At 44.3% G+C, this 72,089-nt stretch overlaps 2 protein-coding genes across 3 annotated transcripts; both read left to right on the top strand.

Annotated features, from left to right (window-relative positions):
- The first annotated feature begins 27,023 nt into the window (after window positions 1-27,023).
- Window positions 27,024-39,846, top strand: LOC106573522 (cadherin-related family member 5-like). Its single transcript, XM_014148644.2, has 17 exons — window positions 27,024-27,207; window positions 29,502-29,708; window positions 30,127-30,204; window positions 32,062-32,264; window positions 33,363-33,419; window positions 33,521-33,613; window positions 33,761-33,847; window positions 33,962-34,072; window positions 34,255-34,425; window positions 34,523-34,613; window positions 34,699-34,805; window positions 35,725-35,925; window positions 36,022-36,153; window positions 36,267-36,345; window positions 37,791-37,984; window positions 38,115-38,135; window positions 38,337-39,846. The coding sequence occupies exons 1-17, from the start codon at window positions 27,132-27,134 to the stop codon at window positions 39,507-39,509; spliced, it is 3,081 nt and encodes a 1,026-aa protein (XP_014004119.1). The 5' UTR covers window positions 27,024-27,131; the 3' UTR covers window positions 39,510-39,846.
- A 23,490-nt stretch (window positions 39,847-63,336) lies between these two features.
- On the top strand, window positions 63,337-71,124 carry LOC106573420 (CD9 antigen). 2 transcript variants are annotated; one of them, XM_014148450.2, is made up of 8 exons: window positions 63,337-63,857; window positions 66,362-66,464; window positions 66,844-66,941; window positions 67,858-67,932; window positions 68,053-68,154; window positions 68,439-68,525; window positions 69,453-69,536; window positions 69,684-71,124. In XM_014148450.2, the coding sequence occupies exons 1-8, from the start codon at window positions 63,789-63,791 to the stop codon at window positions 69,747-69,749; spliced, it is 684 nt and encodes a 227-aa protein (XP_014003925.1). In that variant the 5' UTR covers window positions 63,337-63,788; the 3' UTR covers window positions 69,750-71,124. The 2 variants fall into 2 exon arrangements, with proteins under 2 accessions (XP_014003925.1, XP_014003926.1); XM_014148451.2 differs by lacking the exon at window positions 63,337-63,857 and adding an exon at window positions 65,616-65,804.
- Window positions 71,125-72,089: the final 965 nt, after the last annotated feature.

The raw sequence follows: 72,089 nt of genomic DNA, 5'->3' as shown, positions 1-72,089 counted from the left end.
AGGTGAAAAAGGGAAGCAGAATGTAAGATGCGAACCTGATATTCCAACTGATTATAGGTTACTAAAGGCAACGATTTACCGGTGCACCACCGTATTATAATGAAATGGATTAAAAATGATCAGATGCTGCTATTTATTGCTGACCAGCAGATGTCTCTAATGTGCATTGTGAATAGATAACGAAGCACCGACAAAATCACCGTTTTTCAGCACAATTTAGGGTAAATCCAGCCCCTCAAGATAAGGCCTTATGAAATACGTGTGGTATTGTGCGATATATACTGCTCAAAAAAATAAAGGGAACACTTAAACAACACAATGTAACTCCAAGTCAATCACACTTCTGTGAAATCAAACTGTCCACTTAGGAAGCAACACTGATTGACAATAAATTTCACATGCTGTTGTGCAAATGGAATAGACAACAGGTGGAAATTATATGCAATTAGCAAGACACCCCCAATAAAGGAGTGGTTCTGCAGGTGGGGACCACAGACCACTTCTCAGTTCCTATGCTTCCTGGCTGATGTTTTGGTCACTTTTGAATGCTGGCGCTGCTTTCACTTTAGTGGTAGCATGAGACGGAGTCTACAACCCACACAAGTGGCTCAGGTAGTGCAGCTCATCCAGGATGGCACATCAATGCGAGCTGTGACAAGAAGGTTTGCTGTGTCTGTCAGCGTAGTGTCCAGAGCATGGAGGCGCTACCAGGAGACAGGCCAGTACATCAGGAGACGTGGAGGAGGCCGTAGGAGGGCAACAACCCAGCAGCAGGACCGCTACCTCCGCCTTTGTGCAAGGAGGAGCACTGACAGAGCCCTGCAAAATGACCTCCTCCAGGCCACAAATGTGCATGTGTGCTCAAACGGTCAGAAACAGACTCCATGAGGGTGGTACGAGGGCCCGACGTCCACAGGTGGGGGTTGTGCTTACAGCCCAACACCGTGCAGAACGTTTGGCATTTGCCAGAGAACACCAAGATTGGCAAATTCGCCACTGGTGCCCTGTGCTCTTCACAGATGAAAGCAGGTTCACACTGAGCACATGTGACAGACGTGACAGTCTGGAGACGCCGTGGAGAACAACAATTTGAGCAGCAGCAGCTGAAAAATGAGCTCCTACAAATATTGAAATTTACATGGTTTTTAGAGTGAAGTACATCGGAAAAAAGCAAAAGAAAACTGCAAGACTGAATAGGAGAAAAAACAAGCAACAAACAAATAAGATAGGCTTTTGAAAAATAACTATTTTTCATAAAATTGTAGTTATCTTAGCTAGCTGAATTGTTTACCAGTTGCTAAGCAGTTGCTAGGGACTCTTTTGGAAGAAGCTAGCTAGCTAACGAAGAACAACAAAGAATATCTAGTTAACAGAAGAAAAGAAAGAGAAAATCAGGACAGAAGAAAAAGGATATCAAAGTGAAACAGTTCTCTAAAGACACAAGAGACAATAATACAAGAAACAACACTTCTGTAGCTTGTCAACTATGTGTCTGTCTATCCCTGTTCTCTCCCCTCTGCACAGGCCATACAAACGCTTCACACCGCGTGGCCGCTGCCACTCTAACCTGGTGGTCCCAGCGCGCACGACCCACGTGGAGTTCCAGGTCTCCGGCAGCCTCTGGAACTGCCGGTCTGCAGCCAACAAGGCTGAGTTCATCTCAGCCTATGCTACCCTCCAGTCCCTAGACTTCCTGGCGCTGACGGAAACATGGATTACCACAGATAACACTGCTACTCCTACTGCTCTCTCTTCGTCTGCCCACGTGTTCTCGCATACTCCTAGAGCATCGAGCCAGCGGGGTGGTGGCACTGGAATCCTCATCTCTCCCAATTGGACATTCTCTCTTTCTCCCCTGACCCATCTGTCTATCTCCTCATTTGAATTCCATGCTGTCACAGTTACCAGCCCTTTCAAGCTTAACATCCTTATCATTTATCGCCCTCCAGGTTCCCTTGGAGAGTTCATCAATGAGCTTGACGCCTTGATAAGTTCCTTTCCTGAGGATGGCTCACCTCTCACAGTTCTGGGTGACTTTAACCTCCCCACGTCTACCTTTGACTCATTCCTCTCTGCCTCCTTCTTTCCACTCCTCTCCTCTTTTGACCTCACCCTCTCACCTTCCCCCCCTACTCACAAGGCAGGCAATACGCTTGACCTCATCTTTACTAGATGCTGTTCTTCCATTAATCTCATTGCAACTCCCCTCCAAATCTCAGACCACTACCTTGTATCCTTTTCCCTCTTGCTCTCATCCAACACTTCTCACTCTGCCCCTACTCGGATGGTATTGCGCCGTCCCAACCTTCGCTCTCTCTCTCCCGCTACTCTCTCCTCTTCCATCCTATCATCTCTTCCCTCTGCTCAAACCTTCTCCAACCTATCTCCTGATTCTGCCTCCTCAACCCTCCTCTCCTCCCTTTCTGCATCCTTTGATTTTCTCTGTCCCCTATCCTCCAGGCCGGCTCGGTCCTCCCCTCCTGCTCCATGGCTCGACGACTCACTACGAGCTCACAGAACAGGGCTCCGGGCAGCCGAGCGGAAATGGAGGAAAACTCGCCTCCCCTGCGGACCTGGCATCCTTTCACTCCCTCCTCTCTACATTCTCCTCTTCTGTCTCTGCTGCTAAAGCCACTTTCTACCACTCTAAATTCCAAGCATCTGCCTCTAACCCTAGGAAGCTCTTTGCTAACTTCTCCTCCCTCCTGAATCCTCCTCCCCCTCCCCCCCTCCTCCCTCTCTGCGGATGACTTCGTCAACCATTTTGAAAAGAAGGTTGACGATATCCGATCCTCGTTTGCTAAGTCAAACGACACCGCTGGTCCTGCTCACACTGCCCTACCCTGTGCTTTGACCTCTTTCTCCCCTCTCTCTCCAGATGAAATCTCGCGTCTTGTGACGGCCGGCCGCCCAACAACCTGCCCACTTGACCCTATCCCCTCCTCTCTTCTCCAGACCATTTCCGTAGACCTTCTCCCCTACCTCACCTCGCTCATCAACTCATCCTTAACCGCTGGCTACGTCCCTTCCGTCTTCAAGAGAGCGAGAGTTGCACCCCTTCTGAAAAAACCTACACTCGATCCCTCCGATGTCAACAACTACAGACCAGTATCCCTTCTTTCTTTTCTCTCCAAAACTCTTGAACGTGCCGTCCTTGGCCAGCTCTCCTGCTATCTCTCTCAGAATGACCTTCTTGATCCTAATCAGTCAGGTTTCAAGACTGGGCATTCACCTGAGACTGCTCTTCTCTGTGTCACGGAGGCTCTCCGCACTGCTAAAGCTAACTCTCTCTCCTCTGCTCTCATCCTTCTAGACCTATCTGCTGCCTTTGATACTGTGAACCATCAGATCCTCCTCTCCACCCTCTCCGGGTTGGGCATCTCCGGCGCGGCCCACGCTTGGATTGCGTCCTACCTGACAGGTCGCTCCTACCAGGTGGCGTGGCGAGAATCTGTCTCCGCACCATGCGCTCTCACCACTGGTGTCCCCCAGGGCTCTGTTCTAGGCCCTCTCCTATTCTCGCTATACACCAAGTCACTTGGCTCTGTCATATCCTCACATGGTCTCTCCTATCATTGCTATGCAGACGACACACAATTAATCTTCTCCTTTCCCCCTTCTGATAACCAGGCGGCGAATCGCATCTCTGCATGTCTGTCAGACATATCAGTGTGGATGACGGATCACCACCTCAAGCTGAACCTCGGCAAGATGGAGCTGCTCTTCCTCCCGGGGAAGGACTGCCCGTTCCATGATCTCGCCATCACGGTTGACAACTCCCTTGTGTCCTCCTCCCAGAGTGCTAAGAACCTTGGCGTGATCCTGGACAACACCCTGTCGTTCTCCACTAACATCAAGGCGGTGACCCGATCCTGTAGGTTCATGCTCTACAACATTCGCAGAGCACGACCCTGCCTCACACAGGAAGCGGCGCAGGTCCTAATCCAGGCACTTGTCATCTCCCGTCTGGATTACTGCAACTCGCTGTTGGCTGGGCTCCCTGCCTGTGCCATTAAACCCCTACAACTCATCCAGAACGCCGCAGCCCGTCTGGTGTTCAACCTTCCCAAGTTCTCTCACGTCACCCCGCTCCTCCGCTCTCTCCACTGGCTTCCAGTTGAAGCTCGCATCCGCTACAATACCATGGTGATTGCCTACGGAGCTGTGAAGGGAACGGAACCTCCGTACCTTCAGGCTCTGATCAGGCCCTACACCCAAACAAGGGCACTGCGTTCATCCACCTCTGTCCTGCTGGCCCCCCTACCTCTGAGGAAGCACAGTTCCCGCTCAGCCCAGTCAAAACTGTTCGCTGCTCTGGCACCCCAATGGTGGAACAAGCTCCCTCACGACGCCAGGACAGCGGAGTCAATCACCACCTTCCGGAGACACCTGAAACCCCACCTCTTTAAGGAATACCTAGGATAGGATAAAGTAATCCTTCTAACCCCCCCCTTAAAAGATTTAGATGCACTATTGTAAAGTGGTTGTTCCACTGGATATCATAAGGTGAATGCACCAATTTGTAAGTCGCTCTGGATAAGAGTGTCTGCTAAATGACTTAAATGTAATGTAATGTAAATGAGAACGTTCTGCTGCCTGCAACATCCTCCAGCATGACCGGTTTGGCGGTGGGTCAGTCATGGTGTGGGGTGGCATTTCTTTGGGGGGCCGCACAGCCCTCCATGTGCTCGCCAGAGGTAGCCTGACTGCCATTAGGTACCGAGATGAGATCCTCAGACCCCTTGTGAGACCATATGCTGGTGCGGTTGGCCCTGGGTTCCTCCTAATGCAAGACAATGCTAGACCTCGTGTGGCTGGAGTGTGTCAGCAGTTCCTGCAAGAGGAAGGCATTGATGCTATGGACTGGCCTGCCCGTTCCCCAGACCTGAATCCAATTGAGCACATCTGGGACATCATGTCTCGCTCCATCCACCAACACCACATTGCACCACAGACTGTCCAGGAGTAGGCAGATGCTTTAGTCCAGGTCTGGGAGGAGATCCCTCAGGAGACCATCCGCCACCTCATCAGGAGCATGCCCAGACGTTGAAGGGAGGTCATACAGGCATGTGGAGGCCACACACACTACTGAGCCTCATTTTGACTTGTTTTAAGAACATTACATCAAAGTTGGATCAGCCTGTAGTGTGGTTTTCCACTTTAATTTTGAGTGTAACTCCAAATCCAGACCTCCATGGGTTGATAAATTGGATTTCCATTGATTATTTTTGTGTAATTTTGTTGTCAACACATTCAACTATGTAAAGATAAAAGTATTTAATAAGATTATTTCATTCATTCAGATCTAGGATGTGTTATTTTAGTGTTCCCTTTATTTTTTTGAGCAGTGTATATATCAAAAAAATAAAGGGAACACTAAAATAACACATCCTAGATCTGAATGAATGAAATAATCTTATTAAATACTTTTTTCTTTACATAGTTGAATGTGCTGACAACAAAATCACACAAAAATAATCAATGGAAATCCAATTTATCAACCCATGGAGGTCTGGATTTGGAGTCACACTCAAAATGAAAGTGGAAAACCACACTACAGGCTGATCCAACTTTGATGTAATGTCCTTAAAAAAAGTCAAAATGAGGCTCAGTAGTGTGTGTGGCCTCCACGTGCCTGTATGACCTCCCTACAACGCCTGGGCATGCTCCTGATGAGGTGGCGGATGGTCTCCTGAGGGATCTCCTCCCAGACCTGGACTAAAGCATCCGCCAACTCCTGGACAGTCTGTGGTGCAACGTGGCGTTGGTGGATGGAGCGAGACATGATGTCCCAGATGTGCTCAATTGGATTCAGGTCTGGGGAACGGGCGGGCCAGTCCATAGCATCAATGCCTTCCTCTTGCAGGAACTGCTGACACACTCCAGCCACATGAGGTCTAGCATTGTCTTGCATTAGGAGGAACCCATGGCTAACCGCACCAGCATATGGTCTCACAAGGGGTCTGAGGATCTCATCTTGATACCTAATGGCAGTCAGGCTACCTCTGGCAAGCACATGGAGGGCTGTGCGGCCCCCCAAAGAAATGCCACCCCACACCATGACTGACCCACCGCCAAACCGGTCATGCTGGAGGATGTTGCAGGCAGCAGAACGTTCTCCACGGCGTCTCCAGACTCTGTCACGTCTGTCACATGTGCTCAGTGTGAACCTGCTTCATCTGTGAAGAGCACAGGGCGCCAGTGGCGAATTTGCCAATCTTGGTGTTCTCTGGCAAATGCCAAACGTCCTGCACGGTGTTGGGCTGTAAGCACAACCCCCACCTGTGGACGTCGGGCCCTCATACCACCCTCATGGAGTCTGTTTTTGACCGTTTCAGCAGACACATGCACATTTGTGGCCTGCTGGAGGTCATTTTGCAGGGCTCTGGCAGTGCTCCTCCTGCTCCTCCTTGCACAAAGGCGGAGGTAGCGGTCCTGCTGCTGGGTTGTTGCCCTCCTACGGCCTCCTCCACGTCTCCTGATGTACTGGCCTGTCTCCTGGTAGCGCCTCCACGCTCTGGACACTACGCTGACAGACACAGCAAACCTTCTTGCCACAGCTCGCATTGATGTGCCATCCTGGATGAGCTGCACTACCTGAGCCGCGTGTGTGTGTTGTAGACTCCGTCTCATGCTACCACTAAAGTGAAAGCAGCGCCAGCATTCAAAAGTGACCAAAACATCAGCCAGGAAGCATAATAACTGAGAAGTGGTCTGTGGGCACCACCTGCCGAACCACTCCTTTATTGGGGGTGTCTTGCTAATTGCCTATCATTTCCACCTGTTGTCTATTCCATTTGCACAACAGCATGTGAAATTTATTGTCAATCAGTGTTGCTTCCTAAGTGGACAGTTTGATTTCACAGAAGTGTGATTGACTTGGAGTTACATTGTGTTGTTTAAGTGTTCCCTTTATTTTTTTGAGCAGTGTAAATATTTTTTTTAATTTTTTTTTACATATTCGCTTACTTGGTGAAGTCTACAGGAACAAAAATGTATGAATGCAACAACCATGTCTCTGCAACTTACTCGAAAGGCAAGGCACTCTGGGAAATATTTAAATAAGACTTTACGCTAAGCAGTGTGTTAATTTTAACACTGTTTCAGTGCCTATATGGGTCCACAGACTCCACACTTTCAGTGTTGATTTAGCAATTGTATAATATGCTCTGTAAGCTTCCAACTTGCTGTTTGCAATGTTTGCAATTGGCTTTGAATTACTCTGAAGTATTTTCCGGTATCATAAAATGAATTGCAGCTTTCGACAGATTCAGTGGCATGTTGATAGAGTCATACAGTAGTGGAGCGTCACAACTTATTTGACTTGATTATGTACACATGGGGCAATGGACATTCAGGAGAATGGACAGTTACAGAATGTTCAGATAGAAATGTATTGTGTAGATCAAATATGACTTTCAGATATTTCTATCTTCAACATGCAGTTCCAGATACAGCCCTGCCATTAGTTGAAGGCAATCAACCCAATAGTTTCAGAAAAGTAGTCACTTCCTGAGATCTGTATTCAGATATTTTGAAAATGTTGTTGCTTTCTCAGATATGTATTCAAATCATTTTGAAAAGTAGTCATTCTTTGGGATCTATTTGTTCCCCTGGAAAAATAGTTACTTTCCATTAAGCATAGTTAAAACTATAGTTATGCCAGGTCTGGTGTGCGGTAGTGTTTCTGATCCTAGATCTGTGTGTGAGGTAGTGTTTCTGATCCTAGATCTGTGTGAGCAAAGGTAGTGTTTCTGATCGTAGATCTGTGTGTGAGATAATGTTTATGATCTTAGATCTGTGTGAGGTAATGTAGCATATCTTACTGTTCCTGTCTGCTGCTCAGTTTCTCCATCCGGTGGTTTGCTCCAGGCCAGAGTGATGAGAGAACCTTGCTTCTCATAGCTCTGAGGAGTCTTTCTGTGGCTGCCCTGCCTCGCCTCTCGCCCCTCACACACCTCTCGCTCTGCAGAGAATCCATTGGAGGCAGAGGGTGTGTGGTGTGTGTCGAGGGAGTGGATGGTGTCTGAAACACACAGGATCTCCAGGTAGGGCAGGTCCTCTGGGGCCAGGGCCGTCCCACAGCCTGGAGACACACATACACACAATATGTGATGTGTCATTTTTAATGATATGTGTGTCTGTGTATTACCTGTGCAGAGGTCCCCTGTGTGTTGTTCTTCTGGGTCACCTCTGGTCAGGTCTGTGGGCGGGGAGGCTGAGGAGTTGTTCTGGACTGAGATTGAGTCAGAAGGCCCCAGGCAGGGGTCAACAGCAGTCAGTAGTGTGTTGGGGTCCGAGGTCAGGCAGGGGTTAGAGGTGAGGAGTGTGAGCAAGCAGGAGAGACGAGGCTCTCTGAGTTCAGACTCATACTCTTCTATCAGGGTCAGCAGGCGCTGTTCACCCTGGACACAGACGCAACGCAACGCACACACACACACACACACACACACACACACACACACACACACACACACACACACACACACACACACACACACACACACACACACACACACACACACACACACACACACACTTCAAATAGTGGACCAAATAGATCTGCCAGTGTAGCCACCATGGAAAGTTGCTTTGATTTGAACACAGTGTTGTGACTGACCCTGTCCAGTAGAGTTGACAGCACTGCAGAGACCTGGGCCTCCTGGAGATCCATCAGCTCAACCAGCAGGACCAGAGCACAGCCTCCCCACTGGGACTGGTGCTGGAGGGAGGATTGGGGTAGGGACTGGGGCTGGGCAGGGCCCTGTGCTGGCAGGGTTTGGGGCTGAAGACAGGACTGGAGCTGGGCATGTGTTTGGGCCTGAGTCAGCAGGAGGGTGTGTGTGTGTCTCAGCCTCCTCATACACCCCGCTCTCAGCGCCTCCTCCCTTTGCTGGACCCACTCTGCTAACACAACACCTCACAGATCACAGTCACACAACTGGTTACTGGACATCACTGATTACATTACAGATAATAGCAGAGATCCAGATAGATAAAAGCAGTCATTTAGCTATATTTGATATACAGACTGACCCTCTGCAGGTGACTTCTGCTCTCCTGGTCCCTGTAGCTTGTCTGGGGAGTCCCCGTGCAGCAGCCTCAGCAGACACTTTCTCTCCCGCTCCTGATTCAGTACCAGACACCTCAGCACCACCTGGACAGAGGTCAGAGGCTAGAGGTCAAACTCCAGTAGCAGAGAGGGACGGGAGGGGGGCATATAACAGTAAAACAAAGAGGCAACAGCAGTGTTACTGACAGATACTAGACATAACCTGTTGTTGAAAGACAGAGGATTCCTCTTCTTCCTCCTCCTCCTCCTCCTTCTCCTCCTGCAGCCAGAGCAGGGCCTGATCTCTCCTGCAGGACCCTATAATCCTGGGCCTGGAAACAAGGCAGATGTAGGAAATCATTGACACATTAAAGTCAGAGACTTATTCCCATTGTGGTTGTCATGAAGGCCTCACCATGTCTCCCAGTCCTGTCTGGCTGCCAGCAGTGCACCATGGGACAGTGTCTCCCGCTGAGCTCTGATGGTGGCCAGGCTGGCATACAGACCCATCAACTGCAGGGTTTCCCTGTCCAGTCTGCAGGGGCAGAAGGACATGATCTGACAGTCAAGGTTGTAATTGGCTTATTGCAGGACCTGGAAAATGTTTTGCTTGCCTCTCGTCAGGGCTGTTATTGTGGAATTGGTGTGTGTGTGTGTGTGTGTGTCTGTATGTGTTTGTACCTCTTGGCCAGGGCAGTGAGTGTGTTTGTCTCGTGCTCAAGGCTGGTGTGTATTTCAGTGAGGAGAGAGATGGCCGACCAAGACTGCTCCCTGGGTTTCACCCAATCAGGACAGCCCCTCAGGGACACACCCTCACTGCACCTGTCAATCATGTCATCACCTGGTCACAGGCATAGCCATCTCCTGCACATATACCTGCTCATCCTCAGGTTTGCCAATCAATTAGATCACTCCTCAATATATACTCAGTGTGCATCTTTGTTATGCACAGCCCAAAACTATCGTAAGTATGTGTGTTACCTGTATATCCTGAAGGCTCCAGGCAGGTCAGACAGACTCAGCATGTCACCTGACTCCTGCGCCTCCTCCCATAGCAAACCTAGCTCTGCCTCCCTCTCCTCACGCTCCCATGGCAACAGTGTCCTCCAGGCAACCAGCCCTGTAATATCATAAACATGATGATATGTACTGAGTATACAAATGTGATGTACTGTGTGTGTTTGTGTGTGTGTGTCTCACCATGGTGTTCCTGCAGCATCTCTGTGAAGAGTATGTGTTTGACGGCATCATACTTCACTCCTACCAGTAGGAGTAGCTCTGACAGAGAGACACACCCCAACGCCCGACTTCTCACCCCTGACCCCCGACCACCGCTTAAAGACGGCAGGGCTCCACACACACCCTCCTGCACCACTCTGGGGACAGACACACACACATATAAATGAGAGGGGGGGGCAGACAGATAAAGGGAGAGAAAGAGAGTGGGAGGGAGACAGAGAGAATCTTACAAACTAACAGCTTACCTGGCCCAGCGCTGTCTAACTGCTCTCCTCAGTCTCCACTCACACACTCCTCCATCTTTTCTCTCCTTCCCCTTTTCTTTCTCTGTGGGTATGTTCTGTGTGTCTCTGTCATACTGAGCGTGACTGGTGGTGTGGTACAGGTCTTGGTTGAGGTGTATGGTGTGCATGTCTCTTGTATGTGTGTCTGTGGTGTGTGTGTGTGTGTCTGTGTGGTACAGGTCTCTGAGTTTTCCTGTGTTGAGCAACTGAAGGTCCCAGTAGATCTGTAGAATCAGGGTTCAGAAACAAACCTTATTCAAAGTTTTTAAGCTCAAACACTAAGAATTTGAATTATATTTGAACCCAGGTGTAATACACAGACATCTCCCCCCCCCCCACACACACATACACACAGAGCTGTGATAGCTACTGTACCTCATCTCTCCTTTCTCTCTCTCTCTCCATCTCAAGGAGAACTTCTAAAACCTTTCCATCACTGCAGGACCAACTCTCATCATCCCCTGCAACCTACGTGAGGCAGGGGAAGAGGTTTTAACAATACATCTTGGCAATAGTAACACATATTTGCCTGTCAAACCTATAGAATTTTTGTCTGGGTACTAGTCATTTTAGCTAACATTCCACTCCTTTCCACTGGTCACATACTGGTTGAATCAACGTTGTTTCCATGTCATTTCAATGAAATTACGTTTAACCAACGTAGAATAGACGTTGAATTGACGGTCTGTGCCCAGTGGGTTGTCACTTCTTTAATTTGCCAAAGACAGGAGTGGCAAGGAGTGGAATGTAATAGCTGAACAGAGACATCAACCAGGCTAATTGAATTTAGAGAGGAGGAGAAACAGAACGAGTGTTTGTGTGTACATTTAACTTCATTATAGCTGTGTGTTTGTGTACTTCTAACTTCATTATAGCTGTGTGTTTGTTTGTACTTCTAACTTCATTATAGCTGTGTGTTTGTACTTCTAACTTCATTATAGCTGTGTGTTTGTGTGTACTTCTAACTTCATTATAGCTGTGTGTTTGTTTGTACTTCTAACTTCATTATAGCTGTGTGTTTGTACTTCTAACTTCATTATAGCTGTGTGTTTGTGTGTACTTCTAACTTCATTATAGCTGTGTGTTTGTGTGTACTTTTAACTTCATTATAGCTGTGTGTACTTCTAACTTCATTATAGCTGTGTGTTTGTTTGTACTTCTAACTTCATTATAGCTGTGTGTTTGTTTGTGTGTACTTTTAACTTCATTATAGCTGTGTGTACTTCTAACTTCATTATAGCTGTGTGTTTGTGTGTACTTCTAACTTCATTATAGCTGTGTGTTTGTGTGTACTTCTAACTTCATTATAGCTGTGTGTTTGTTTGTACTTCTAACTTCATTATAGCTGTGTGTTTGTACTTCTAACTTCATTATAGCTGTGTGTACTTCTAACTTCATTATAGCTGTGTGTACTTCTAACTTCATTATAGCTGTGTGTTTGTTTGTGTGTACTTTTAACTTCATTATAGCTGTGTGTTTGTTTGTGTGTACTTCTAAATTCATTATAGCTGTGTGTTTGTGTGTACTTCTAACTTCATTATAGCTGTGTGTTTGTGTGTACTTCTAACTTCATTATAGCTGTGTGTTTGTTTGTGTGTACTTCTAACTTCATTATAGTTGTGTGTTTGTGTTTACTTCTAACTTCATTATAGCTGTGTGTTTGTGTGTACTTCTAACTTCATTATAGCTGTGTGTTTGTGTGTACTTCTAACTTCATTATAGCTGTGTGTTTGTGTGTACTTCTAACTTCATTATAGCTGTGTGTTTGTGTGTACTTCTAACTTCATTATAGCTGTGTGTTTGTGTACTTCTAACTTCATTATAGCTGTGTGTTTGTGTGTACTTCTAACTTCATTATAGCTGGGTGTTTGTTTGTGTGTACTTCTAACTTCATTAGCTGGGTGTTTGTCTGTGTGTGTCACCTTCTTTATAGCTGTGTGTGCATCCTCCAAGCCGGTGTGTAGATGGAACACCTTGTGGAACAGAACACACACATCCTGAGGAGAGAGCTGTCCTCCAAGAGAATGACCTAAAGACTGGTACAGACCAGCCACACACTGCTCCATCACAACCTGGAGAGATCACACACACAGTACACATCACACATTACACAAACACATTACACAAACACAATACTAATAAGACAGTACTGAAGAAAATAAATATTATCAGCCAGCCATAGTGTCTTACCTGCTCCATGTTTACGCTGTAGACTGATGAATTATACAGACTATCGCCATTATTACGTCAGTCGCCCGGACAACAGCCAGATCAGGTTAGCAAGCAACAATACCTGAAAGTTGTCTGCCAGCCTAAGTCAGACAGGTGACACCTGACCATGTTACTGGTCTCACCTAGGAGCAATTAGTTCCCCTGGCCTGTATAAAGTATTAAAACACGCACAGAAACCACACATTGGATAGTCATCTTTATTTGTTGTGAAATGGCAGAGGGAATGTGACCAATATTGCCAGTCTGTGTCCGGCATAACACATGTTACATACACATTAAGTAACAAAGAAAAATCAGGTATTCAAATATATTCCAATAATTCCCTGTGGATACAACAGGGTTTCTACAGTAAAAGCTCCTGGGATGTAGTGGAGTAACAACATGTTAATAACAGTGTTTATCCACCTTTTTATTTTCCCACTATATCCCTGCAGAGCACCATAGTGTACCAGCAGTCCTATCAAATCAAATCATATAGCAGATGTTATTGTGTGTGTAGCGAAATGCTTGTTTCTAGCTCCAACAGTGCATTAATATCTAACAAGTAATATCTAACAATTTCACAACAATACACACAGTACACCCAAATCGAATTAAAGGAATGGAATTAACAATATATAAATATATAGACCAGCAATGTCAGAGCGGCATAGAATAAGAAACTGTAGAATAGAATAGAATACAGTATATACTGTACATATGAGATGAGTAATGCAAAATATGTTTAAAAAAATTGTGACTAGTGTTCCATTATTAAAGTGGCCAGTGATTTCAAGTCTATGTACTGTATATAGGCAGCAGCCTCTAATGTGCTAGTGATGGCTATTTAACAGTCTAATGACCTTGAGATAGAAGCTGCTTTTCAGTCTCTCGATCCCAGCTTTGATGCACCTGTACTGACCTCGCCTTCTGGAATATAACGGGGTGAACAGGCTGTGGCTCAGGTGGTTGTTGTCCTTGATTATCTTTTTGGCCTTCCTGTGACATCGGGTGCTGTAGGTGTCCTGGAGGGCAGGTAGTTTGCCCCCGGTGATGCGTTGGGCAGACCAAACCACCCTCTGGAGAGCCCTGTGGTTGCTGGTGGTGCAGTTGTCATACCAGGCAGTGATACAACCCAACAGGCTGCTTTCAATTGTGCATTTGTAAAAGTTTGTGAGGGTTTTAGGTGCTAAGCCAAATTTCTTCAGCCTCCTGAGGTTGAAGAGGCGCTGCTGCGCCTTCTTCACCACACTGTCTATGTGGGTGGACCATTTCAGTCTGTCAGTGATGTGTACGCCGAGAAAGTTGAAGCTTTCCACCTTCTCTACTGCGGTCCCGTCGATGTGGATAGGGGGGTTCTCTCTTTGCTGTTTCCTGAAGTCCACGATCAGCTCCTTTGTTTTGTTGACGTTGAGTGAGAGGTTATTTCCCTGGCACCACACTCCCAGAGCCCTCACCTCCTCCCTGTAGGCTGTCTTGTCATTGTTGGTAATCAAGCCTACTACTGTTGTGTCGTCTGCAAACTTGATGATTGAGTTGGAGGCGTGAGTGGCCCTGCAATCATGGGTGAACAGGGAGTACAGGAGGGGGCTGAGCATGCACCCTTGTGGGGCCCCAGTGTTGAGGATCAGTGAAGTGGAGGTGTTGTTTCCTACCTTCACCACCTGGGGGTAGCCCGTCAGGAAGTCCAGGACCCAGTTGCACAGCAGGGCAGGGTTCAGACTCAGGGCCTCAAGCTTAATGAGGAGTTTGGAGGGTACTATGGTGTTGAATGCTGAGCTATAGTCAATGAACAGCATTCTTACATAGGTATTCCTCTTGTCCTGATGGGATAAGGCAGTGTGCAGTGTGATGGCGATAGCATCATATGTGGATCTATTGGGGCGGTAAGCAAATTGAAATGGGTCTAGGGTGTCAGGTAAGGTAGAGGTGATATGATCCTTGACTAGTCTCTCAAAGCACATGATGACAGAAGTGAGTGCTACGGGGTGATAGTCATTTAGTTCAGTTACCTTTGCTTTCTTGGGTACAGGAACAATGGTGGCCAACTTGAAACGTGGGGACAGCAGACTGGGATAGGGAGAGATTGAATATGTCTGTCAACATCCTGAGTGCTACAGAGGCAGGGAGTGGTCACATCACAAACACTTACAGTACAGTCCTAAAATACAGAGCATTCATTACAATGTTGATAAAAATGCATTCAGCTTCACAGAATCTTAATAAATCAACAACAAGGTAAGGGAGTGAGTGAGGTTCCTCCTCAGACAGTTCATTCACACTGTCAGAGCTGGGAGAGGTCCGTGCAGTCCTTAGAAATGTATGTATATGCCTGTGCATTAGGATTTGCCGTGTATGATCTTGAGGCATGTCTTTGGCGGTACACAGTGGTTGTTGGGTTGTTGTGTAGTACCAGTCCAGCAGGACATTGGCATCTGGGTACACAGGGTTTAAAACAGTGTCTCTCTATCACTCCTAGTGGTACTTCACCGTTAACACATGTCACTGGACATGGGGGAACACACACGTCAAACACGAAACCACGCTCCACTGGACAGCCCACCGCTAGAGAGAGAGAGAGCGAGAAAGAGAGACAGGAAGGGGGAAATGAGGAGGGTATACATGGAGGGAGAGATTATGTCAACACAGACAGATGTTGTAAAATAATGTTGTAAAACAATGTGTTATAATGTGGTTTTGTTTGTGTGTGTATATACCACACAGTGAGGAGCTCCTCCAGTACAGTCTAGCCCCTGCCTCTCTGCACTGCCCTGCGTAGGCCTCCAGGGCATCACACAGAAACTTGTCAACATTGGCTCCGCAGGCAATGTTGCAATGCTCCGCAATCAATCAAGCAAGTAGGCAAGCTCAAGAGCAGCTAATGTATTTGAAAAATAAATATACTTTTTTAACCCAAGTCTGGTGTATGTGTGTGTGTTGCCTGCAGCGTGCGTTAGCTGACTTCCTGGCCTGGTAGCCTGTTGCCTTACAGGGGTCAACATCCTCCCCAGGCCTACAGGATGACCACTTCCCACCTACAGAGGGAGATATAGATAGCAGGGTCTGTCTGTCTGTCTGTCTGTCTGTCTGTCTGTCTGTCTGTCTGTCTGTCTGTCTGTCTGTCTGTCTGTCTGTCTGTCTGTCTGTCTGTCTGTCTGTCTGTCTGTCTGTCTGTCTGTCTGTCTGTCTGTCTGTCTGTCTGTCTGTCTGTCTGTGCCGACACGAGTTGTGGTTAACACTCTACAAGACAGACACACACCTTCCAGCTGTTTCCGAAGGCGGCCTCTGATTGGCTGACTTTTCCTGCAGGGGTTCGCAGGTCACTCTGGAGGTAGTTGTTGAAGTTGCCACAGAGACCACAGGTGGGACCTTTATGCGACCCCAGAACACCTCCCTCCAAGTGGGACCGCCCACTCCACAACACCTGAGGGGGGAGGGGAGTTCAGACATGTCAGAGTGCACACAGGTTAGGGTTAGGACTGCTAAGAGTAAATAGATACAGTAGTTCCAGTACCTTTATTCCTATATTAATGTTGACTAGGATGGTATTTGTCTGGCGCTCCAAGTAGATGTATGGTTCCTTGAGGAATGGCAGGGTGATTACCTGGAAAAAAAAATACACCTCACCTCGGATTGGCTATTACCTCTAATACACACACTCTGATTGGCTCTCTGCTAGAACATCCACAACCAAAACCTCACTCACCTTAACAACCCAGTCCTGGAGTAGCTGCACCACCATGTCTCCTATGAAGACAGTCACCTCTTTGACCCAGGACACTCCCTTTTGACCACGGTCATCATTGGTCGCATGGATACTGGATACATACAGACAGGTGTACATAAATGACTTCAAATCAACCAAATACCAAACCTTGCTAAATATACATTTTGTTAATACAAAAAACCTTACTGCATACCTGGAGTCCCCTCCGTCACAGTCCTGGGCCAGTACGTAGATGCAGGTCCCTTGGAAGTGGCGCATGCGGCCATGGAAGGTCCTTTAGTGGGAATCCCCGAACGCTACACAGGTGGCTGGCCGTGGAATGGAGTGGGGACAACACACACCTGGGATCACAGCGGGAGTCTTGTCCTGTCACACACGAGTGAAACAGAACACTGAGAGACCAGACGGAACACTGAAAGACCAGACAGAAGACAGAGAGGCCAGACGGAAAAACACAGAGAGTCCAGACGGAATATTGAGAGAACAGAAGGAACACTGAGAGTCAGACGGAACAGGGAGGAGGGTTGAGCCGGTACAGTCACACATGGGGCAGCAGGAGTCAGGGAATGTGTGGTGTTCTTCAGTGGGGCAGCTCTGGTATAGACACGTCAGGTCATGACCAACACAACAACACACATGTTATACCACTAGTCCAACACACAATACACAGCTTTACATGATTATACAACTACTTCACACAATATACAGTTTTAAACAAACACAATCAACACAGGTCAGTGGTCAAGGTACCTGCAGGGTTCATCAGAGTTGCTGTGCAGTTACTGAGGGGCTATACGCACATGCACGTTACTGGAAGCCTTAAAGTGAGAGAGAGTGTATGTGTACTGATATACTACCTAGGTAGGTGTGTGTGTACTGAGGTACAGTAGCTGTGTCATCTGGGGGATCTGTGTGTGTGTGTGTGTGTACTGACGTGCACAGACCGGGCAGCAGGTGTCTGGTCCAGAGAACAGAATATTGTTTCCTCACACAGCGGACTGAACCCATCGCGACACGCATACACTTCACACGGGTCAGACCCATCACCCCATGACTCCCCGTTGGCCCACACCCAGCCCTCATACGGACAGCCTGAAACACAACACAGATGTAAGATCTTCATTTGATCATCCTGTTGCAGAAAAACAAATTAAGTCACACAATCAAAATCTTGACACACAGGTCCATGTATGCACGCATGTAAATGAACAGGTGCACACACATTTGAGGTTTAAAAATGGTTCTGAAGTTGTTAATTTCCACTTAGAAATGTCAGACTTGATTTTCCCTTATGAAAAATGTATCAACCGCTACATAAATGTCCATTAATTGTAATCCATATAATAAGTCACATTTCCTGTTGCTGTAGGATTATTTTCCTGCTGTAGTAAAATGACTCAAATTAAGATCCTACATCTGTAGGCCTTTTGGACAGTCAAACATACCTTGAGCTACAGTAGGATGGCAATTTTATTGACATGGTTACATAGACATGGTTGGACACTATGTAGTGCCGTCGGAAAGTATTCAGACCCGTTTCCTTTTTCCACAATTTGTTACATTATAGCCTTATTATAAAATGCATTAGATAAAAACATGTCCTCAGAAATCTACACACAATACCCCATAATGACAAAACAAAAACAGATTTTTAGAATTTTTCAAAACATTTATACAATTTAAAAACAGAAATACCTTATTTACATAAGTATTCAGACCCTTTACTATGAGTGTCGAAAATGAGCTCATGTGCATCCTGTTTCCATTGTTCATACTTGAGTTGTTTCTACAACTTGATTGGAGTCCACCTGTGGTAAATTCAATATCTTTGGACATGATTTGGAAAGGCACACACCTGTCTATATAAGTTCCCACAGTTGACAGTGCATGTCAGAGAAAAAGCAACCATGAGGTTGAAGGAATTGTCTGTAGAACTCCGAGACAGGATTGTGTTGAGGCACAGATCTGGGGAAGGGTACCAAAACATTTATGCAGCATTGACGGTCCCCAAGAACACAGTGGCTTCCATCATTCTTAAATGGAAGAAGTTTGGAACCACCCAGACTCTTCCTAGTGCTGGCCGCACCAAACTGAGCAATCGGGGGAGAAGGGCCAAGGTCAGGGAGGTGACCAAGAACCCGATGGTCACTCTGACAGAGCTCTAGAGTTCCTCTGTGGAGATGGGAGAACTTTCCTTAAGGACAACCATCTCTGCAGCACTCCACCAATCAGGCCTTTATGGTAGAGTGGCCAGACGGAAGCCACTCCTTTGTAAAAGGCACATGACAGCCCGATTGGAGTATGCCAAAGGGCACCTAAAGACTCTCAGTGTCACACCTGCTCTCGCTCCCCCTCCCTGGCAATCGAAGGCGCCAGGCTCCCCAGCATTACGCACTCCTGCCACCATCATTACGCACACCTGCCTTCCCCCGTCATGCGCATCAGAGATCATTGGACTCACCTGGACTCAATCACCTCTGTCATTACCTCCCCTATATCTGTCTTGTTCCCCGCTCTGTTCCCTGCTTCTGCATTGTTGTCATATGTCCTTGTTTACCAGTGTGCTGACGCTGTTCCTGTCCTGTTACCTGTCTGTTCCTCATTAAATGTTCAACTCCCCGTACCTGCTTCTCATCTCCAGCGTCGGTCCTTACTCTCAGACCATGAGAAACAAGATTCTCTAGTCAGGATCGAGGCAAAGATGAGCAGAGCAAAGTACAGAGAGATCCTTAATGAAAACCTGCTCCCAAGCGCTCAGGACCTCAGACTGGGGCGAAGGTTCACCATCCAATAGGATAAAGAACCTAAGCACACAGCCAGACAACGCATGAGTGGCTACGGGACAAGTCTCTGAATGTCGTTGAGTGGCCCAGCCAGAGCCCGGACTTGAACATCTCTGGAGAGACCTGAAAATAGCTATGCAGCAACGCTCCCTATCCAACCTGACAGAGTTTGAGAGGATCTGCTGAGAATTGTATGCTGTATATATGTGTGTGTATTCCTGAGTGCGTGTGTGTGGCGTGTGTGTGTGTACTGTTACAGTTGTTTTGGAAACGGGTCCCTAGGAGAGGTGTGGTGCAGTGTGGCCAGGGGCATTCTGAGGCGTGTCAGTTGACCCTCCCTGACACACACACACACTCCTGTAGCGTACCTTATGATATCCACATCGAGCTAAAGGCTAGAGCTGCCAATTTCAAAGAGTGGGACAGTAATCCGGACGCTTTAAGATAGAATCCTACTACACCGGCTCTGACGCTCGTTGGATGTGGCAGGGCTTGAAAACTATTCTGGACTACAAAGGTTAACCCAGCCACGAGCTGCCCAGTGACATGAGCCTACCAGATGAGCAAAATTCCCTTTATGCTCGCTTCGAGGCAAGCAACACTGAAGCATGCATGAGAACACCAGCTGTTCCGGAAGACTGTGTGATAACGCTCTCGGTAACCGATGTGAGCAAGACTTTTAAACAGGTCAACATTCACAAAAGCGTGGGCCAGACGGATTACCAGGACGTGTACTCAAAGCATGCTCGGACCAACTAGCAAGTGTCTTCACTGACATTTTCAACCTCTCCCTGACCGAGTCTGTAATACCTAAATGTTTCAAGCAGACCACCATAGTCCCTGTGCCCAAGGAAACGAAGGTAACCTGCCAAAATTATTACCCCGTAGCACTCACGTCGGTAGCCATGAAGTGCTTTGAAAGGCTGATCATGGCTCACATCAACAGCATCATCCTGGATACCCTAGACCCACTCCAATTCGCATACCGCTCACACAGATCCACAGATGACGCAATCTCAATCGCACTCCACACTGTCCTTTCCCACCTGGACAAAAGGAACACCTATGTGAGAATGCTGTTCATTGACTACAGCTCAGTGTCCAACACCGTAGTGCCCACAAAGCTCATCACTAAGCTAAGGACCCTGGGACTAAACACCTCCCTCTGCAACTGGATCCTGGACTTCCTGACGGATCGCCCCCAGGTGGTAAGGGTAGGCAACAACATGTCTGCCACACTGATCCTCAACACTGGGGTCCCTCAGGGGTGCGTGCTTAGTCCCCTACTGTACTCCTTGTTTACCCACGACTGTGTGTACTAACATGACTCCAACAACATCATTGAGTTTGCGACACAACAGTGAGGCCTGATTATCGACAATGACGAGACAGCCTATAGGGTGGAGGTTAGAGAACTGGCAGTGTGGTGCCAGGACAGCAACTTCTCCCTCAATGTGAGCAAGACAAAGGAGCTGATCGTGGACTACAGGAAAAGGTGGTCTGAATAGGCCCCCGTTAACATCGACGGGGCTGCAGTGGAGCGGGTCAAGAGTTTCAAGTTCCTTGGTGTCCACATCACCAACGAATTATCATGGTCCAATCACACCAAGACAGTCATGAAGAGGGCGTGGCAACACCTTTTCTCCCTAAGGAGACTGAAAAGATTCTGCATGGGTCCCCAGATCCTCAAAAAGTTATACAGCTGCACCATCGAGAGCATCCTGACCGGTTGCATCACCGCCTGGTATGGCAACAGCTTGGCATCTGAACGTAAGGCGCTACAGAGGGTACTGCATATTAGAGGTTGACCGATTATGATTTTTCAACGCCGATACCGATGCCGTTTATTGGAGGGCCAAAAAAAAGCCGATACCGATTAATCGGACGATTTTTTTTATTTATTTTGGTAATAATGACAATTACAACAATACTGAATGAACACTTATTTTAACTTAATATAATACATCAATAAAATCTATTTAGCCTCAAATAAATAATGAAACATGTTCAATTTGGTTTAAATAATGCAAAACAAAGTGTTGGAGAAGAAAGTAAAAGTGCAATATGTGCCATGTAAGAAAGCTAATGTTTAAGTGCCTTGCTCAGAACATGGGAACATATGAAAGCTAGTGGTTCCTTTTAACATGAGTCTTCAATATACCCAGGTAAGAAGTTTTAGGTTGTAGTTATTATAGGAATTATAGGACTATTTCTCTCTATACGATTTGTATTTCATATACCTTTGACTATTGGATGTTCTTATAGGCACTTTAGTATTGCCAGTGTAACAGTATAGCTTCTGTCCCTCTCCTCGCTCCTACCTGGGCTCGAACCAGGAACACATCGACAACAGCCACCCTCAAAGCAGCGTTACCCATGCAGAGGAAGGGAAACAACTACTCCAAGTCTCAGAGCGAGTGACGTTTGAAACGCTATTAGCGTGCACCCGGCTAACTAGCTAGCCATTTCACATCGGTTACACCAGCCTAATCTTGGGAGTTGAAAGGCTTGAAGGGGTGGGTATAATTTCTGGAACGTTCCAACAGGAATCTGTTCCAAAAAACGTAAAGTAAAAGGTTGCCAACCAACAACACATACAAAGTAGCAACGCATACAAACCTAGCTAACTAGCTGCCGAATAGGCATCAACTCACCACGTAGCTTATTCTTAATGTTTGTCCATTGGCAAACAGACATGTGAGGACAGACATTTTTCGGAATAAACGTGATGAGTGAAAAACGCAATGAAATAGACCACTCCCTACCCGGTATCTTATTCTGCCGCTATACAACTTTGTATGTGTTGTTTTTTGGAAACCTTGTTATTTACGAAGTTTTTGGAATAGATTCCTGTTGGAACGTTCCACAAATTATACCCACCCAGGTTGAAGTCATAAACAGCGCAATGCTTGAAGCACAGCGAAGGGCTGTTTGAATGAATGCTTACGATCCTGCTGCTGCCTACCACTGCTCAGTCAGACTGCTCTATCAAATCATAGACTTAATTATAATATAATAAACACACAGAAATACGAGCCTTAGGTCATTAATATGGTCGAATCCGGAAACTATCATCTCGAAGAAAAAAAAAATGTTTTCTTTCATGTTCCGTATTTTATCTAACGGGTGGCTAAGTCTAAATATTCCTGTTAGCCATTGATGTTTATGGTTAGGTACATTGGTGCAACGACAGTACTTTTTTTGCAAATGCGGTTGTTAAATCAACACCCGTTTGTCGAAGTAGGCTGTGATTCAATGAAAATTAACAGGCACCGCATCGATTATATGCAACGCAGGACACATTAGATAAACTAGTAATATCATCAACCATGTGTAGTTAACTAGTGATTATGTTAAGATTGAAAGTTTTTTATAAGTCTAATGCTAAGCTAGCAACTTACCTTTGCTTCTTGCTGCCCTCACGTAACAGGTAGTCAGCCTGTTAATCCTTGTGGAGTGCAATGTAAGGCAGGTGGTTAGAACGTTGGACTGGTAACCGAAGGTTGCAAAAACGAATCCCCCTTGAACAAGGCAGTTAACCCCCGTTTCTAGGCCGTCATTGTCAATAAGAATGTGTTCTTAATCTGACTTGCCTAGTTAAATAAAGGTGTAAAAAAAAATATATATATATATATATATAAAAATCGGCAAATCGGTGGCCAAAAATACTGATTACCGATTGTTATGAAAACTTGAAATCGGCCATTACGATTAATCGGTCGACCTCTACTGCATATGGCCCAGTACATCACTGGGGCCAAGCTTCCTACCATCCAGGACCTATATACTAGGCAGTGTCAAAGGAAAGCCCCAAAAATTGTTAAAGACTCCAGTCATCCAAGTCATACTGTTCTTTATGCTACCGCACGGCAAGCAGACTAAAGGGCTCCTTATTAACAACTTCTACTCCCAAGCCATAAGACTGCTGAACAATTAATCATATGGCCACCTGTACTATTTACATTGACACCCCCCTTGTATGTTGACTCCATATTGACGTTGAGGTTCTAATCTTTGGCGGACTTTTCTTAGCGGATGTACAATCGTCGCAAATTGAATTATGAGGAGTTTCAGGCCCCTGGAGTGAACATAATTGTACACTCGCAAACTCGACTAAAAAACGAGGGCTGAGGAGCTTATGTTGCAAATTTCCCTTGCTTGGCTAATCATTTGGACCACCCTCCAAAATGTTGAAGGGGATTCCCCCAAGGGCATAAGGTGAGGGTAAGTGGACGAGGGTGTGTCTTTTATGACTGCAGTCATAGTGAAGAGAAACATATCACATGACACCTTTTAAGCCTATAGGAGAGAGAGAAACATCAAATGACACCTCAACCAACAAGCTATCACAGTCTGACATCAGAATGAGTTGTTCATCAGAGTTGTTCATCAGAATCCCCTTCCTCTGACAAATCAACTGTAAATTTCGGTGTTCCTCAAGGTTCCGTTTTAGGACCTCTATTGTTATCACTATATATTTTACCTCTTGGGGATGTCATTCGAAAACATAATGTTAAAATTCACTGCTATGCGGATGACACACAGCTGTACATTTCAATGAAACATGGTGAAGCCCCAAAATTGCCCTCGCTAGAAGCCTGTGTCTCAGATATAAGGAAGTGGATGGCTGCAAATGTTCTACTCTTAAACTCGGACAAAACAGAGATGCTTGTTCTAGGTCCCAAGAAACAAAGAGATCTTCTGTTGAATCTGACAATTAATCTGGATGGTTGTACAGTCGTCTCAAATAAAACTGTGAAGGACCTCGGCGTTACTCTGGACCCTGATCTCTCTTTTGAAGAACATATCAAGACTGTTTCAAGGACAGCTTTTTTCCATCTACGTAACATTGCAAAAATCAGAAACTTTCTGTCCAAAAATGACGCAGAAAAATTAATCCATGCCTTTGTTACTTCTAGGTTGGACTACTGCAATGCTCTACTTTCCGGCTACCCGGATAAAGCACTAAATAAACTTCAGTTAGTGCTAAATACGGCTGCTAGAATCCTGACTAGAACCAAAAGATTTGATCATATTACTCCAGTGCTAGCCTCCCTACACTGGCTTCCTGTTAAGGCAAGGGCTGATTTCAAGGTTTTACTGCTAACCTAGAAATTATTACATGGGCTTGCTCCTACCTATCTTTCCGATTTGGTCCTGCCGTACATACCTACACGTACGCTACGGTCACAAGACGCGGGCCTCCTAATTGTTCCTAGAATTTCTAAGCAAACAGCTGGAGGCAGGGCTTTCTCCTATAGAGCTCAATTTTTATGGAATAGTCTGCCTACCCATGTGAGAGACGCAGACTCAGTCTCAACCTTTAAGTCTTTACTGAAGACACATCTCTTCAGTAGGTCCTATGATTAAGTGTAGTCTGGCCCAGGGGTGTGAAGGTGAACGGAAAGCCTGGAGCAACGAACCGCCCTTGCTGTCTCTGCCTGGCCGGTTTCCCCTCTTTCCACTGGGATTCTCTGCCTCTACCCCTATTACGGGGGCTGAGTCACTGGCTTACTGGTGTTCTTCCATGCTGTCCCTGGGAGGGGTGCGTCACTTGAGTGGGTTGAGTCACTGACGTTGTCTTCCTGTCTGGGTTGGTGCCCCCCCTTGGGCTGTGCCGTGGCGGAGATCTTTGTGGGCTATACTCGGCCTTGTTCCGGGATGGTATGTTGGTGGCTGGAGATATCCCTCCAGTGGTGTGGAGGCTGTGCTTTGGCAAAGTGGGTGGGGTTATATCCTACCTGTTTGGCCCTGTCCGGGGGTTTCATCGGATGGGGCCACAGTGTCTCCTGACCCCTCCTGTCTCAGCCTCCAGTATTTATGCTGCAGTAGTTTATGTGTCGGGGGGCTAGGTGTCAGTCTGTCACATCTGGAGTATTTCTCTTGTCTTTTCCGGTGTCCTGTGTGAATTGAAATATGCTCTCTCTAATTCTCTCTTTCTCTTTCTTTCTTTCTCTCTCTCGGAGGACCTGAGCCCTAGGACCATGCCTCAGTACTACCTGGCTTGATGACTCCTTGCTGTCCCCAGTTCACCTGGCCGTGTTGCTGCTTCAGTTCCAACTGTTCTGCCTGCAGCTCTGGAACCCTGACCTGTTCACCGGATGTGCTACCTGTCCCAGACCTGCTGTTTTCAACTCTCTAGAGACAGCAGGAGCGGTAGAGATACTCTCAAAGATCGGCTATGAAAAAGCCAACTGACACTTACTCTTGTGTTACTGACTTGTTGCACCCCCGACAACTACTATGATTATTATTATTTGACAATGCTGGTCATTTATGAACATTTGAACATCTAGGCCATGTGCTGTTATAATCTCCACCCGGCACAGCCAGAAGAGGACTGGCCACCCCTCATAGCCTGGTTCCTCTCTAGGTTTCTTCCTAGGTTTTGGCCTTTCTAGGGAGTTTTTCCTAGCCACCGTGCTTCTACACCTGCATTGCTTGCTGTTTGGGGTTTTAGGCTGGGTTTCTGTACAGCACTTTGAGATATCAGCTGATGTAAGAAGGGCTATATAAATACATTTGATTTGATTTGATTCATCCATGTTTCTCAAACGTCAAATTTCAAAGTGTGTAAGGATAAGTTTAGGCATTAACTCTGAATTTTTAAGGTTAGTGTTAAGATAGGAATTAACTCTGAATGGTTAATGTAAGGGTTAAGGTTTGGGATAGGCTCAGAATTTCTTTTGAAAAAAGAACTTTCTATCAGTAGATTCGAACGTGCAACCTTTAGCGCCAAAGGCGACGCTTACATTTAAGAGTTAAATGGGCAACACTGCAACAGAGTTCAGTCTTTAACATTTTCAAAATTGTTATTTTAACCCCAGTACAGTGGGACTCATATCTTCACTGAAATTAGTGTACATTTTACACCTTTAAAGTTAAATGTACACCATTGATTTAGCTGTGCAGACACCAAGGTCCTGTTATCAGTTGTACCCCTCGAAGGGGCCAGCATCTGATCTGCCTGAAAGCTGTGAGTCTACCTGACCAACCAGGCAGCCACAACCACATCCTAGACAAGACCTCCATGAGCCAACAAGCTTTAAGCCGGTCTTCAGCTCTGGTGTGGGTGTGCCCACAAAATGAGGTGGAAACTGAGCTGCACTTCCTAACCTCCTGCCAAATGTATGATGATATTAGGGACACATATTTCTCTCAGACCCACAAACAATTCGAAAACAAATCCAATTTTGATAAACTCCCATATCTATTAGATTAAATATCACAGTGTGCAATCACAGAAGCAAGATTTGTGACCTGTTGCCACAAGAAAAGGGCAACCAGTGAAGAACAAACACCATTGTAAATACAACCCATATGCATGTTTTTTTTATTTTAACTTTTGTACTATTTGCACATCGTTACAACGCTGTACATAGCCTTAATATGACATTTGAAAGGTCTCTATCCTTTTGAAACTAATTTTTTATTGTTTATTTCACTTGCTTTGGCAATGTAAACATACAGTATGTTTCCCATGCCAATAAAGCCCTTTGAATTGAATTGAGAGAGAGAGAAATGGAAAGAGGCTTTACTCTCTGCCTCTCTCTCTCTGGGTCTGGTGTGTGTGTGTGTGTTTGTGTTTGTGTGTATCTGTGTAGTGAAGGGGGGCGGGGGTGTCAGGGTTAAAAGCCTATGTTTGATTGGTAATTCCTTGTCAAGCCTGATTAGCGAAGAGCATGTTCTCTCTAAAGCTTGAACATCTGACGCACTCACACACTGGCTCAAACAACACACTAATAAGACGTGTGCCCCTTGCCTCCACTGTGACTAGATCATCAATAGGCTTAATCAGCAACATCTTTATATCCACACCACATCCCGGACCTGTAATGCCTGATGGGAACCATATTCAACCAGCAGGGATCCCAGAGGTGTGTGTGCAGGAAGTCAAAAGGGAATACTCAGGTGAGATTTGACTCCTGTCTTTAACCTCTATGTTGTTCTAGTATGATCTTTCTAGGCACCTCGATTGGCTAGTGCTCTCGAAGTATCCTATTTGGTTATCGGACTGTCACCAGGTAAATCCCTCCCGCTGAGCCGACAGTTATCCTCAGGAAATGCCTTTTAAGCTGCTGTCTGGTGTGTTTGAGAGAGTTCAAGTGCTGTGTGTGTTTGCGTCCGTGTTTCTTTCTGTACGTTTGGTGGTGTCTGCTTGTGTATCTGTGCTTATGTTTCTTAGTGTGTGCTTATTGCTTTGAGGACACGCTCCCAGTGTCAGCTTGGAAGGCTGTGTGTGTATGTGTGTTCCTACAGTCCATCCAGCAGATATGTTGTATTCTCTAGGCATTAAGAACATAACCCACAGATGATCTAACACCGAAAGGTCAGTCAGCACAAGTAAAGGTGGTGTGTCTGTATGTGTGTGTGGGGGGAGGGGCTTGTATTATTATCCTTGTGGGTACCGGATTACCCCAAAAGTCCCCACAAGGATAGTAAAGCAAGGAAAATGGTGTGTGTGTGTGTGTGTGTGTGTGTGTGTGTGTGTGTGTGTGTGTGTGTGTGTGTGTGTGTGTGTGTGTGTGTGTGTGTGTGTGTGTGTGTGTGTGTGTGTGTGTGTGTGTGTGTGTGTGTGTGTGCAGGGTAATATTTTGGAGTTCATCAAAATCAAATCAAAATTTGTTTTGTTACATGCGCCGGATACAACAGGTGTAGACCTTACCGTGAAATGCTGACTTACAAGCCCTTAACCAACAATGCAGTTCAAGAAATATAGTTAATAAAATATTTACTAAATAAAATAAAGTAAAACATTTAAATAAAAAGTAACACAATAAAATTCTATAACAATAACGAGGCTATATACAGGGAGTACCGGTACAGGTTAGTCGAGGTAATTTGTACATGTAGGTAGGGGTAAAGTGACAATGCATAGAGAGAGAGTGTGTGTGTGTGTGTGTGTGTGTGTGTAGTTGGGTAACGGGATGGTATTACTGGTACGTTGTTAGTGTATTACTGGTTGTGTTTCTAGGTTCTCAGAGGGCGAGCGGACTAGAGAATGGGCCCTTATTAGGAGAGATTAAAGATCTGAATTAAATGGAATGGGACTGTCATTTCAGCGTGATTTCAAATTTACTCATGGATGCTTTATTTGATGCAATTGAGATGGAATGGAGTGATCCCCAACCCTGACAGGAACCAGAACCAAGCCCCATGGAAGGAGGTTTGTTGGCAGCACAGCCAAAAGACAGGATTCATTATTTATACTGCAGGAATGGATATGTGTCTTTAAATACTCTACAGATCTGACAATGTTGTTTATCCTGACCTGATTTGTCACCTTACGTGACTCTCAATCACTTACCTGGCAATAACCCATTCACATCTAGAAGGTACTGCTGTGTCAGTGGAGAGAGGGAGGGTTATAGGAAGGGTGAAGGGTGGTTGTCTGTCTCAGAGTCAAGCAGGGGAGGGGTTCAGGGAGGGCTGAGGTGGGGGGAGCAGGGGTGGGGTAGAGGTGAGGTGGTTTGTCAGACAGGGAAAGCTGAAGAAAATCCCACTTACTTGTGTGTGTGTCTGTGTTGTATGTGCGTGCATGCAAGTGTGTATAAGTGTGTTAAAGTCCTGATCCTTAGAGCTTAACTCCACCAAACTAAACATTAATTACAGCTTCAGTAAAGACCTTAACTTGATCAGTTAAGCAGGACCAGGAATTCCAATGTGCCCAATGCTAACATTAGCCACTGAAAAAAGTGTAATGTGAAAAGGTGAGGCATACTGAGGGCACAAGCCCACAGTCAATCAAGCAATGTCAATACAGAAAGCTAGGTAGTTAGCCTAGCGTCGTTTAGTCACAGTGACCACCATGATAAAACAGACAGCAAGCTAGCCATAGTTAACCAAGCATTCTTTAGTGACAGCCTTGTCAATACAGACATCTGGCTAGCCATAGTTAGCTTACCTTTGCTCAGTGGCCACTGTGTCAGTTATTTATAGCTTTCCTATCATTGCTCAATGACAGCTTGCCTATGTAAATACAGACATATAGCTTGCCATAGTTAGCCTAGCATCATTCACTTAAGTTACACCAATGACAATACAGCCAGCTATCTAGTCGTAGTTAGCTTGGCATTGCTCAGTGACAGACATGTTAATACTGCTAGCTAGCCACAGATAGCCTAGCATTGATCAGTGGCAAAACTATTTGTTGTTAAACAACAAAATGGCTCTTATGTTACCACACTTATCTTTCTCTGTTCCAGGCCAGGGGTTGTGGTGTGAGAGGCTGGGACTGGGCCCGGAGCATGGAGCTGTGCTAAGGAAGGTTCTAGATCCAGGGCTAGGGGCTGTGATTGAGACCTGGTGTTGGATTGAGGCTGTAATGATGCAGCCTCAGAGGCCTTGTCTGTGGAGGTGGAGAGTCCTGCTCTGGTCCACACTACTCCTCTTCAGTCCCCTCAGAGCCACAGGTAAGACCCATCACCACAACCATATTATTATCTTACCTTGACTGTCTCATAGAAGAAGACAAAAACCCAAGTAGGGAGGGAGGACAGTTTTCAGTTGAATGGTGTGTGTGTGTGTTTGTGAACAAGTAGAACTATTGAATGAGACCCTGTTGGACTGTCAGTGTTCCACATCGTAATTAAAGATGCGTTCCAGAGGTTTTGTATATACTTTTTAGCTAGTAGTACTGAAAGTAGCACCCACACGCCAAAATGGGTCCCGAATACTGTGCACAATTTTGTGCAACACCATCCATTTCGTATGATATGACACAAATTTGAATTTGTGCAATATGTTATGAATTTGTAAGTACTTTAATTTCATTTAGACTGAGTTTCCAATGAATCTGTGTGTAAAAGTTAGCTGTTTTGGTTCATGCAGGGCATCCCTACACAATTGTAGAAGATGTCTTGCCTTGGGAGGACGGGAGTGGTGACCAAACTGTGAGACAAGAAAATTGTAAGTAATTGTAGTGTACGTTCTTATGTTTATGGCAAATACACCCATCACTACGTTTCCCTAAGCTTCTTCCTTCCCTGCTGAACAAAAAAAACTGAAAACACACACACACACACACACACACACACACACACACACACACACACACACACACACACACACACACACACACACACACACACACACACACACACACACACATACAGGCCCTAGGGGCCCAAAGTAATGAGTCATTTTTTTCCCTCATCAATCTACACACAATACGCCATAAGGACAAAGAAAATACAGGTTAAATTTTTTGTGCACATTTATTAAAAATAAAAACCAGAAATTATTTACATAGGGATTCAGATACTTTGCTATGAGAGTCGAAATTGAGCTCATGTGCATCCTGTTTCCATTGATCATCCTTGAGATGTTTCTACAACTTCATTGGAGTCCACCTGTGGTAAATTTAAATTGATTGGGCATGATTTGGAAAGGAGTTTGCCTAAAGACACTTAAACAAATCTCAGACCATGAGAAGCAAGATTCTCTGGTCTGATGAAACCAAGATTGAACTCTTTGGCCTGAATGCCAAGCATTATGTCTGGAGGAAACCTGGCACCATTCCTACGGTGAAGCATGGTGGTTGCAGCATCATGCCGTGGGGATGTTTTTCAGTGGCAGGGACTGGGAGACTAATCAGGATTGAGGGAAAGATGAACGGAGCAAAGTACAGAGAAATCCTTGATGAAAACCTGCTCAGGACTCAAAACCACGCTCAGGACCTTAGACTGGGGAGAAGGTTCACCTTCCAACAGGACAACGACCCTAAGCACACAGCCAAGACAACGCTTGGGGCAAGTCTCTGAATGTCCTTGAGTGGCCCAGCCAGAGCCCGGACTTGAACCCAATCAAACATCTCTGTAGAGACCTGAAAATAGCTGTGATATTTCAGCAATTATTATTTCATAAATGTATATAAATTTGCTAAAATCTGTTTTTGCTTTGTCTAATGGGGTATTGTGTGTTGTTTTTTGAGCAAAAAAAAATAGTGAATACATTTTAGAATACGGACGTAATGGCTGTAAATGTGGAAACAGTCAAGGGGTCTGAATACTTTCCGAAGGCACTGTACATATGTGTGTGTATGCCTATTGGTTTTCAAATCAACTTTCTGTCATTGTCTAGCAGCCAAAGGCATTATCCTAGTCATATTAGCAACCAATGATAGTTGTTGCATCTCCATTTTTTCAAAATGTCTACGGATATTTTTATCTCTGTACATGAAACCGCTTGCATGCGCTGTGCGCATTTTAGAATGGTGTTTTGCAGCCAATTGCATTTTGGAACATTTGCGACTATGCCTACCGCTGTGTACATATTGCTGCGCTTAAAATTTGAAGAAATTATAGTTTATCAACATTTTAAGCTAAACATTCTAATCTGTTCCCTCAGCCTTATTCATTGACACACTGTATACCTCCACTACACCACACTACTTTGATAAGCATTGTGAGTATCGGCAATACCCACAAAAAAGGTGGGTATATGGCGTATACCTGCGTATACCCTCCACTACACATCTGCTGGTCAGACCATCTTGATCAGCATGGACCAGCTTGAAATTTATGCTGGTCTGTGCAGTTTCTTTCAGCAGGGTTGGCACACCTTCTTGTAGGCTGTTCTGTTATTGATTTGCCGGAATTCATGTATTTATTGATTAAATCCATTAGCTGAAATAACCTTTAAATATCTACCTACAAGGTGTTTGTTGTCAGCAGAAATTGTGCTTCCTGCTTGGCTTATATCTCAAAGGCTCAGCACTTTGTCTGATTGGCTACTGTGCTAATCATAGATTTGTCTGATTGGCAGGGAACCCATGTCTGGAGGGCCAGGATGTGTTTTCCACGGTTAGAGAGAACAGCATGATGGGAGAACTTATTATTGAGCTTAACACAGGGCTGACAGCCAATGATGTTGTCTGGAGCCTAACTGGGGAGGATGCTGATTGGTTCTTCCTGGAAGGGCGGAGCATCAGACTCAAGGCCCCGTTGGACAGAGTTCTGGACCGGGAGGTAATCTTAAAAATGTTATTGCTACTTTGTCACAATGATGACAGGATTTGGTCTTGGTTTGGTAAATGACTCAAACAACAACACACAGCAAGGTCATATGCAGATTCAGGTTGACCTTTATTATCATGAATCTTGCTCTGGATGTAGAACTGAGCGATTTCTGCAAGATGGGCCAGCTTCAAAGTCAAAATTGGCTAAATTGTTAACATTTATGAAAACAAAAAGTAGCTTTTTGGTCTTAATTGAAGGTTAGGGTTAAGCATTAGGATTAGCAGTGTGGTTAAGGTTAGGGTTAAGATTAGCAGGGCCAGATTAAGAAATCATAGGTGGTAGTTTCCATTCAAATCAGGACAGACAGCCATTGTTAGTGTACTCATGAGTGTACCTATGAGTTTAACAGTCATATTGCCAGGGTAATAGGTTCCTAAACCCTTCTATGGGTTTATGTCTGTGTGTGTATATGTCTATTTGACCACAATGCAACAAGCTGTATATCTGGCGTGCATGCTGCCCAAATTGCGGCCTTCCCGACTGTAGGCATAATGGTAGCTGACGAAATAAAGGAAACACTTGAGTAAATGAAGAATACGAAGATTGCGTTATGGTGTGGGGTGCATTTTCCTTGCATGGTTTAGGTCCACTTATAGAATCTATGCCAAGGAGCAGTAAAGCTGTTCTAGCAGCTAGTGGTGGCCCAACACCCTTTTAAGAAACTTTATGTTGGTGTTTCCTTTATTTTTCCTTTATGTGTTTATGATAAAACTTAATCCACAGTTATTTTGTTTTAGAAACTATTGATCCTCTGTGGCCTCTTGGGCCTTCTATGACTTGTGCCCCTGTAAGGCCCTGCATTAATCTTGCCCTGAAGATTAGGGTTAGGTTTAAAATCAGATTTTATGACTTTGTGGCTGCTAGTGACCTCTCTGCAGAACTCCCTCCAGGCCAAGATTCATGACAATAATTGCCAACCTGCTGTGCAGATATGAAGTGTGTGTGTGTGTGTGTGTGTGTGTGTGTGTGTGTGTGTGTGTGTGTGTGTGTGTGTGTGTGTGTGTGTGTGTGTGCGTGCGCACGTGTATTTGTGTGTGTGTGTTTCAGGTGCAGGGCCCAGTCCTGATGGCAGCGTTGACCTGCTATGAGGAGGACATTGTGCAGGTAGAGACTATTAATTTCTGGAAATACATTTGTCCCTTTCACCACATTGATTTTATTATGGATCCCAATCTTCTAAATGTGTGTATGTGTGAGTGTTTCAGAGTGAGTACAGGATCATGGTGGAGATTCTGAATGAGAATGATAACACTCCTGAGTTTGTGGAGAGCACCATTCAGCCTTGCAGCATCAGTGAGGTAAGTAAACCACACACACACACACACACACACACACACACACACACACACACACACACACACACACACACACACACACACACACACACACACACACACACACACACACACACACACACACTGAACTGACTATTGTGTGATGTCTAGCTGGCTGAGGTGAATACAGTGGTGTTTACAGTCCAGGCCACAGATGCAGATGACGACACCATCATGTACTCCATCGACCAGACCTCGGTACAGTATTAATAACGTTTTATACATAAATATACACCAGTTCTCCTTACTGCATCAATAATGTTGTGCATTTAAATGAGTGTGTACAGTATTTGTGGGTGGTCTCTGTTCCAGCCTGATGCTGCCTACTTCAGAGTGGATCTCCCTAACAGTGGAGAGGTGATACTGGCCAAGCCTCTAGACTACGAGACCAAAACACAACTGGAGATCACCATATCCGCTTTGGTATACTAAATAGACCTACTGCTACAGAAAGAGTTTGGCTGCGCCTACAATCTGCATGATATATTTTGTGAATAATGCACACCAATCAGATTGCATGACTGGAACTGTTCCTAACCACCAACCAGTCTGTTTCAGTCTGATACGGTCTGTGTGTGTGTATGTGTGTATTTATGTATGTGTAGGAGATGAACACTGCAGAGAAGTTCAACACCAGTGCCATCCTGACCGTGAATATCTTGGACAGAGACGACCAGTACCCACAATTCCTGCCGTGCACGCCCCTCTCCAACGACCAATCAAATCGTATCTGCACCAATCCCATCTACATGGTTAACATCACAGAAGGCGAACAGGTTAGTGACCAGGGTTAGGGTGGTAGGTGTTGGTGGTAGGTGTCAGTGGTTAGCAGTTAGGGACTGATGTATTGTGTTAATGTTGTCTCTGTTATAGGACATTCTTCTGGACTTCTCTCCTGGGCCAATCAATGCTGTGGATGGAGACAGAGGCCTCAGCACACCTCTCAGCTACAGCATCCTGTCAGGTAACACACACACACACATCATTTAGCTTTATAATATTATATATATAATATTAGGAGCTGATAACAGATAGCTACATGTTATCAGGGGCTGATAGCTGGCATTTCGTGATGGATGAGCTGACAGGGGAGGTGCGTCTGACAAGAGGAGTAGAGAACAGACTACAGACACCCACACTACACCTCCAAGTCATGGTGAGACACACACACTTATGCAGACTTACACTCAGTGGACAGTTTATAAGGTACACCACCCCGCTCACAAAAATGGTTTGCAGATAGTGAGTCACGTGGCTATGGCTTGCTATTTAAAGCAGGCAGACAGGCATCGAAGCATTCAGTTAGTGTTTGATTGAACATTAGAATGGGCAAAACGAGTGACCTAAGCGACTTTGAGCGTGGTATGATCATCGGTGCCCGGCGTGCCGGTATCAGTATCTCAGAAATGGCCGGCCTCCTGGGCTTTTCACACATGACAGTGTCTAGGGTTTACCAAGAATTGTGTGGCAAACAAAAAACATCCAGTATCCAGTCAGTGGTAGTCCTGTGGGCGAAAACAGCTCGTTGATGAGAGGTCGAAGGAGAATGGCAAGAAGCATTCAAGCTAACAAGCGGGCCAGAAACAGGCAAATAACAGCGCAGTAAAACAGTGGTGAACAGAACGGCATCTTGGAACGCACAACTCATTGGTCCTTGTCACGGATGGGCTATTACAGCAGCCGACCACACCGGAAGAAGCAGCTCCAGTAGGAACGCAATCACCAACACTGGACAATTGAGGAGTGGAAAAACATTGCCTGGTCCGACGAATCCAGATTCCTGTTACGTCATGCTGATGGCAGAGTCCATGTCCCCATCCTGCCTGGTGTCAACGGTACAGGCTGGTGGCGGTGGTGTAATAGTGTGGGGAATGTTTTCCTGGCACACGTTAGGTCCCTTGATTCCAATTCAGCAATGTTTCCATGCCACGAAGAATTCAGGCTGTTCTGGAGGTAAAAGGGGGTCCGACCCGGTACTTGATGGGTGTACCTAATAAACTGTCCACTGAGTGTATAAACGAGTATGGAGACTGAACAAAACCATTAATAATGGAAAAATCTCTCCCCCTCCTCAGGCGTACCAGAGGAATGACCCTAGGAAGTACTCAGTTGCCACGGTGGTGGTCCGTGTTGTGGCTGTCAACCGCTTTCCTCCCCAGTTCAGTTGGGCTGAATACCGTGGCTTTGTCATCGAAGGCGACAGCCCTGCCTCACTGGTCAACACTTACGGCAACACTGTGCTGCTGATACAGACACAGGACAGGGACTTCTCTGATGTATGCACACACGCACACACACACGCACATACACACAGCTAGACATGCATAGTGTTATATTCTGTAACTTCAACTCTCTCTTCTCTCAATCGGTAGGGCATCAATCCCAAGATGCACTACTCCCTGAGGTCCTCGTCCAATCACACACAGTTCTACCACATCACACAGGAGGGGCTTCTGATTGCCAGGACCAAACAGCTACGGCCATCACAGACACACAGTCTGAAGGTGGGCTTTGATTGGACAGAAGAGTAGTACCAGAGAACAACGTAATTACTCTCTATTGAGGATGGACAAGCTGCATTGATGAAGCTGATGATGATGACGATGATATCCTGCAGGTAGTGGCTGTGGATCTGGAGTCAGGTGAAATGGACACGGCTCTCATAAAGGTGGAGGTGCTATTTGAAGGACAAACAGGTAACACACACACACAATTGGAATCTGTGTGGTCATACTTGCTTTGCAGTTCATCACCAGTGTCTGTATGTACATTGAGTGTACAAAACATGAGATAGCCTTCACCTGGATATGCCTGGTCAGTCTATGACCTGTTATTGATGTCACTTGTTAAATCCACTTCAATCAGTGTAGATGAAGGGGACCTCTACAGGATCGGTGGGTCCCCTGCGGGATGGTTGAGCTAACGTAGGCTAATGCGATTAGCATTGGGTTGTAAGAAACAAGAACATTTCCCAGGACATAGACATATCTGATATTGGCAGAAAACTTAAATTCTTGTTAACTTAAATTCTTGACAATCTAACTTCACTGTCCAATTTACAGTAGCTATTACAGTGAAATAATACCATGCTATTATTTGAGGAGAGTGCACAGTTATGAACTTGAAAATGTATTAATAAACCAATTAGGCACATTTGGGCAGTCTTGATACAACATTTGAACAGAAATGCAATGCTTCATTGGATCAGTCTAAAACTTTGCACATACACTGCTGCCATCTAGTGGGCAAAATGTTAATTGCGCCTCGGCTGGAATAATACATTATGGCCTTTCTCTTCTATTTCAAAGATGATGGTACAAAACAATACAAAAAAAATCATGTTTTTTTCTTTGTAGTATCTTTTACCAGAACTTATGTGTTATATTCTCCAACATTCATTTCACATTTCCACAAACTTCAAAGTGTTTCCTTTCAAATGGTATCAAGAATATGCATATCCTTGCTTCAGGTCCTGAGCTACAGGCAGTTGGATTTGGGTATGTCATTTTAGCCAAAAATGTTTAAAAAAAGGGTTCGATCCTTAGAAGGATTTTTAAGCCTTTAGACAATTGAGACATGGATTGTGTATGTGTGCCATTCTGAGGGTGAACTGACAAGACAAAATATTTCAGTGCTTTTTCAACGGGGTATGGTATTAGGTGCCAGGCGCACCAGTTTGAGTGTGTCAAGAACTGCAGCTCTGCTGGGTTTTTCACGCTCAACAGTTTCCTGTGTGTATCAAGAATGGTTCACCACCCAAAGGACATCCAGCCAACTTGACACAACTATGGGAAGCATTGGAGTCAACATGGCCAGCATCCCTGTGGAATGCGTTCAATACCCTGTAGAGTCCATGACCAGACGAATTGAGTCTGTTCTGAAGGAAAAGGGGGGTGCAACTCAATATTAGTAATGTTTTCTAATGTTTTGTACGTTCAATGTATGATAAACAGAGTAGCAGCAGCGTATATGAAGACTGTATGTGAGTGGGTGTGCCTGTGTCTAGAGTCAGTATAAATGGTGTTTCTAATGTTTTGAACACTTAGTGCATATCTCTGTGTGTGTGTGTGTGTGTGTGTGTGTGTGTGTGTGTGTGTGTGTGTGTGTGTGTGTGTGTGTGTGTGTGTGTGTGTGTGTGTAGTCCCTCAGGGCCAATTGGGGGATGGGCTTCTTCCTGGTAGCTGTGCAGTGGGCAAGGCTATGGGTATGGTCATCCTGGGGCTGACTCTGTTAGGCTGCGCTCTGTATGCACTGCAGCATGTACTCCAGCGATACAGAGGACTGAAGGACCCAGAGGACAGGGGCTGTATAGCCCAGGGGAAGCACCCCAATGTGGTGAGATACACTGACACCTCACCCTGACCCTAACCTTTTAACTTTTAAGTTCTAACATTTACACATTCTGGTCCTGTGCTCTGACCTGTGTGTCTCTCTGTCTCCTCTCCCCTCTCCCCTGCTGGTTTAGAGATTACAATGCTTCCAACTGGTGAGTCTCTCCTCCTCTCAGCCCCTTTGTGTGTGTGTGTGTGTGTGTGTGTGTGTGTGTGTGTGTGTGTGTGTGTGTGTGTGTGTGTGTGTGTGTGTGTGTGTGTGTGTGTGTGTGTGTGTGTGTGTGTGTTGTGTGTCATACAGGGCATAGTGTAGCCATGTTGAGATGTGTGTGTGTTTTTTTCTTTTTTCTCCCCAGGTGAGTCACAGTAGTCCCATGCCAGTTCTGGATGAGGTGAAATTAAAAAAAGAGGGTCTGAGCAGCTCCACCTCCAAGCTACTGGGCAATCAGAGCATCTACAGTCCTGCAGACTCCAACTCTTCTCCACTAAATGCTTTACCTATAGTTATACCCTCAACGACCTACATCCAGCCTATACTACCCAGCACCACTCCTACAGACCCCAGTCATTTCCCTGCTTCACCCAACTCCTCCCATACACCTGCTACAACCACCACACCTGAACTACTCACAACATCCACTCAACCCTTGGACAACTCTAGCTTTAACACCCCCACACTCCCCACACCTACCCCAAATCAGATGGATGAACCTTTATCTACAGACAGATTTTCACATACACACCCCTTCCCTATTGCAGAAGCGATAGGTACACCCACTCAGGTAGAAGAGACTCCTAAAGACACCCACCCTCTTACCTCACCTACCCAACAGCAGGTACACACACCTTTACCTCCTCCCATTCCTATCAACTCACCCCCTCACGCCACCCCACCTCCTACCTCAATTATCACACCTCTCCCTCTTTCACCTACTGCAGACCCAATACACACTCCAGAGTGTACAGGAGATACTCACACACCTTTACTTACTCCACCCTGTCCAGAGCAGGACAGCGTTGGGACACCCCCACCTAAACCCACTACAGGGCAGGCACATATACCTGTACTGACCACGCCCACCCCAGAGCAGGTAGGGCCACCAGGGTACCCTGAGGAGTACACACCCTCCACACACAGCCCTGAGACAGCTTCCATTGGGGATGATGACTGCTTCCTGGGGGATGAAGAGGCCATCAGGACCAGTGATGATGATGAGGATGAAGAGCTGGTGAGACTCTGTTTTCGCATACAGCCCACATTCCTGATAACAGACTATGACAATGACATCACTACTGAGATCCCCCCAAGCAGTGGAGAGGAGGAGGGGACTGAGAATGGCGACGGAGTGGAGAGAAAGATGGAATGGATGGAGGGAGACAAGGGAGGGGTCGAGAGAGACAGTGATTATATGGAAGGAAAGGGGGGTCATTTGGAGAGCGAAACAGAGAGCTTGAAACAGGGGAGTCAATCATCTCAACCCTGTAATACCGAGCAGGAAGAATCAGTGGGCCAATCAAAGGAGAGCTAGACAGTAACCCAGCAACACTCTCTAACTAAAAGTATCTTTGGTGAGTTGCTGAGGCCAAAGATGTCGGAACGCTCTGAAACACGGCCACATAAACACACACAGAAACACACACACATACAGTACACTGATGACATCGGAACATCCTAGACTTGCCTCAACCAAGTGTACATGAAACACAACACAACAGGCCATGTGTCTGAGATATAGGCTACACTCCACTTGTAACATAGGCCTATGACTTGAGTCTGTTGTGTTGCTGTGTTGTTGTTCTTATTGTATTGAATGGACTCTTGCATACTGTGTATAGACCTACTTACAAATAAATATGTATCGTGCATCTGTTTGTCAACCCCTATAACCATTCTTCTTTAGTTTGAACTAAAACACCCCTGTGATCCTTGATGAAAAAAACAGCACAGACCAGCATACATTTCAAGCTGTTCCATGCTGGTCCATGCTGGTCTATGCTGGTCAGTGCTTGTTAGATGTTTATTTATTTTATTTATTTTTATTTCACCTTTATTTAACCAAGGTAGGCTAGTTGAGAACAAGTTCTCATTTGCAACTGCGACCTGGCCAAGATAAAGCGTAGCAATTCGACACATACAACAACACAGAGTTACACATGGAATAAACAGTCAAAAATACAGTAGAACAAAAGAAAACAAAAAGTCTATATACAGTGAGTGCAAATGAGGTAAGTTAAGGCAATAAATAGGCCACGGTGGCGAAGTAATTACAATATAGCAATTAAACACTGGGATGGTAGATGTACAGAAGATGAATGTGCAAGTAGAAATACTGGGGTGCAAAGGAGCAAGATAAATAAATAAATAAATAAATACAGTATGGGGATGAGGTAGTTGGATGGGCTATGTACAGGTGCAGTGATCTGTGAGCTGCTCTGACAGCTGGTGCTTAAAGCTATTGAGGGAGATATGAGTCTCCAGCTTCAGAGATTTTTGCAGTTCGTTCCAGTCATTGGCAGCAGAGAACTGGAAGGAAAGACGACCAAAGGAGGAATTGGCTTTGGGGGTGACCAGTGAGATATACATGCTGGAGCGCGATGTTGGTCAAGCTGGTCTGACCAGCATGGTCCAGTTGGTCAAGCTGGTCTGACCTGGTTGGTCTGGTCTAGTTGGTTCTGCTGGGCAACCAGCCTTCATTGTGTTTTCACTTGTGACCAGCCTTTGTTGTATTTTCACTGGTGACCAGCCCTTGTTGTATTTTCACTGGTGACCAGCCCTTGTTGTGTATTCGATGGCAGACCAGCCTTCGTTGTGTTTTCGCTGGTGACCAGCTTTTGTTGTTTTTTCGATGGCAGACCAGCCTTCGTTGTGTTTTCGCTGGTGACCAGCTTTTGTTGTGTTTTTTTTTTTGCTGGTGACCAGGCATCGCTATGTATTGGACACTGGTGACAAGCATAAACTAAAGCAATACCAGCATCAAGTCACATTATGATGGTTTACAAAGTGATGTTTAATTCCTATTGGAATCCATCCAGAGTGGATTCCCACAATCCCACAATGAGAATGACTACAAGGGTTAGAAAGATCAGACCACACTCTTAGAAAAAAATTTGCTATCTAGAACCTTAAAGGGTATGTTGGTTGTCCCCGTTGGAGAACCCTTTGAAGAACCCTTTTGCGTTGCATGTAGAACCCTTTCTACAGAGGTAGAGACCTGGAACCTAAAAGGGTTATCCTATGAGGACAGACAAAGAACTCTTTTGGAACCCTTTTTTTCTAAGAGAGTACCTAAACCAGGGGTTCTCAAACTTTAGCAAAATCATCAGGGACCCCCTCATAATCAGACCACAACTCGAGTTAGATAAAAATAGCATACATGGCTGGACGGACTGATTTTGCTCCAGTAGTGCTCTGGGCTTGCTCTGCCCAGCATTTTTCATTTCCTTCATCACTGTTATTTTAATTGGGCCTATTCTGTTGTACTTATTTAGCCTACCCCACCACTAATGCACAGAGATGTTGATAGTCGATCAAGAAATAGGTCACACAGCCTGCAGAAGCACCAGCGACGTATGATTTCTATATAGGCTATTGTTAAAGAAAAGAGGAGTCTATCAACTGTAAAATGTGAGCACAACAGAGACAGTTACAACTGAAGAATCTGATCATCAATAGATTAGAGAAAAAGCCTTTTTTTAACACAGCTGCAGCTTATCAGGTAGGTCTACCACGTTGTTGAAATGTTGAATCTTTTTAGGATGGCTTACTTCACAACCAAATTATATTTTGAACCACTTACATGTAATGTCCACCCAATAGGGGACCTTCAATAACTGTTTTATTCAATGTCATCTAAAATTTGAATAGGTAGCCCCTATCAGTCAATACAGGGTGTCTCCTATCCAGCCGTACCATACAGTCTTTGGTACGACTTAGTACCATATATGGGCAGCCATAAAGCCATAAATGTGAAAGTCACACCCATGAGCCCATTTGAAGATGGCTGTGACTCACAGTCTGTTAGTCTGGAGAAGAAGGGGGGTCAAATGAATCATTAGGTTCTTACGAACAAAAGTAGTTTATTGTCAATGTTCTCCGATAATGTATAGATGGATTAGAACATCAAATCTCCACCCAGTGACAACATCTTTGCGCACAAAAAGTGTGGTGTTTTTATCTTTCGACATGTGGTATAGTGTTAGACTGTGAAGCAGGTCAAATTAAAGATGGATAGTCAGGGCCAGCAGCAGAACAAATCAGTTGGACCTTTTATTTCCATAGGTGGGCACGTTTTTTCACGGGATCTGCTATGTGTGCACGAGCTTGCCCGTTGACAATTTTTTGAATGGTTGTAATAGTAAAGACCATAGTAAAGACTGAGTTCGTGAGTTTCAAATTTAGGGAAGCTTATAATTTATCCTACCATTTCTACCAGCCTTCCCTGTGGCTCAGTTGGTAGAGCATGGTGTTTGCAACGCCAGCATGGTGTGTGCAACGCCAGAGTTGTGGGTTCGATTCCCACAGGGGGCCAGTACAAAAAAATAAATATAAATAAATGCATGAAATGAAATGTATGCATTCACTACTGTAAGTCGGTCTGGATAAGAGCGTCTGCTAAATGACGTAAATGTAATGTACCAATCTGTGTGCCAGTTCAGATTATTTTAATATGCACATTTTTGTCAAACAATTTAATTTCCATATTAACATTTTTGTTTCTTAAAATGATTGTGACGTTTTTAATCATACAAATCTGAAGTAAAATTATACAAATATAAAAGTTAAAATTAAACTATGGCGAAAGCAATAGCCTCTGCCATATGCACACATTGATATTATGTGATCCATTAGCGGCTAAAGAAATTCGAGTTTAGAACTCAGAGATAGCCTATAGGCCAATGCAGCAGTAGGCCTATAACTTCCATTGTCAACTAAGTAAAATACATAGGCCTAAAGCCGACAAATAAAAACAGTAGAAAATATCTTGATGAAAACTCTGGTTCTTTCAATCTCACTCCTCCTCCTGTCTGCCTCCCTTTCTATCTGTTGCTAGTGAAGTGCAACATTGTATCAAATCATCACTGTGTCTGGCCCAGAAGCTGTAGCTAGTGAACTTGGAACATTGTATCAACTAGCCAATTCCGGGCCCTCAGAGTTTCTTGTGCCAGTAAGCTTGGGACAGACAGCTGTTTTTTAGGACATTTCCACTGGATATATGGGATCATCAGATCATGATATTTTGTTCTTTCACACCGAGGCTTGGTGATTATCGAGGCCGTGAGTGTCGGAAAGATTTTTCAAATACTGAGTAACTATCATTCGCAATGGCTTCATTGACTTGTGTGAGGCAAAGAAAAATGACTGAGCTCGGCTTATTAGTGGTGTATGTGGTGAGTTAAGACAATCAGACATTGCCAAATGGGCACTTTAGTACATATGCATGCATTCTGGAGAGAGACGCACCATGTCTTTGCCACGCACCAGTCCCCTACTTCTTGATGCAACTTTTAAATTGCACGCAAGACACATTATCTAAACACATACAGTGCATTCGGAAAGTATTCATACCCCTTGACTTTTTCCACATTTTGTTATGTTACAGCCTCAATCTACACACAATTACCCATAATGACAAAGTGAAAACAAGATTCTAGAAATGTTAAAAAATGTATTAAAAATTAAAAACAGAAATACCTTATTTACATAAGTATTCAGACCCTTTGCTATGAGACTCAAAATTGAGATCAGGTGCATCCTATTTCCATTAATCATACTTGAGGTTTGTCTACAACTTGATTGGAGTCCACCTGTGGTAAATTCAATTGATTGGACATGATTTGGAAAGGCACACACCTGTCTATATAAGGTCCCACAGTTGACAGTGCATGTCAGAAAAAACAAAGCCATGAGGTCGAAGGAATTGTCCGTAGAGCTCCGGGACAGGATTGTGTCGAGGCACAGATTTGGGGAAGGGTACCAAAAAAATAGTGCAGTATTGAAGGTCCCCAAGAACACAGTGGCCTCCATCATTCTTAAACCACCAAGACTCTTCCTAGAGCTGGCCACCTGGCCAAACTGAGCAATTGGGGGAGAAGGGCCTTGGTCAGGGAGCTGACCAAGAACCTGATGGTCACTCTGACAGAGCTCCAGAGGCTGTCTGTGGAGATGGGAGAACCTTCCAGAAGGACAACCATCTCTGCAGCACTCCATGAATCAGGCCTTTAAAGTGGCCAGACAGAATCCACTCCTCAGTAAAAGGCACATGGCAGCCCGCTTGGAGTTTGCCAAAAGGCACCTAAAGAACTCTCAGACCATGACAAAGATTCTCTAGTCTGATGAAACCAAGATTGAACTCTTTGGCCTGAATGCTAAGCGTTACGTCTGGAGGAAACCTGGCACCATCCCTACGGTGAAGCATAGTGGTGGCAGCATCATGCTGTGGGGATGTTTTTCAACAGCAGGGACTGGGAGACTAGTCAGGATCGAGGGAAAGATCAACGGAGCAAAGTATGGAGTGATTCTTGATGAAAACCTGCTCCAGAGCGCTCAGGACCTCAGACTGGGGTGAAGGTTCACCTTCCAACAGGATAACGACCCTAAGCACACAGCCAAGACAATGCATGAGTGGCTTCTGGACAAGTCTCTGAATGTCCTTGAGTGGCCCAGGCAGAGCCCGGACTTAAACTTGATTGACAATCTCTGGAGAGACTTGAAAATAGCTGTGCAGCGACGCTCCCCATCCAACCTCACTGAGCTGAAGGGGATCTGCAGAGAAGAATGGGAGAAACTCCGTGTGCCATGCTTGTAGCGTCATACCCAAGAAGACTCAATGCTGTAATCACTGCCAAAGGTGTTTCAACATACTTAAAAAAATTGTACCTTTATTTAACTAGGCAAGTCAGTTAAGAACAAATTCTCATTTACAATGACGGCCTACCAAAAGGTAAAAGGCCTACCGCAGGGACAGGGGCTGGGATTAAAAACAAAAATACATTTAATAAAAATGTAGGACAAAACACACATCACGACAAGAGAGACAACACCACACTACATAAAGAGAGATCTAAGACAACAACATAGCATGGCAGCAACACATGACAACACAGCATGGTAGCAACACAACATGACAACAACATGGGAGCAACACAACATGGCAGCAGCACAACATGGTAGTAGCACAAACAGGGTACAGACATTATTGGGCACAGACAACAGCACACAGGGCAAGAAGGCAGAGACAACAATACATCACGCAAAGCAGCCACAACTGTCAGTAAGTGTGTCCATGACTGAGTCTTTGAATGAAGAGGTTGAGATAAAACGTATATTTATCATTTTTCTTCTAAACTTTGGGCAAAAATCTAATGGGGTTTTGAAACTTTTTTTTCTAATAGGGTTTTCAAGCTTCTGAATCTTGTGGGTAAATGCTGCCAGTAGATGCCGATGTTTCAAATAGACCTAGCTGTTGCATCACTATCACTAGCTATCACTAGCTAACAAGGATGAAATCCGAGCACGGAGCGTGACTGGGCCAAGCTAGAGGAGCTTGTGAAGTTGCTGGAGCCGTTCGCAATCCACTTACTGACCAGTAACATGGCCAAGCTAGAGCAGCTTGTGAAGTTGTTGGAACCGTTCACAATCCACACTGACCAACTTAAAACTGACAGCAAGTTACTGTCTGATGTGGTGTCGTGCCTTCTCAACCTTGAGGCACACTTGCAGTCAACTACTGTTGCAAAACAGTTGGCACAGGTCTTCCTGAATTCAATGCGAGAGAGCTTCGCATGCAAACTGAATCCTCTGGCAACTTCAATACAAGCCCTGCAGCAGCTTGCCTGATGGGCCCAAGTGTGTCTCTGGCACTTCGCTCAACAGAGATGGAGCCACTGATGAGGGAAGCAGAGTCTTTTATACTTCAGCAAATAAGAGCGTACAGCCATGGAGCTGGAGGACCCCAGCAAGATGCCAGCATGTTGAATCAGATATATGGAATGGGTTACAAGGTTAAGATTAGTATGCAAGATACTTGTAATTCACAGCAGACAGCATCTCATTGTGTAGAGACCAGGGTCTGTCCCTGGAGTCATCTCTCCCTGGTACCTTATAGAACAGAAACATTAACTCATGCTCTGGAACGCGGTATCACCAAAAGACATCGTACATCTTCCAGAGGCCCATCCTCAGTACAACACACACAGATGAGTGTTCTAACAACCCCTTATTCGGTTGCATAAAACAACCATTTGATGCAATAACAGCATTAAAACATAATCCTGTAATTTCTGTTCTGGCAAGATAAACCAGAAAATCTTGTTTGGTTGAACAGAAACACACACACCACACACAGGCTGGAGTGAAATGATAGATTTGTGAAGAAGTGTTGTATTGCTTATGTTTTTGCTGTTAACCATATTTGATGGGGTTAGTCAGCGATACATGTTTAATATTATATGAACAAAACATTTCAAATTTGCCATGACTTCATTTGTGTTTTTTTCCTCTCTCTTTCTGTCAGATTAAGGTAAATGTACTTGATTCTTATTAAATCTACTACTAAATTCAAACAAATTGGATTGGTGTAAGAGAGTTCTCATTGAGTGCAGGAACAAAAAGTGAGCCCGAGAGGGTGCTCTGAGGTACCAAAACACACGATAAAAAAATCTCCTTCATAATAAAGCATTGCATGTATTATCATCGCTTTTGCATACTGGCATAGATCAGTAGAGTAGAGGCGCTTGCAGATGTTGCACACATGGGGAAAATGTTTTCTAGCCTAGGGTTCTGGAAAAATGTGGCCTTTATAAATGCATTTCATGCAATTCTACATAATTTTAGATGATTGGAGACTTTAGCAGAATATTTTTAAATGCCTCATAAATGATCGAAATGACTGGCTACTTTGACACTGACAAACTGAGAATCTGAGATCAATAAAAACAACATTATCTTCAATTCATCAATAGCCTAGAACTACAGTAGGTGTGTGGAGACACATATTGTACAATATGAGGAGGAAATTATTGTCCTAAAAAAGCTTTCCAGTTTCACTGATTCACCCAATGATGCTCAGTTTACTCACTGGTGATGGCAGATGTGCTCGTGCCAAAAGCTTATCTCTCTCGTTTTACTTCCTAAAACAATTAGCAATGCTTAAAACAGGATCCGGCACCTCTCAGTTTTGGACTGTTTCATTCTGGAACCCATTTCCCAGGTACATCTTGAGGCACGAAAAATAATTTTCACTGTTTGCAATGAAAAAATAAAAATAAAAGCTATCAGAATTGGGCTAATTCAAGTTGACTCCTCTGTAATTCTCCTAATTGATCATGATTTGCGCAACATTGTAGCCTATACAGTGAGGGAAAAAAGTATTTGATCCCCTGCTGATTTTGTACGTTTGCCCACTGACAAAGAAATGATCAGCCTATAATTTTAACGGTAGGTTTATTTGAACAGTGAGAGACAGAATAACAACAAAAAAATCCAGAAAAACGCATGTCAAAAATGTTATAAATTGATTTGCATTTTAATGAGGGAAATAAGTATTTGACCCCCTCTTAATCAGAAAGATTTCTGGCTCCCAGGTGTCTTTTATACAGGTAACGAGCTGAGATTAGGAGCACACTCTTAAAGGGAGTGCTCCTAATTTCAGTTTGTTACCTGTATAAAAAGGCAACTCTCCACAGAAGCAATCAATCAATCAGATTCCAAACTCTCCACCATGGCCAAGACCAAAGAACTCTCCAAGGATGTCAGGGACAAGCTTGTAAACCTACACAAGGCTGGAATGGGCTACAAGACCATCGCCAAGCAGCTTGGTGAGAAGGTGACAACAGTTGGTGTGATTATTCGCAAATGGAAGAAACACAAAAGAACTGTCAATCTCCCTCGGCCTGGGGCTCCATGCAAGATCTCACCTCGTGGAGTTGCAATGATCATGAGAACGGTGAGGAATCAGCCCAGAACTACACGGGAGGATCTTGTCAATGATCTCAAGGCAGCTGGGACCATAGTCACCAAGAAAACAATTGGTAACACACTACGCCGTGAAGGACTGAAATCCTGCAGCGCCCGCAAGGCCTCCCTGCTCAAGAAAGCACATATACATGCCCGTCTGAAGTTTGCCAATGAACATCTGAATGATTCAGAGGACAACTGGGTGAAAATGTTGTGGTCAGATGAGACCAAAATGGAGCTCTTTGGCATCAACTCAACTCGCCGTGTTTGGAGGAGGAGGAATGCTGCCTATGACCTCAAGAACACCATCCCCACCGTCAGACATGGAGGTGGAAACATTATGCTTTGGGGGTGTTTTTCTGCTAAGGGGACAGGACAATTTCACTGCATCAAAGGGACGATGGACGGGGCCATGTACCGTCAAATCTTGGGTGAGAACCTCCTTCCCTCAGCCAGGACATTGAAAATGGATGGGTGGATGGGTATTCCAGCATGACAATGACCCAAAACACACGGCCAAGGCAACAAAGGAGTGGCTCAAGAAGAAGCACATTAAGGTCCTGGAGTGGCCTAGCCAGTCTCCAGACCTTAATCCCATAGAAAATCTGTGGAGGGAGCTGAAAGTTCAAGTTGCCAAACTATCAGCCTCGAAACATTAATGACTTGGAGAAGATCTGCAAAGAGGAGTGGGACAAAATTTCTCCTGAGATGTGTGCAAACTTGGTGGCCAACTACAAGAAATGTCTGACCTCTGTGATTGCCAACAAGGGTTTTGCCACTAAGTACTAAGTCATGTTTTGCAGAGGGGTAAACTACTTATTTCCCTCATTAAAATGCAAATCAATTTATAACATTTTTGACATGCGTTTTTCTGGATTTTTTTGTTGTTATTCTGTCTCTCACTGTTCAAATAAACCTACCGTTAAAATTATAGACTGATCATTTCTTTGTCAGTGGGGAAACGTACAAAATCAGCAGTGGATCAAATACTTCTTTCCCTCACTGTATACAGTAGACCAACGCGTGGCCCTTCTTGTGATGAAAGAGAGAAGCACTCAGAACTCTCTCTTTATTCTGGTAGACATCTCTTCAGCATTGCACTTCATCATTTATTCTCACATAGGTGTTCCTTCTGTCCAAGTGAGAAAGGGCAGTTTGGAGCGCGATTGAGATTGTGTCATCTGTGGATCTGTTGGGGCGGTATGCGAATTGGAGTGTGTCTAGGGTGTCCGGGAGGATGCAGTTGATGTGAGCCATGACCAGCCTTTCAAGGCACATCATGGCTACTGACGTGAGTGCCACAGGGCAGTAATCATTTAGGCAGGTTACCTTCACTTCGTTGGGCACAGGGACTATGGTGGTCTGCTTGAAACATGTAGGTATTACAGACTTGGTCAGGGAGAGTTTGAAAATGTCAGTGAAGACACTTGCCAGTTGTTCTGCGCATGCTTTGAATACCCGTCCTGGTAATCCATCTGGCCCAGCGGCTTTGTGAATGTTGACCTGTTTAAAGGTTTTGTTCACATTGGCTACTGAAAGCGTTATCACACAGTCATCCAGAACAGCTGGTGTTCTTGTACATGCTTCAGTGTTGCTTTCCTCAAAACGAGCATAAAAGGCATTTGGCTTGTCTGGTACGGTCGTGTCACTGGGCAGCTCGCGTCTGGGTTTCCCTTTGTAGTCTGTAATAGTTTTCAAGCCCTGCCACATCCGACGAGCATCAGAGCCGGTGTAGTAGGACTCAATCTTAATCCTGTATTGACGCTTTGCTTGTTTGATGGTTTGTCTGAGGGCATAGCGGGATTTCTTATAAGCGTCCAGATTAGTCTCCCACTCCTTGAAAGCGGCAACACTAGCCTTTAGCTTGATCCGGATGTCGCCTGTAATTCATGGCTTCTGGTTGGGATATGTACGCACAGTCACTGTGGGGACGACGTCATCGATGCACTTATTGATGAAGCCGATGACTGAGGTGGTGTATTCCTCAATGCCATTGGATGAATCCCGGAACATATTCCAGTCTGTGCTAGCAAAACAGTCCTCTAGTGTAGCATCCGCGTCATCTGACTACTTCCGTATTGAGCGAGTCACTGGTACTTCCTGCTTTAGTTTTTGCTTGTAAGCAGGAATCAGGAGGATATTTTTATGGTCAGATTTGCCAAATGGAGGGCGGGGGAGAGCTTTGTATGCATCTCTATGTGTGGAGTAAAGGTGGTCTAGAATTTTTTTCCCCCTGGTTGCACATGTAACATGCTGGTAAAAATGTTGTAAAACTGATTTCATTTTGCCTGCATTAAAGTCCCCGGCCACTAGGAGCGCCGCTTCTGGGTGAGCATTTTCTTCTTTGCTTATGGCGTTATAGAGTTGGTTGAGAGCGGTCTTAGTGCCAGCTTCGCTTTGTGGTGGTAAATAGATGGCTACGAATAATACAGATAACTCTCTTGGTAGATAGTGCGGTCAACAGCTTATCATAAGGTACTCTACCTCAGGAGAGCAATACCTCGAGACTTCTTTAATATTAGACATCGCACACCAGCTGTTATTGACAAAAAGACACATCCCCCCACCCCTCGTCTTACCAGAGGTAGCGTCTCTGTTCTGCCGGTGCATGGAAAATCCAGCCAGCTCTATATTGTCCGTTTCTTCATTCAGCCACGTCGCGGTGAAACATACGATGTTGCAGTTTTTAATGTCCCGTTGGTAGGATAATCTTAATATTAGGTCATCAATTTTATTTTCTAACGTTAGCAAGAAATATGGAAGGCATTGGGAGTTTACTCGCTCGCCTCCGGATTCTCAGAGGATCCCTCATCTGTGTCCCCTTTTCCTGCGTCTTTTCTTCACGCAAAAGGCGTGGATCTGGGCCTGTTCCAGTGAAAGCATGATATCCTTCTCGTCGGACTCGATAAAGGAAAAAGTTTCTTCCTTTATTTATTCGTTGTCTTGAAAGCAGCATAAATCCAGAGAATGCCAGACTTTAATGACAAAGTTTGATGACAAAATTTTCCCACAAGAAGGACCTCCGCACCACCTTCCTGTTCAAGTGAGCACAGCACAACAAGGTGAGTCCAAAATGTCTTGTATGCTGCTGCATAAATTATGTAATAAGCCAGGGAGATACGTATACTGTAGATAAGAAAGTAATACTAAGTGTATGTTGTGTAGTTAGCTGTTAGTAGCCCATGTGCCTCACTTAGGGCTGTTACGGTGACCATATTACCACAACACCAGCGGTCAGAGTCATGAAGGCAGTCAAATTCTAGTCACAGTAATTACATTTAAGACATTTACATTTAAGTCATTTAGCAGACGCTCGTATCCAGAGCGACTTACAGATTGGTGCATTCACCTTATAATATCCAGTGGAACAACCACTTTACAATAGTGCATCTAAATCTTTTAGGGGGGGGGGGGGTTAGAAGGATTACTTTATCCTATCCCAGGTATTCCTTAAAGAGGTGGGGTTTCAGGTGTCTCCGGAAGGTGGTGATTGACTCCGCTGTCCTGGCGTCGTGAGGAAGCTTGTTCCACCATTGGGGTGCCAGAGCAGCGAACAGTTTTGACTGGGCTGAGCGGGAACTGTGCTTCCTCAGAGGTAGGGAGGCGAGCAGGCCAGAGGTGGATGAACGCAGTGCCCTTGTTTGGGTGTAGGGCCTGATCAGAGCCTGAAGGTACGGAGGTGCCGTTCCCCTCACAGCTCCGTAGGCAAGCACCATGGTCTTGTAGCGGATGCGAGCTTCAACTGGAAGCCAGTGGAGAGAGCGGAGGAGCGGGGTGACGTGAGAGAACTTGGGAAGGTTGAACACCAGACGGGCTGCGGCGTTCTGGATGAGTTGTAGGGGTTTAATGGCACAGGCAGGGAGCCCAGCCAACAGCGAGTTGCAGTAATCCAGACGAGAGATGACAAGTGCCTGGATTAGGACCTGCGCCGCTTCCTGTGTGAGGCAGGGTCGTACTCTGCGAATGTTGTAGAGCATGAACCTACAGGATCGGGTCACCGCCTTGATGTTAGTGGAGAACGACAGGGTGTTGTCCAGGGTCACGCCGAGGCTCTTAGCACTCTGGGAGGAGGACACAAGGGAGTTGTCAACCGTGATGGCGAGATCATGGAACGGGCAGTCCTTCCCCGGGAGGAAGAGCAGCTCCGTCTTGCCGAGGTTCAGCTTGAGGTGGTGATCCGTCATCCACACTGATATGTCTGCCAGACATGCAGAGATGCGATTCGCCACCTGGTTGTCAGAAGGGGGAAAGGAGAAGATTAATTCTGTGTCGTCTGCATAGCAATGATATGAGAGACCATGTGAGGATATGACAGAGCCAAGTGACTTGGTGTATAGCGAGAATAGGAGAGGGCCTAGAACAGAGCCCTGGGGGACACCAGTGGTGAGAGCACGTGGTGCGGAGACAGATTCTCGCCACGCCACCTGGTAGGAGCGACCTGTCAGGTAGGACGCAATCCAAGCGTGGGCCGCGCCGGAGATGCCCAGCTCGGAGAGGGTGGAGAGGAGGATCTGATGGTTCACAGTATCAAAGGCAGCAGATAGGTCTAGAAGGATGAGAGCAGAGGAGAGAGAGTTAGCTTTAGCAGTGCGGAGAGCCTCCGTGACACAGAGAAGAGCAGTCTCAGTTGAATGCCCAGTCTTTAAACCTGACTGATTAGGATCAAGAAGGTCATTCTGAGAGAGATAGCAAGAGAGCTGGCCAAGGACGGCACGTTCAAGAGTTTTGGAGAGAAAAGAAAGAAGGGATACTGGTCTGTAGTTGTTGACATCGGAGGGATCGAGTGTAGGTTTTTTCAGAAGGGGGTGCAACTCTCGCTCTCTTGAAGACGGAAGGGACGTAGCCAGCGGTCAAGGATGAGTTGATGAGCGAGGTGAGGTAGGGGAGAAGGTCTCCGGAAATGGTCTGGAGAAGAGAGGAGGGGATAGGGTCAAGTGGGCAGGTTGTTGGGCGGCCGGCCGTCACAAGACGTGAGATTTCATCTGGAGAGAGAGGGGAGAAAGAGGTCAAAGCACAGGGTAGGGCAGTGTGAGCAGGACCAGCGGTGTCGTTTGACTTAGCAAACGAGGATCGGATGTCGTCAACCTTCTTTTCAAAATGGTTGACGAAGTCATCCGCAGAGAGGGAGGAGGGGGGGGAAGGGGGAGGAGGATTCAGGAGGGAGGAGAAGGTAGCAAAGAGCTTCCTAGGGTTAGAGGCAGATGCTTGGAATTTAGAGTGGTAGAAAGTGGCTTTAGCAGCAGAGACAGAAGAGGAAAATGTAGAGAGGAGGGAGTGAAAGGATGCCAGGTCCGCAGGGAGGCGAGTTTTTCTCCATTCCGGCTCGGCTGCCTGGAGCCCTGTTCTGTGAGCTCGCAGTGAGTCGTCGAGCCACGGAGCAGGAGGGGAGGACCGAGCCGGCCTGGAGGATAGGGGACAGAGGAAATCAAAGGATGCAGAGAGGGAGGAGAGGAGGGTTGAGGAGGCAGAATCAGGAGATAGGTTGGAGAAGGTTTGAGCAGAGGGAAGAGATTATAGGATGGAAGAGGAGAGAGTAGCGGGAGAGAGAGAGCGAAGGTTGGGACGGCGCAATACCATCCGAGTAGGGGCAGAGTGAGAAGTGTTGGATGAGAGCGAGAGGGAAAAGGATACAAGGTAGTGGTCGGAGACTTGGAGGGGAGTTGCAATGAGATTAGTGGAAGAACAGCATCTAGTAAAGATGAGGTCAAGCGTATTGCCTGCCTTGTGAGTAGGGGGGAAGGTGAGAGGGTGAGGTCAAAAGAGGAGAGGAGTGGAAAGAAGGAGGCAGAGAGGAATGAGTCAAAGGTAGACGTGGGGAGGTTAAAGTCACCCAGAACTGTGAGAGGTGAGCCATCCTCAGGAAAGGAACTTATCAAGGCGTCAAGCTCATTGATGAACTCTCCAAGGGAACCTGGAGGGCGATAAATGATAAGGATGTTAAGCTTGAAAGGGCTGGTATCTGTGACAGCATGGAATTCAAATGAGGAGATAGACAGATGGGTCAGGGGAGAAAGAGAGAATGTCCACTTGGGAGAGATGAGGATTCCAGTGCCACCACCCCGCTGGCTCGATGCTCTAGGGGTATGCAAGAACACGTGGGAAGACGAGGAGAGAGCAGTAGGAGTAGCAGTGTTATCTGTGGTAATCCATGTTTCCGTCAGCGCCAGGAATTCTAGGGACTGGAGGGTAGCATAGGCTGAGATGAACTCAGCCTTGTTGCCGCAGACCGGCAGTTCCAGAGGCTGCCGGAGACCTGGAACTCCATGTGGGTCGTGCGCGCTGGGACCACCAGGTTAGAGTGGCAGCGGCCACGCGGTGTGGAGCGTTTGTATGGCCTGTGCAGAGGGGAGAGAACAGGGATAGACAGACACATAGTTGACAAGCTACAGAAGAGGCTACGCTAATGCAAAGGAGATTGGAATGACAAGTGGACTACACGTCTCGAATGTTCAGAAAGTTAAGCTTACGTTGCAAAAAATCTTATTGACTAAAATGACGAAAATGATACAGTACTGCTGGCTGGTGGAGTAGGCTAGCTAGCAGTGGCTGCGTTGTTGACTTTGAACGTGTAGCTGGCTAGGTAACCTCGATAGTTTCAGTACTACACCTTATCATGATACAAAGCAACTTTGTAGCTAGCTAGCTAACATAACACTAATCAAGACGTTCCTTTGTAATGTATTTAGTTTCTACAATGCTGCTCGTCGGTAATAGTTGGCTGGGTTTGGAAAAAATGGCGTTGCGGGGGACGGAAATAGCTGGCTAGCTAACCTCGATAATTACTAAACTACACAATTAACAAGCTATGACAAAGACAACTATGTAGCTAGCTAGCTAACGCTGCACTAGTCAAATTGTTCCGTTGTAAAGTATTAGTATCTACAGCGCTGCTAGTCGGTAACGGTTGGCTAGCTAGCAGTGGGTTATTGATGACTAGGTGTGTTGACTAAGTCTGGCGTCGCGTCGCGGCTGGCTAGCTCACCTCGATAATTACTCTAAAACTACACAATTATCTTAGATACAGAGACAGCAATGACAACTATGTAGCTGGTTCACTAACACTACACTAATCAAGTCATTACGTTGTAATGTAATAGTTTCTACAGTGCTGCTAGTCGGTAGAAGTTGGCTAGCTAGCAGTGTTGACTAGCTAGCTAGCAGTGTTGACTACGTTAGGAGGACGAAGATAGCTAGCCTCGATAATTACTCTAATTACTCTAAACTACACAATTATCTTTGATACAAAGACGGCTATGTAGCTAGCTAAGAAGAATTGCTCAGATCAAACAAATCAAACCGTTGTAATGTAGTGAAGTGTAACATTACCTGTGGAGCAAAGCGTAGTGCGACTGCTCGCTCCAAACCGGAAGTTTGTGTTAATTACGCTGCTCCAAGTTCTGATGCTGCTAATGGTCATTATTAGCCTACCAAACTTGCTAACTGCCTGGTACTCAGCACTCTATTGTCCGTCTAATCACTCTGACATCAATGCAAATGTAATGGAAAATCGAATCAAACACTTCATGAGAGCCCATGAGCTCATGTTGCGCAACATTTCTATAGGCTATTCAATTACATGGTAAACAGAGGGATGGCCTCTATTAAAAAGAGGAGGATCGCATCAGCTTTCTATAGGCTAAGCCTACTATATTTATTTATCAACTTTCCTAATATTAAGCACATTGCTTCTCTTTACAACAGGATGGCATGAAAATTAACCAGGGAAATAGCATCCTCCATTCGCTATTTAAGTGCATAGATTACGTATATTTTTTCTCCCTGCCACTGTTTGATACAGGTCCATGATAATGGTCCTTTCTAAATCAAAACAAACATCACACATATATTATTTAGTATATGTAAAGACAAGATTAATTCAAGAATAGGCTAATATTGTTACCCATCAGACTATCACTTGTGAATGATATACTGTAATTGCTACCAGGGAAATTTAGGCATTATCAAGTGCTTGCCAAATTGTGAATGAGAGACTGATGAAGTTTCTACAGCCTGCGCAAAAAAACAAAGCAGAGCTCATCCCTTTCATGCGACTTTTTTCAAATCATCATTAGAGTCGCATCATGCAGCCTTAGAATGTATTACAAATCAAAACATATAGCCCAATGTTTGTATCACAATTAAAGTGGCCAAATAACTTCTTAAAATTAAGCACATCCGCTTTACAACATGTGTAGAGCCTAACTGGCATACATATGCAGCACATGAGATTAAAGTTCGGGGAAGATAATTATCACCACCTTTATAATAAAAGGATTACATGCATAATCGCATTTGTAGCCACTTTTGAGAATGGTGTTTTCTTGCTAATGGAAAGTTTGTGCTTATACCCTACTACAATGTGCATATTGCTGCGACTATAATGTGAAAAAATAGCCTAATAGTTTATCAGCATTCTAAGTAAAATGTTCTGATCTGTTGCGTCATCCTCATTGTATTAAAAAACTGCCATCTTTTGATGCCAGTGGTTGTATTATTGCATCCCACAACTGTCGCAGACTATGTTTGGAATATTTATTTCTCACACAGAATAGAATAGGCCAACTTTTTTACGGTTCTGACTTTGTGTACATGGAGAATACTGTAAGAACAGTCCATGTTCTGAATTCTGTTGCTGTACATTTCAAAAGTGCTGAACAAACAGTCATAATGACTACGTCGGTCTTAGCTCGCTCATTATTGTCTTATGGATGGCTTCTTATCTGCTCTTCGTTCACATATGCCATTGTTTTTACATCTCAATTGTCAGTAGAAACCACATTTATATAAGCAAGTCAGCCATATCAGCTATGCTTTATCCGCCCCTTTTTTTTCAATTTTCGCCTAAAATGACATACCCAAATCTAACTGCCTGTAGCTCAGGCGCTGAGGCAAGGATATGCATATTCTTGCTACCATTTGAAAGGAAACACTTTGAAGATTGTGGAAATGTGAAAGGAATGTAGGAGAATATAACAAAATAGATCTGGTAAAAGATAATACAAAGAAAAAAACAACCGTTCCTTTGTATTTTTTGTACCATCATCTTTGAAATGCATGAGGACTGCCATAATGTATTATTCTAGCCCAGGTGCAATTTATATTTTGGCCACTAGATGGCAGCAGTGTATGTGCAAAGGTTTAGACTGATCCAATGAACCATTGCATCAACATTTTATAAGACTGCCCAAATGTGCCTAATTGGTTTATTAATAACTCTCCTCAAATAATAGCATGGTATTCTTTCACTGTAATAGCTACTGTAAATTGGACAGTGCAGTTAGATTAACAAGAATTTCAGCTTTCTGCCAATATCAGATATGTCTATGTCCTGGGAAATGTTATTGTTACTTACAACCTCATGCTAATCGCATTAGCCTATGTTAGCTCAACCGTTCCGTGGAAGGGACACTGATCCTGAAGAAATGAAAAGGCAGTAAAAGAGTTTTCCCCACCAAGATGTACATGCTAAAATTGCCACTGACGAGGAGTCTGCCTATAATTTAGCCACAGATTATCAATAGTTTATTTTTTTTAATTGCCTAGCTGTGGATTGTGAGTAGCCCAATCACGAGGCATGCCGACAAGTCGAGAACGCGCGGAAAGTCTGTCAGTGAACAAACATCATGCAGGCAAAACAGGCTTTTGCAATATTTCAAATACAATCGTGGGAAACTACAGGTTGGAAAGAAAATGGATCCTGCTGAAAAGAGAAGACTATTCTATCTGTAAACTATCAAGTTATCAACTTCCAAATGGGCCTATTGAGCGAACAGCATTGTTTTACCAAGAGAGAGATTAGCTTTTGGCATGAGTGCATCAGGGGGCACCAGTGACTGAGCTGAGCATCATTGGGTGAGTCAGTAAAACAGGAAAGCTTTTTTTAGGACTATAATTTCCTTCTCATATTGTACAATATGTGTGTCTCCACACACCTACTGTAGGTCTAGGCTATTGATAAATAATAACAAACTTGTCTAGAATCTATCTCAGATTGTCAGTTTGTCAGTGTCAAAGTAACCTGTCATTTTGATCATTTGAGAAGTATTAAAAAATATTCTGCTAAAGTCTCAAGTCATCTAAAATGATGTAGAATTGGATGAAATGCATTTATAAAGGCCACATTTCCCCCGAACCCTAGGGTACAAAAACAATTCCCCATGTGTGCAACTTCTGCAATCGCCTCTACTCTACTGATCTATACCAGTAAGCAAAAACAATGATAATACATGCAATGATTTATTATAAAGGATATTTTTATCATGCATTCTGTTACCTCAGAGCACCCTGGGTCACCCCCCCCCTTGGGCTCACTTGAGGTGGCCATGATGGTATGAAGGCCAGATTGGGAAATTAGCCAGGACACCGGGGTTAACACCCCTGCTTTTATGATAAGTGCCATGCGATCTTTAGTGACCACAGAGAGTCAGGACACCTGTTTAACATACCATCCAAAAGACAGCACCCTACACAGGGCAATGTCCCCAATCACTGCCCTGGGGGATTGGGATATTTTTTTAGACCTGAGGAAAAGGTGCCTCCTACTGGCCCTCCAACAGGGACTATTTTTTCAATTTAACTAGGCAAGTCAGTTAATTCGTATTTAAAATGACAGCCTAGGAACAGTGGGTTAACTGCCTTGTTCAGGGCAGAACGACAGATTTTTACCTTGTCAGCTCAGGGAATCGATCTAGTAACCTCTCAGTTTCTGGCCCAACACTCTAACCACTAGGCTACCTGCCGCCCCATAAACCAACCAGGACTAACCCTGCTTAGCTTCAGAAGCAAACCAGCAGTGGGATGCAGGGTGGTATGCTGCTGGCATACTTACCTGCGATTGTATTTGCAAAAGCCTGTTCTGGCTAAACGCTGTTCGCTGACAGCTTAGTCGTGAGTTCCTGACTGTAGGGAAACCTCGTGATTGGGCTACACACAATCCACATCTAGACAATGTTTTATCATCTGTGGCTAAATTATAAGCCTACTCCTGGTGTAGTATTCAGAATTATTTCATTTATTTCTGAACAGACAGCAGTAATTCTATAACTTTGGCAAACGTATTTCAATTGATCAACCCTTCATGTGGCTATGATTCTATAAGGAAATCAATTGTGAAATGCAAGGCTGGAGAGATGAGAGTTGCAAGCTCATGTCTATCAGCAACACAATATCACACTGAAGTCGTGCAAATATGTACAAAAAGCATTTCAGCAGATTTCGTGTGTTTTGTGTGGCTCAATTCATGTGAAAAGATTCACATTTTTGTGCGACTTAATTTGAAGGAAAAAACATTTTTGGGGGTCAAACTTCTAAACAATCTATTGAAAGTTATTAAAGCAATGCATGATGGGCAATGGTGTTCTACACTGCCTTATTTTTGTGTCCCACATTTATTTATCTAAAAAAACAAACGTGTTAACAACCAAATATTATTCATCAACCAAAATAATTATAATATAATAATAGCCTTAAGGTTTAAAAATATATATATATATTAATTCCAATAATATCTTCTATGCTTGTTTATGCTTAATAATTTGGAATACTGGTGCACTTGTCTGAAAGGCCCTTTTTTGAGTAGACAACAGTAGGCCAACACAATATTCTTCATAACATATTTCATGGAAGCTACATTACACAATTTTCTTCATAATGCATGTAATGCAAGGCTCCACTTTTTTTTCATTCATATTCTGTATTTCCACTGAAGAAAGCAAAAATTAATCAACGCACTACTGTAAATAAATGGACTCTACCTGTTATAAAACGGAAATGGTGAGAAATGCTCAGTATGAAGCCATTCGGTTAGGGGTTTCACAGCCCTATAATGAGAATAGTTATCACGTTTCAGGTGAAGACAGGTGAAACTGATCACCATTCGGCTATGGGTTTCACAGCCTTATAATAATGATATAAGTTATGTCAGGAGAGTGTGACCCCTAACTTGAGTTCAGTCTTCGCCAATGAGAACCAAGAAGGGCTTAGCAATGTCCTTCATGACTGGAAAAGGCCTCGATTCTAGGCCGTAGAAAATCCTATATCCATCTTATTAGATCAGAACAGGATGGATCAACAGTGATTCATATTACTGGTCTGCATCCTAAAAAAAGGATAGTTGTGTTTTGCTGCATAACACACTTACATTATTTGTCTGCCCATATGATGTGGATCATTGTCAGGTTATTTGTGCTTTCTGAAAGTATCCAGGCCCCTTGACTTTTTCCACATTTTGTTACGTTGCAACCTTATTCTAAATATATATATATTTTGACTTCCCCTCATCAATCTACACACAATACCACATAATGACAAAACAAAACCAGGTTTTTATATAAATATCACATTTACAGTATTCAGACCCTTTCTCAGTACTTTGTTGAAGCATTTTTGGCAGTGATTACAGCATGGAGTCTTCTTGGCTATGACGCTACAAGCTTGGCACACCTGGTGTGATGAAACCAGGATTGAACTCTTTGGCCTGAATGCCAAGTGTCACGTCTTGAGGAAACCTGGCACCATCCCTACGGTGAAGCATGATTGTGGCAGCGTCATGCTGTGGCAATGTTTTTCAGTGACAGGGACTGGGAAACTAGTCAGGATTGAGGCAAAGATGAACGGAGCAAAGCACAGAGAGATCCTTGATGAAAACCTGATCCAGGGCGCTCAGGACCTCAGACTGGGGTGAAGGTTCACCTTCCAAAAGTACAATGACGTAAGTACACAGCGAAGATTACGCAGGAGTGGCTTCGGGACAAGGCTCTGAATGTCCTTGAGTGGCCCAGCAAGATCCCGGACTTCTACCCAATTGAACATCTCTGGAGAGACCTGAAAATATCTGTACAGCAAAAACCACTTTTGATAGACTTAAAGGGTAAATCTGTAGTTGCTACATCAATTTTTGAACTTGTACATTATATATATATATAAGTCCAAAATATATATATATATTGAGTCTTGAAGAATTTAACTTATAAATGCCTCATGAGCTTAGCTCAACTGTCGCACTCCATGAGAACCCAAAATATAAGCTTGTTTTTCTCCCATGTTTATAAACATTGTAAATGTAAACAAACATTGTATAGCCTCATAACATGGTTAAAACAATACTTTTTATATCATGGATGGTCAGTCTATTAATCTGAGAGTGGTTACATTTCTCCAGGCCCATCCCACAGCTTTTTAACAAAACAGAGGCGGGGCGGCCATTTCGTTATTGTTTCATCTTTGGATTTGCACTTTAAACAGCTGCATATTATCAAGATATCAAAGTGTCACCAACAAAAAGGGAAACAATAGGCCTATAGCAAATGCAGAATATTGCATTCATTTATTACATGTAAATAGTACTTTTCAGTAGTGCTCAAAGCATGCCATTCCATGAGCGCAGCATTTATTTTTCAACTCGAATCAATGAGCCCAATCAGTCCTCCATGACAACAAAATCATAAACAGCAGCCTAGGGCTGGCTAATAAGTCCTTAGTTTTAGGGTCCTGCTCAGGTAAAACAATTTGGCTAATCTATACTTCCATATTTCCAAGTCTTGAAGATCAAGGGGTATAACATTTATTGGAATGACTGGAATTCTGATAGACTTTGGTTTTTAATGTAAAGATATAATTTAGTCGTATTATTATATGTAGTAGAAAGCGATGGGTTAGAAGAAGCCTACATAACCAACCCATAAAGTCAAATGTAACACCCATATAGGGCCAGCTATGTAAACTTAACATTGATTTATCCTGCAATAGATGTCGTTCTATTGGCAACATAAATTGTCGTCTTCTTCCAATGCCTCTAAAGGGAAAAGTAATCTGAATGTAATCAGATTACGTTACTGAGTTTGGGTAATCCAAAAGATACGTTACTGATTACAGTTTTGGACAGGTAACTAGTAACTGTAATGGATTACATTTAGAAAGTAACCTACCAACCCTTGTTACAGTATCATCACCTTTCCTAAATAAATACTGGAGTAAAGTGGAAAGCGCACTTGAGCACGCACTGTGCGAAAAAGCATTGCATCAACCTCTCCTTCAATATCACTTTTAATGGATGATGCACTGGAAGCTATAAAATCATTATGAATTGACATCCCAGAGAATTGACATCCCAGAGAAGACAGTAGAAACATCCATATGCTCAACAAGTACTGCATCGTAATGTGCAATTACCTCTGCAAGCTCTATGTAGCTAGTTGGCCTTGTTAGCCAAACTTTTCCTCTCATTGTGCCCTTAGGTAAAAGCCAACTCTTGCATGCCCAAAAATGTGGTAGTATTGTTATGCTGCTTGAGAACATCCGTTTCCATTAACTTCTTTGTTGTGTTGCGCAGTTTGAATACTCAGACTTTTGTCCATTACATGATCTATGCAGCTTTTTCCCAGAAGCGTGACTCTGATATGGGCAATGAAAGGGGTTCTTCAACAAATAATCCACTACATTGTTGTTAGTTTTAGCCATTCTGGCAGAGAAAGCTGCACCCTGGTAATTAGCGATCTACTTGCTACTGAAGTTAGCAAGGCAAATTGAATAAATTACACTAACTCTACACAAAAATGTAGTTCTGTAACCTGTAGTTTGAAGCAACTAATTTAAATGGAATAATATCCTAAACATGGCCAACTATCACTATTCACTATCCAAATCTCAATCTATCCAATAATGTTACCAACTCACCAAGCTTCTAAATCACACATGCGTACTATATGGTTCATACTCTGATCCTTTGATTGGATGGACAACATGTTAGTTCATAATACAAAAGCTTTGATTGGTTGGAGGATGTCCTCCGAAAGTCGTCATAATTACCATGTAGGTCTATGGAAGGGGGTAAGGAGCATGAATCTCCTGGGTTTTGTATTGAAGCCAATGTAGCCAGAGGAGGACAGAAAATAGCTCTCTTCTGGCTACACCTTGGTGCTAGAGGATGCTGTAGAGAATACTGTTGATCTTCATTGCAAAACAGTGTGTTTTAATCAGGTATTTGGGGACTTTAATATATTTAGTATGGTTTTATCTAAAAAATAACATTTTGACGTTTCATTATTTGTAATATTTCTTAAATTCACTGAGTATGGTGGTCCTTCCCTTCCTCCTCTGACTGAGGCTACAAGAGACAGCGACAGAAGGGGACGCTGGCCCTTTAACAACAACCAAAGAAGTAGGCTATCACATACATGTTTGTTTGTTTGTGATAATGTGTGATGGAGAATTGTCTTTCGGGACGATGTTAAAGCAGCCAGCCCACCAATATCAGTGCTCGCTGTCCATTCATCCGTTTGTTAATTTAGCCTATGCTGCCTATTTATTTATCAAACTAGGTTATCTATTTCATTACTATCACGCGCTCTGTCCTTGTCTAGAGAGATTACGTTATTTCATTGCCTATACATTACGTAATGCAACGGTGGCTGGGGAATCCCAATACTGATTGATATTAAATAGGCTACAGAATGTTCATACATTCAAGCATAGAGTTTTTAACTTCTTCTGTTAATAGCCTAATCTGTTCATAATATAGTTTACGTCTGTCATATTATGTGTCTTTTTAAATACAGTTTGTGGTGTTACGTTAAATGAAGAAACGATAGAGTGAGAGACATTCAGAGAAAGAACAGGACACGACAGACCGACCGACAGCCGTTTGGTCTCGCTCTGGGGGTCGACCGCTACACGTGCACGAGAAGCGGCAGAGCAGCGGCAGAGAAAGAGTGAGCGGAGAACGGATTCCTCTTTGTGTACTCCATAATTATTATTAGTAGGCTAGTATTCCTACAATTGTCGTTTGGTGGGTTCGTCGTTAATAACAGTTTAAACTATAGGGAGAGTAGAGGAGAACTGTGCCACTGTAGTCGCTATGGCCGCTCTATCAGGAGGAGAAATGTGCGTCAAATACCTGATGTTCGCTTTCAACCTCATCTTCTGGGTGAGTCACTACTTATGCTATCAAAGGGACTGTGTGTCTGTGTGTTGTTTTGGCTGGCAGACAACAGCAGGTTTTGATTCATATAAATTATAGCCTCTTTTTAAGGGTTTATTCCACACATGTAGGGTAGAGGCAGTGTCGAGCCAGAGGAAGATTCCCCAGTGAATCTGTCTGGTTCCTCTCCAGGTTTCTTTCATCTTCAATTAAAGTTATATGTGCATTGTACAGGGGTTAGCGATAATTTGACAGTAGTTTACAGGCAGTTCGTGGCAAGTATAATTCTGTATTTCATATTATAGTACACCTACTGTAATTATAAATACGGTTTCAAAGCAAGTACTGAAAGTATTATACTGTAAAAGTAAATGCTACCGTAATCGAAATGAATTAATATATGAATGGATGAATTAATGAAATTCATTGAGGGGAGGAGTTTGTATTTCACAGTATTTTACTGTACCGGTAATTACAAGGGATTGGTGCAAGCAGGTTGGCTGCTGGGTAAAGTGTTTACAAAAAGTGTTAATAAGCCAGATACAACAATACCATGCTCCTACTCGTGGGAAAACGTTTTTGGGCAGTCCAAAAAATATGATATGGTACTGTATTATGTGGGGTGGAATTACAGTACCATTCGAAATACAGCAATTCTTTCCCCGCCAACAAAAAACAATACACCATCATTTACATTATGTAAACCATTTCAGAGTATTTTACTGTTGGTAATACAGAAATTGACATATAATTTACTGTTTTCAGTTAGTGTGTGTGTTTGTGTGTATCTGTCTGAGGGGGGTTGTCAGTATCTGCTTGGGGAAAGTGGAACAGTGATTTAGCTGGCCATGACTGGACTGAGAAGTGGCCTCTTGTTGGTGAACGGTGAAATAATCTCACACACAAACACACACTGGCCAAATAATCCCTGGTGGCCGAGTGACCCAGTGTGCACAGCATTTCAATAACTCAGCGTTTGTATGTGTGATATTGTGTGTTTGTGTGTTGTATTTTGTGTTGTGTCTTGGTGGGGTGTGCGACGGCGTCTGCCCCAATGCAGATGAAAGAACAGAGCACCCCTTGTTGCATGATTCAGAACATTTGTCCATGATTGTAGGTAGCTACAGTATCTATGGGGTGTGTGTGTGTGTGTTAGATTCTGCAGCTGGTGAGGGTGTATTAGCAGTAGTGTAGTTGTGTAGTGCGAGCAGCATGATTAGATTAAACAAATTAACTCAATCAATTACAGAATAGACCAACTCAATCATTCACAGAGTAAACCAATTCAATCATTCAGAGTAGAACTCAGGTTGTCTGCGCTATCCTCCCTCCCCCAGCCCACCTCCCTCCCTCCCCAGCCCACCTCCCTCCCCCAGCCCATCTCCCTCCCCAGCCCACCTCCCTTCCCCCAGCCCACCTCCCTCCCCAGCCCACCTCCCTCCCCCAGCCCACCTCCCTCCCCCAGCCCACCTCCCTCCCCAGCCCACCTCCCCCCCAGCCCACCTCCCTCCCCAGCCCACCTCCCTCCCCCCCAGCCCACCTCCCTTCCCCCAGCCCACCTCCCTCCCCCAGCCCACCTCCCTCCCCTCCCCAGCCCACCTCCCTCCCCCAGCCCACCTCCCTTCCCCCAGCCCATCTCCCCCCCAGCCCACCTCCCTCCCCCAGCCCACCTCCCTCCCCCAGCCCACCTCCTCTACCTTTCTGATCAGGTGACTCCAGGATGTTTCAGTTACTCCCTACTCCTTTCTCTTTGTATCACTCTATGCTCTCTTTATCTCTCCTCTTGCTTTATCCCTGTCACGCTCTGCGATACTGTCTAGGGAAATAGGAGAGAAGTGTTAATGAGTTAGTTATTGCTCTGTTACACACAGAGATCACGTTAGCATTATGGAAGTGTTTGGAAGGATCAGGTGTGTGAAGTACATCATGTTTATCTTCAACTTCTTCTTCTGGGTAGGTCTACTTTACTTAGCTTGTGTGCGTGTGCGTTTGTGTGTGTGTGTGTGGTGAATGTTCCCTTCCTCTTTAACTAGGCCATTTTTTCCCGAACTGAGAACAAGGCATGAGTAATCTACCCCGACTCACTGAGCTTATCTGGCCTCGTTGGGTTTGGTCTGATCAGACATGTTGTCCCCACTGCAGAACACGCACGCACACACATACACACACCATGGAGCAGAGCACCATTCTACATCAAGGTTCTTTGCTAAAGTGAATAATTAATTAGACTGAGGAGGCAGTTTGAGGAATGTGTGTCTGTGTCTGTGTCTGTGGTGGCAGCTCTGGTGGTAAGTCTGTAGCAGAATTTATACTGTATGAAGGAATCAGGCCGATGACCTCCTCTTCTTCTTTCCTCTGTGTGTTAGCTTACCCCCAAGTCACACACACATGTATAACCTGACATAACCCTGTTTCTCAACATGTCCCTACCTGCTCTCTCACCTGGCTTTCCATGCCCTGGGATAGGTGTGTGTGTATGATATCTAATATTTTGTGTCTGTATGTGGTAGCTTGCAGGTACAGGAGTGCTGGCTATAGGGTTGTGGTTGAGGTTCGACCCAAAGACCAGAGGACTGTTTGAAGGAACAGAATCTCCCTATGTCTTCTTCACAGGTAATGCAAACACTCACATGCAAGCACGCGTGCACTCACACATATACTGAACACAAATATATGTTTTTACCCACAAAGGGGCTTTATTACAGACATAAATCCTCCTCCTCTTGATATGCCACACCTGTCAAGTGGATGGATTATCTTGGCAAAGGAAAAATGCTCACTAACAGGGATGTAAACAAATTTGTGCAAAAACATAGAGAGAATAAGCTTTTTGTGCATATGGAAAATGTCTGGGATTTGTTTTATTTCAGCTCAGGAAACATGGGACAACACTTTACATGTTGTGTTTATATATTTTTTTTCAGTGTACATAATCAAATATCACTGCAGGGTCTCTGATGATGTTGGTGGTTGTGCGTGTGTGTGTGTGTAGGTGTGTATATCCTGATAATAGCAGGGTTGTTGATGATGGTGGTGGGTTTCCTGGGATGCTGTGGTGCGATTCAGGAGTCTCCCTGTATGCTGGGGCTGGTGAGTTAACATCAATAACTCCTCTCCTCTTTTTCTTTCCCTTTGGTATTCAGTTGGTCTGTTATGGGGCTGGTAGTCAGATACTATGTAACTCTTTGTTTCAGTATAAAACTGTTTACAGAACAGATTCAAGGCCAGAACTCAGTATCTGTCTCCCTGTCTCCCTATCTCTCTGTCTGTCTGTCTAGCCTGGTCTCATAGACTAGATGTAAAATACTACATTTAAAAACGGGACACTAAAATGAGTATGATATGTTACGGTTGGTATGGTTACATAAGACAGATGGTTACTTAAGGCAAAAACGAAAGTAGGGTTGTTGGTCGGGGTGGATGGGTGGCAGTATAAAGCAACGTCTAGCAACCTGTTTGAATCTCCTCATGGACAACTTTAGCATTTTAGCTAATGAGCAACTTTTCAACTACTTACACATTTTTAAATACTTTGCAACTACTTAGCATGTTAGCTAACCCTACCCTTAATCATTTTAGCTAACCCTTACCCTAACCTCTAACCCCTAGCCTAGCTAATGATAGCCACTAGCTAAATTTAGCCACCTAGCTAGAATTTGTAACATTTCATAACTTTAGCAAATTCGTAACATATTGTATGTTTCACAATTTCGTAACATATAATACGAATTGTAATTCGTAACATATCATACGAAATGGGTGATGGACATCCACAAATTAATACATACGAAATGCAACATATCATACTAAATGGAGTGTCTCTGATTTACATACAGGATAATATGAACTGCACTGAGACCAGGTTGGTCTCGCTCTGTTTCTCTCTCTCTCGATTTCTCTCTCTCGTGTGTGTCCTAAGTCCCTTCTGACCAGGGAGTGCTTTGTGTCAAAGGGCACTTGTCAAATTAAATACACAGCGGTTCATGTGCGTATTGGTCTCTTGCAGTTCTTCTTCTTCCTCCTCATCATATTTGCCATTGAGGTCGCCGCTGGAATCTGGTGTTTTTCCAACCAAAGCAAGGTCCCAAAACATATTACATCCCCTGTTCTGTGTTACATTAAAGCCCTTCCCCTGCTATTATCTGTGTTACATTAAATATCTTTCCTTGCTTTGTGTCACATTGCAACCCTCTCCCTACAGGTGGTTGATGACATCACTCAATTCTATATGGAGACATATCAGAACTACCAGAACACTCGACAGGAAACACTGAGAGAGACACTCCGTCTCATACAGACTGGGGTAATCATGTGTTTAATTTGTGTTCAGCCATGTTGGGGGGGTTGGGAGCCGCCTTATGCGGTGGGCTCTGATTGTACAAGGATGCAAATGCAAAGTTCAAAAAAAATAATTTTTTGCATGAAATGAAATGTATGCTTTCACTACTGTAAGTCGCTCTGGATAAGAGCGTCTGCTAAATGACTAAAATGTCAAATGTAAAATGTAGGATGCAATTCACTACAATACACATTTCCACATAAAAACAGATGGACACCTAAATTACCATTCAACCTTATTTGTTACAGTTGGACTGCTGTGGTACAGGTTCCGTTGTGGACTCTGCCAAAGACACCTGTCCCCCAAGAGACGGGCTGGATAGCCTCATCACCAAGGTAACCCCCTGCTCTGTGATTGTGTTTGTGCTCAGGTGTTCCTTTTTCTGTATCTCTACAGTCCCTCCTTCTGTATCTTTACAGCCCCTCCTGATTTGGCCTCGTTTTTGAGCTTGGTCATTAATAAATGCAGCGGCTATGACTGAAGCAAAACGAGAGTTGTCTTGAGGGGGTGGTTTAATGCAGGCATCTCTTGTGTATGTGATCACATGTGGCAAGTGTTTGTATATTCACTCTGCCAAAACAGTACACAGTTACAGTCACTCACCCTTCTAGATAACTTGAAGCAGTCTAAACAGTTCTTGCATCTTGAAGTCGCCTAGGCTAGCTAGTGCTAGCTAGTGCTAGCCAAGTTCTTTCGCCAATTAGCTTCAGCCGGTTGGTGTGCGACCGTGGTAAAGTTGGTTTGACATTGGGTAGCCTATCTCTGAGGCTAGTTAGGGACCGTCAATAAATTACACAATGCAAATGGGACAGTATTTTAGTTGTCTCGTTAAATGCTTTCAATATTTGTAAATGCATGTTTTACATTCATAGTTGGTTTGAGGTTTTTCAAATATAGACATTTGGAGCTATTGACATTGTCCTATGTACATTGTGTATTTGACTGATGGTCCCTAACTAGCCCCATAGGGATAATGTCAAATCAAATTGACCATGGCATTGAGCCAGCTGTTGGCAGGATTAAAATAAACTCAACCCAAGGAAATCTGTTACAGTACCCTTCATTCTGTGACAGATATTTTTTTCCTATCATCTTTCACATTTCAGTTTTGGACAAGACTGACCTAAATTATTACTTTTAAACTTTGTAGTACATTTTGTCACTCAAATAAATGTTTTTGACTCACATCGATGCCACATTTTCAAAATGAGAAGTTGCTTTTTAGGGGCAGTCGCTCTTTAATATGTGTGTGTGTGTTGCAGAGCTGTCCTGATGCTATAGACGAATTGTTTGACTCCAAGCTGCACATCATAGGAGGAGTGGGCATCGCTACTGGAGTTATCATGGTGAGACACACACACACACAGTGCAATGGAAGACCATGTTATCCCACTACGCTCCATTACAGATAGATAGGCAAACAGGTTGACAGAGAGACTTCCCTACAGTAAAGAACTCTTAATTTACTCTGTATTTCCCATTCTATTCCACAGATGTTTGGGATGATCTTCAGCATGCTGCTCTGCTGTGCCATCAGGAAGTCACGGGAGATTGTCTGAGGATGTCATCGTTACCATGACGGCGGCCGTTAATGTTGCATGATGTCATTCCTAGTCACATTAATTTTGTCAACCAATAGAGAGGCTGTGTGTTGAGAACGGTCGGCCTGAGCGCTAGCAGCTGTTCAGGTCCACTGGCCAACCAACTGCCATTTATATGATCCGCTAACCTCTGTAACAAGGATCTGCTACACCTGGTTCACCTGGCATTAAGTGCGCAAGCGTTGCTAAATAAATATAAACATGCATGTTATTCAGTCATTTCATCCAAACTGCTTGCACGTATCAACTGGCGTCTGCGTAGCCAGGCACTAAAATAGAACTTGGTTCTATTTTAGATGCTTGACGTGCTGCAAGATCCGCCTCTCCCATCTATTCATTAGTTTTTACGAGTGTACTAACCCACGTGGGTGATTGAAAGATGAGGTCCACACTCCAGTCCAGTTGGTGGCAGTAATGCACATTGAAGTTAGTTTCCAACCGCCATATAAAATCCACAGAAGTAGAAGAACTATGACTGAGGAGAGATTAATCAAAGAAAACTAACTAAAAACGAACAAGGTTTTCCTTTATATGAGTGGATTAATTGTCGAAGTAGAGAACACACGACTTTGTATGATTCAAAATGGGTAGAAATTCTACAAAGATCCAGCTAATAAAAATACCATATGCATTTCAGGTAAAATAACAACCCAGTGTTTATCTCCCAGGACAAATTAGCTAGAAACAGCAAACTAGCTAAATGTCTATGAATGTTTCATGAGTGTTTCGACATGTCCCCTAATTACTATAGTTGGTCGACAGTTGGTTTTGGTATTTTAACGCGTCTAGACAAAATCCATGTTGTGCCGGTTTGGTCGGCATGTAATCACAGCGCTGCGCAAATCACCTTGGCTGCGTTTGCTCAGGCAGCCCAATTCTGATCTTTTTATCACTCATTTGTTTTTTGACCAATCAGATCAACTCTAAATAATATCTAATATCATGAAGTGATCTAGATTAGCTAATCTGCGCAGTGCTTTTTCTCAGGCTGATCCTCTCGAACACAGTGAATCTGCCCAGTGCACAGGTTGACCCTCCTAAACCATCATGATGATAACATCAACAACATGCATGCCAGTCTTTCCTGGTTGACTACAACTCATCTTCTCCGTCTCTCTCTCTACCCAATTTGAAAATGCCTTGAAGTCTCTGTTTTTGTAAAGCAGTTTTCTATTTGTGACTGAATATCTAGGTGAGTTGTAGTCAGTTTTACAGCATATCTCGGTCTCTTCCAGATAAGACATTTTTATAACACTCTTGCCATCTTACACTGGACAGGTTGGTTGTTGCACAAAACAAATTAGCCAAATAAACTGTAACCTCTTGATCTTCATTCTGGTTTCACATTGAGTGTGTGTGTGTGTGTGTGTGTGTGTGTGTGTGTGTGTGTGTGTGTGTAATGGGTAAGAGAGGGACGTGTGTCAGCCTTCACAGCTTCCTGCCACTGTGGAGAAGAACAACCTGATCCCATCAACCTCTCCTTCAGTTTTCTTTATTCTCTGTCTCTCTCTCGCTCTCAGAGCTCAGACACCGGTAGGATTGTCAAATGTTTGCCTGCCGACAGTACTTAGCACCTCTGAACAGTTTCGGCAGTCCATCTCTTTTGTGTTCACACAGCAGACCTTGAAGTCGTCAACCACTCAGCCTTGTTAAAATACTCCAAACCAGAAGGTGGCAGTAGCGTTGTTTGTTAATGCATATCCATGTGGTTTGCTTTATGGTCCAGTCAATGCTAGCGAGGAGGAGGTGGACCGGAAGCAGGTGGCAGGTGCAGAGGCGAGCAAATGTGAGTGTTTAATCTATAAAAGGCAAATGTTACCTTTATTTTATTTTTTGGAATATTAACCGACGGCCTGTAAGGTCCGGACCAGTAGACATCTTATTATAAATGTCATCCTATGAAAATGGTGGCTTTTTGAAAAGCCAACTTTTACACATTTTTATTCCTTTTTTTTATCAAAACTTATAGGCAGATAATAGTTAACCCCTTAACATTATAAATCAATATAAATGACAGCTTAACATATTTTTATATTTTTACGACATTACATAAAAAAAAAATGCTTGTGCTGCCGTTTTGTCACTGGTGTTACCTATATTTTAGATGACAATTCAGGCTTTCTAGAATGTAATTTCAGTCTAATTTGCATATATAATCAAAGACAAAAGGTTAATGATAATTCTAAGAAATTGTTTGGATTAGTAATAATTTACTTTAAACATGCATGTGTAAAGTTCTAATGTCTGACATTTTTCCATTTATACTAATGTCTGACCCACCATTTTCTTTGCTCCTGT

The sequence above is a fragment of the Salmo salar genome, chromosome ssa16, assembly GCF_905237065.1.
Source record: "Salmo salar chromosome ssa16, Ssal_v3.1, whole genome shotgun sequence".
Taxonomy (NCBI): domain Eukaryota; kingdom Metazoa; phylum Chordata; class Actinopteri; order Salmoniformes; family Salmonidae; genus Salmo; species Salmo salar.
Note: the sequence above shows the minus strand (reverse complement) of the source record. Positions and strands in the feature narration are given on the sequence as shown.

Bases quoted from the DNA above. Each gene is read 5' to 3' on its own strand.
- LOC106573420 (XM_014148450.2), top strand. From the start codon at position 63,789: ATGGCCGCTCTATCAGGAGGAGAAATGTGCGTCAAATACCTGATGTTC. The intron at 66,942-67,857 runs GTGAGTTAACAT...GGTCTCTTGCAG, and splicing joins CTCCCTGTATGCTGGGGCTG to TTCTTCTTCTTCCTCCTCAT. The intron at 68,526-69,452 runs GTAACCCCCTGC...TGTGTGTTGCAG, and splicing joins TGGATAGCCTCATCACCAAG to AGCTGTCCTGATGCTATAGA.
- LOC106573522 (XM_014148644.2), top strand. From the start codon at position 27,132: ATGCCTGATGGGAACCATATTCAACCAGCAGGGATCCCAGAGGTGTGT. The intron at 32,265-33,362 runs GTAATCTTAAAA...TGTGTGTTTCAG, and splicing joins ACAGAGTTCTGGACCGGGAG to GTGCAGGGCCCAGTCCTGAT. The intron at 34,806-35,724 runs GTGAGACACACA...CCCCCTCCTCAG, and splicing joins CACTACACCTCCAAGTCATG to GCGTACCAGAGGAATGACCC.